This window comes from Pyrgilauda ruficollis, unplaced genomic scaffold (genome assembly GCF_017590135.1).
Source record: "Pyrgilauda ruficollis isolate IOZ18807 unplaced genomic scaffold, ASM1759013v1 scaffold3, whole genome shotgun sequence".
NCBI classification, from domain to species: domain Eukaryota; kingdom Metazoa; phylum Chordata; class Aves; order Passeriformes; family Passeridae; genus Pyrgilauda; species Pyrgilauda ruficollis.
This window is the reverse complement of record NW_024524377.1, coordinates 19,586,570-19,658,658: the sequence shown is the minus strand read 5'-3', so window position 1 is coordinate 19,658,658 and position 72,089 is coordinate 19,586,570.

Sequence of the window (72,089 nt, the reverse complement as noted above, 5' to 3'; positions counted from 1 at the left end):
TCACAGGCATTAGGAGATTAGGCCTTTGCTAGATAGTTATGATCCTTCCTCTGATGAATATTTGGTTTGGAAAACTTATTTTCTGTGAGTTTTTTGCACATTTTATACTTTGTATTGCACAGAATAAAGGTTTAGACCCAGACTTTGCATCTGAAATCTAAACAGAATCCAGGTGACAAAGTCAGATAATGCTAAACCTGGGAGTCTGACATGAGGACAACAATATTCAAAGCAAAAAAAGAGAGAGCAGTGGCCAAATACAAATTCCAACTGTAGGAGCAGTGACTGAAAATCTCAAATGCCTTCTTTTTACCTTGAATGGACCTGTTTTCCTTAATGTCTGTCTGAAACAATTAGCATCTACATGGACAGTGTATACTAAATGAAGCCTTCTCTTCCTGCAGCTCTGGTTTCAGAGTTTAAATATAGTGTATCCTTTACCACTGACTCTTTCAATTTGCCTTCCTGCTAACTCCAGTCTGTAGTGCACTCTTGCATGCATGCTCAGGTGGTGGGCTTTTGTTTGTTTGTTTGTTTTGGTGAATGTATTTGTGGGTTTTCTTGTGTTGACAGTTGTTATCTCTTGTATGTGTTTTAGCTGGAAAAACTGAAGGGAGATGAAGTGCAACATTTGAAAAAAGGACGTTATTTCTGGAAGAGAGAAGTCTTAATTTTTGATTTTAACTTTGTTCCCATTTCTCTGTGCCTGTATTCATCCAAAGGCACAATTGGAAGCCAAGACATACCTAAAGTACAGCCTAAGGCAGCAACCTCTGCCCAAGGTGCTGGGTGAAATTTGCAGCTTCTGTGGCACAACACTCAGTTCCTGGGAGCAGCCCTTGCTGGTACAAGCAGCAGCCCAAATGTTTAACTGCTTCACAGCTGGAGCCTTTGTGATCCTGGGTAACCAAATTTGATTCTTTTTTACAATTTCTCCATTTGCCAAATGAGAAAATGGACACTTTCATCACAGAAATAGAATGGAATTAAAGATTTGAGTAATACAGTGCTCTGAATTGAGAAAGTACCAAACCATGCCAAGTATTGTTATTGTGAAATATGCATTTGTAAAAGAACCACAAATTCTTACAAAGATTAATTCAATTTCCTGGAAATGATACATTTCTATAAGGCTGCAGAAGGTCTCCTGTAGTAATGTGGATAGTGTTAAAACCCCTCTAGAAGTTCAGTATGAATTATTTTCAAAACCAAAAGTTAGCATGAGCTGCATGATATCTCTGAATATTCGTCTATCTGGATATAAATTTTAATTTTAATTCTATTCCTGTTTAATTTTTCTTTTGTCTTCCAAAACACCTGGAAGCTATCAAGAATATCTCATATCAGCTGTACTGATGTTATATCACCTGTAGAGTACATGTCAGATTTGAAGAAGTTTGTCTGTGAAACATCATGAGGGTGTTCCTGGCTGAACATCCAGCCCACGGCAGAGCAGTGACCAGTACTGAATGGGGAAGAAACATCGAGTTTTAGGAGAAAGAGTGATGTGCCCACAAGACGTGGCAGCCAGGGTGAATAATTTTCCCCTGACCTTCTGGCAACCCAGTAGAGACCACAAGAGATCAAAGCCAGCTCAACCATCTTTAGAGAGTAATGGAGTAAATAGGTCACCCATTACTGATCTTGTGCTGAAAAAATAGCTCCAGATGTACTTCAGATGGCCTGACACCTTTTGTACAAAAGCCTGCTTACTTGGGCTGTGTACAAGAAAACAGGATTCTATTTCAATATAGTTCTTAAAATATAGGAAAGCAAACAAGTACAACTGCATATCACAATAAGTGCCTTTGCCAGTGTTAAATACCCAGTGAAAAGGAAACTCATGTTCTTCAGTGTAGTTTGAAAGTAGCATCTTTCAAGACACAAATGCTGCCATGAACCTTTAAAGTTATTAAGTTTTCCTTATCATTATATGTGTTATAATGATTTGTTCTGTTTGAAAAACATGCAGCAAGGGAGTATATTTTCAGTTCTATGATAGGTGGAGTGTGCTTACCTGAAGGAATATGAACTCGTGGTGCTGGAGGAGGCTTGCACACACAAGACCAGCAAAAATTTCTTGGCTTAGAAATGTTAACAATGCTTCTAGCAGCAACAACAACCAGACCTTCTTGCTTTTAACTTGGATCAAGGGAAAAGACACAAAAGTGAGAAAGACTCAAAGATATTGAATAATTGGTAAAGTCAAATTAGATTTTAAATGTATTGGGTCTTCTGCCTATAAATGCAATGGACCATTTTTTCCTCTCACTTGCACCATTACTATGCTGGCTGAAATAAATGATGCTCCTCTTTTTAGTCTGTGACATTGTAGTGATGCCATTTCACACATCTAATGGGAGCACATTTTGCTTGAATAAGCCTATTAAAAAAATTCCTTGTTTTTGTTGCACCAATGTACGCTGTGTGTGACAGCACAGCAGGTGGCTGCATGGAGGTGCACTCTAATTAATTCAAATCAAAAAGTGAGAGACCCAGATAACAAGCTCCACAATTAGCAAATTACATCAAGTGTATGCAACTATCCATCAGGAAGTAGCTGCCTGGACACCAGTGGTAAATCCAGCCAGTTCATGACTGTGGCAAGCACTTCCCCGAGGGAGCAGCCGCCCCTCTGTCACTGCCGCTGCTGTCCAGCCTGGCAGAGGGGCTGGCTGGCCCAGGCTGTGACCTGGCTTGCACTGGGTGGAGCTCCATGGGCTTGTTGTGACCACCCATTTTATGAGGAAATAATCTAGTGAACAACAGTCAGAGATAAAATGGGTGGTCGCCTTACCTCCGTGCCATTGGAGTGTCCTGAGCTGTGCCATGTACTCAGGAATGGTGTGGCCTTACAGTCCCTTTTAAGAGCTGTGCTGTGAGTGCTTCACTGTGCTTTTCAAAGCACCTATAAAACATAGGAAGGGCTTGGGGGAAAAGATTTGCTCCCACCATAAATCAAAAGTGAGCAGACAAAGGTCAAAATACCAAAAGCCACAAGAACATTAACACTTAGGATATAAAGATTCCCTAAGAAACTAATGCCTGCTCTTTCCCCAGATAAAGCAGACACCTTATCTTGGGGAGTTTACAAAATGGAGCCAAGCTATACAAGTAACCACTTAACTAAACCAAGGCCTGGCTCTTTTAGCAGTCTGCAGTCATTAAAGCTCTAGGAAAGTCTCCCAGGAGCCAATATGCTTGCTTAAGTAGATGCTGTAAAAGGTCCCTGAGATTTACAAGGAACTGCTCCATGCTAAGCTAGGCACCATCTGATAAACAAGCAATTTTAGCTCCAGGCTAAACGATGCTCTTTGAGGCTTTGATTTACAACGCTGCAGATGATATATTTGTAGTTCTAGGATAGGTTCTGCTGTGGACCTGCTGTGATTACTCATCCATGAACTAAGTTAGGGCTCACATCTTCAACTAGGAGGTCAGAAAATTGTCAGTGGAGCAAGAAATGTTTGATAAGGTTTATTTAGATGCTAACCACATTAAAAAAAAAAACCTAAATTAACCAAAGAGAGGTGAACAATTCTTAAGCTTTCTAGGGAACAAGCATGGGGTTTTTTTTTTTTTCTTTCTTTTTTTTTTTTTTTTTGGTGGCTTAATCTTAAACGTATTTTGAGTGAAAAAGATATGAAAGTAACTCCCAAACTGACTTTATGGACTAATTTTACTTTCATTAGGCTATTTTTTCAAAAAGAGGGATGCATTTAACATCTTAAAATAGAAAATCCTCACTTCTTTTTTATGTGATTTCTCAATCCTGTTGCACTTCTCTATAATATCTGAAAAACAACTTTGAAAGAATCAGCACAAGAGAAGCCACACAAACTTCAAAAATTTAGATTAAAAACTTGGGGGAAAGAGCAAGAAGGAAAGGAAGCAGAACCTAACATTTCAGGAATGTGTGGCTTTCATAATTTTTCAGTGATCCCAGACGTGTGGGCCCAATCCTGCACACTGCTGGGTGCCTCCTGAGAAGTGGTGAGTTGTCTCAACTGCTGCTAAAGCTGGAATTCTTTAGACATTCCTTTAGCTTTGCTGTCAGGAATACAATTCATGGATTTTAAAAAATGTCATTTTAACCTTGCTGCTACATGTATTAGGATTTTTTTTCCCCCTCCAGAAAAGAGCACAGATCAAGCATTTTTAAAAACAGGTTAAACACATAATTTTATTTCAGGAGAAAAACCTCTTTATTTATTGCTTTTGAATGTAATTTATGTGCTCTGAAATGATTTTTTTTTTTCTGTAATACTAACGGTTGATCTTACCTAAATAATATGTCACTGGAAAAACCTGGAAAATGGTCTTTTTTTCATATCACAAAAGCTGTAGACAAACTTTAAAAATATACCTATTTTTGTGCTTCTTTTTCTAGGTTGTTTTCAAAAGCAAACCTTAGACTTTTGAAAACGGTGTATCTGAAGATTTTCAGAAATGTTTTGCTTTTAAAGTCTAGTTTAAAAAATCTGTCAAACACAGAATTCTGTTTCACTTTTAAACCTATCCATCCTTGGCTGCATTTGGTACTTGGTCCATGAAACACTCTGCCTTAGAGGTGCAGCATGCCCTGAATTCACTCCACCTTGGCTTCCTGCAAAGTTCAACTGCGTTTATATTGAAGTTTATGAATCATTATGATTTCATAATGCAAAGATGGCTTTTATCACATGAACATATGACTGAAAGCAAACAAAACCTGTTGTTGCACAAAGCCTCTGGGACTCAGCAATCGCAGGAGGGGACGTTGCCAGCTGTACTTGGGGGAAATATTTAACAAGATGTTTTCATTTTCAGCAAATACTGTGCAGAGTGTGCATGTGGCAGTCACAATACTCAGTTAATATAATCTTCCATTGTATTATATGACATCCATTAAATTCAGAGATGTGGCACTTATTTCAATATCAAGGTTATAGGCAGCGTCCAGAAATTGTTAAGAGTTGCAATTGCAGTCACATAAGCAGCAATAACTGGAATTAAGGCTCCAAAACTATTATCTATACTCATTTTTCTTATTGTAAACCACTACCTTTACTCATTTTCTGCAATGCACTTTTTTTAGATTCAAATTTAGAGTAAGATATTTTGGCTGGATCTCTTAGTACAGTTTGGTCTGGCCTGTGAACCTAAGAATCAGTGTGGTGTGGTTTTGTTTGTTTGTTTTTTTTGTTGTTGTTTTTGTTTTATTTTTTTTGGGTTTTTTTGTTTGTTTGTTTTTAATGTTTGTTTTTTGAATGCCAGCTGGTTTGTGCCATCCCTTAAGTAAAATAAAATACCCTGGCTTTTTTTCTGCTCACAATCTAGATACAAGTAATTAAGTCCTGCATTTTCTGCAGATAGGCATGTGATATAAAACAAATTCTGGAGTGAGTCTGATAAAGCAAATATCTTACAGAACTTCACAAATCTGTTAAAGTTTGAACAACTTCAAGAAAATAGCTTTTAATTTCAGCTGTTGTTTCAACAACTCAAACACTTGCATTGGCCACTTTCTAGAGGGTATGCTTGCGTTATGCTTGTGCCATTCCTAGTGACATCAACAGGGCTTGTAGATCAGCAAATGAAGTGCTTAACTTTTTGAGTAGTATGTAGGAGGAGTACGTGTTGGTTTTTTTTTTTTTTTTTTTTTGTTTCAAGACTTTACATAAAATTAAATACAATAACTTCAATGACAGAAATACTAACAGAAAAACAACAACCTATAAGTCATATCTTTTACTACCGTAGGTTTTTATTTATTCTTTCATTGAGAAAGACCCTATGGGAATTTGTTTTCCAAGAGTATGATAAGTTAGAAGTGAGTTTCTACAACAGAAGGTACAAGCAGTGAAAGCTTGCAAAGCCGTGCTGTCACCCAGAGCAGACCGGGTCCAAGCAGTTGGACAGCTGGAGGAAGGCTTTGTGAGCAACCTCCACGGCAGAGCTCAGGCTTCAGCTGCTTTATAGCCAGGTGATTCTCAGTCCCTCGAGTCAGAGAAGCAGGGATGCCAGCAGGGAGGAGCCAAATGGGGCTGACAGCAGCCTGGCTGGAGTGGAGCAGGAATGATGAGATGCATCCCTTTACATCTCAGTGGTGAGCAATCTCTATCCCAGCAGCCACGGGTAGGTGACAGCAGGTCTTGAGTTGTCCTCTGCTGGTCAGAGGAGCTCATAATGGCTTATTCAAGCAATGAGGAGAGGCAGAAGCCCTCCACTCCTTGCCTGTCCCTGTCCTACCATGAGCTCACAGCCTGTGGGTGGGTGGGCAGCGTCTCGAGGTCCGCTGTCAGTGATCCATTGCAGAGTGGTCCTGCTGCCCTCCCTGCAGACACCTGCCCTCTCCACAGCCTGCATGGACAGGGATCAGCAGAAATGTTTACTTCCCCTCTTATTTTGGAGCCATAAAAGCCATCATGGCTTCTGCCAGACTATTTATATTGTTTTTTCTTCCATAAGAGACTCTCCATCCAATGTCAGAATATTGTCTGGTAAACCAAGAGTGTGCAGTTTCCTCTCTGCTCTGCTTCTGGGGCTTTCTGACCCATGGAGCTTGGTCTTTGAGATCCTCTGGCCTCATTTCAACTGCCAAGGTCAGATGAATGTGGAATCTGAATCTTCATGAATATCATTATGCCCCAGAATTTTCCCAAATTTTGCATGCTGGGACCTTTTCAGATCCTTTGCAAGGCTACTCATCTTGAAAAATAAAATAAATTGGTAAATCTCTATGCCAATTGCAGAAGATAGAATCTAGGCAGCTCACAAAAATGTGAAAATATGCAAAGCAAACAGATTGTTTCTGACAGTAACAACCCTGCAATTGCATAAAGCATCATCAAATTGCAACCTGCACGTATTAAGCTTTGAGAACAACTGAATTCACAGTGACACATTCTCAGCTCTTGAATTCATTATCACACCTGCTCAGCTTGGAGATTTGCAGTATTGTACCTTGTTCTAAAAGGTGGTCTCCAAAGGAGAGCTGTGTTATCAATGTAATCTCATTTGGGTTCAATGTTATGAATTTCTCTGTGAGCTGTATGGAGAATTCTAGTGAGGGCAGGGCAAAGGGCTACCAAACATAGGTAAATATAGGCAAGCCCTTCTGTGGGTGCTGCCTTCTGCAAAGATGTTCCTAGCAGGAGTAGGAGTGCTCCTGAAAGGAGATTGTGAAGGGGCAACATGCTGTGGTGCCATTAAATCATGCTCTGACTCTGGCTGTAGAGAGCCCAGCTGAGCTGATCTGCATGCACCTTCCCCTCAGTGAGTTTAACAGTTTACTTTGCCCTCTAGAAGTTTCTAAGAGAAAAACAAACCCAAAACCTAAAATCTAATTCACTGGGAAAATGATAATAACTAATCATCAGAAAATAAGCTTTTTAAAACAAAGGAAATACAAACAAAAATTAAAAGAAATAAATACTAGCCCCCTAATAAACACGCTTTCATCCAAATGCAAAAAACACAAATTTCATGATAATGCTACAGTCTTGACCCTGGGCAATGGGCTGAGGATTGCTTAAATCAACATGTTAATGGATACTATTGCAGGCATTTTTAATAGTTTAATATACTAACATGCTGTAGAATTTTATAGCATTTTAATTGCTATGAATTCTCTCAGTTCTGCCAGATATCTTACTAAAGTATTTTCCCACTTAATCTAACAAAAAATATATATGCAGACTTCTATTTGATGCTTGTCAGTAAATGTAATTAATGTGTAAATAAATAATTTTAATGGTTTTCTCTTGCAGAAGTAGTTATTGTAGTTAGAATGTGAGAGGTCTTCTGTAATAGTATTTATTTAAAGTCATAATTAAAGTTAGGCTGTGATACAATGCATTCTTTATTAAACAAATGTGTACTTAAGCAGCCCGCAATTTATTGTGTATTTATATCCATCTCCTTATTTTTATACAATTGATACTTGGAGACAGATGATATATTTAAGAAAAGTACTTTAAGCTGTTAAAGACTTTCATTTTTGTTTGTTTGGGTTCACTCTAATGTGTTTATTTACCCATTGCATGTCTTTATTTCTCACAGATGTACAACAGTACAATTTTCCAATAACAAAACAGTTTCCTTTCATGAACAGCCCTGTGCTATTACAGTAAGCAGCTGCTGAAGCCAATACTGGCTGGGAGCTGACAGACATATTTCTCCAGCACAAGAACTTTCAAGGTCTTGCAGAAGCAGTTGGACAGATAGAAGTCACCCAGCCACCCCCTGGAGGGGACACTGGAGTGCAAGTGCAGTGAGTTATGAATATTTGACTTGGGTAGAAGCTTAGACAGCTTTGCAGCTTCATACGGAGCACATTTTCAGCTTTAGGTAGATGTGTTTTAAGTAGCTACAGATCTGTCATATGCTACTATTCAACATGTTTTAGTGAGCTGTAATGCATAATCAGTCATTTCAGATGAATTGCTTGATTAAATTAGTAAAAATGCACACATATTGCACTGTGAGTTATTTTAAAATAGCATGGTGCAATAATGACCCAGGCTAGACTCTTGTATTACCTGCCTTATTAGAGTAATAATGTGCAGATCTTGTTTTGCACTATGGCTGCAAACCCTTCTTTACATGTAAATTCACTCATGTTCTGCATGCTTTTATTGATTTTTACAAAAGAGAATTGGTTTGTTTGACCTACCTTACTTTGATTTTCTTTCCCTTTTTCCTAAGGAAATCAATATAATAAAGTAATTCTTTCCTGCTATCCTCTTCTTCACTAAGCTCTTCTGAGAACAGTCAGAAAATGTCTCCCCTTCAATTATTTCAGACTTGTTTGCATTAAATCCTTTCAAAGGGACACATGTGGGTGTGCAGCTTTTATAAGGATGCCTTCCTGTGATATAAGCTAAATAAAATTTTACATTTAAGGTGAGTAAGAACCAGTTATGGAGAAAATTGTTCAATATAAGTTCCATCCTAATTTCATTTTCCATGCAAAGCCTGCTTCAGCTCTAAAGTAGGATAGGAGTTTGATGATATAGTATGCATAATTCATGATTTTGGCCTTCTGTCTGCCCTTCTTTTTCTGGAATACTACATATTTAGATTAGGTAAACTTATTCTTGTCTCCTATCAATACAGTTTGTTTTCAAGCAGTATAATACAACATACAGCATCGCACCTGGAGAGAGTGAGACAGGCAGCAGGAGCCTCAGTTTGCAGAGCAAGCTGTTTTCTCTCACAGAGTGCATTGGTCTCATTTGGAAGTTCACCTCTGTTTCATCCTGGATGTTGTCTGTTGATGGCTTTCCAGAAAGAATGGGATGCTTTGCACCACCCTGACATGATTGGGCAGTATTTCAGTGGCAGCAATGAAAGTACTGGTGTATGCACAGTGTATGAAGAATTTTTTTGATGCTCATTGCATGTGGTTTGATCCAGAGCCCAGCTCTGTATTCTGAACCCTTCTTTTCTTTTTCCTGTTATGTATTATCACTGCTATAAAATATTTGTATATTTTTGATTTTAAATCTCATAGACCTTCAAGGCATTAGTTTAGACTAACATGCCCCTCTCAACTATTGGAAGTTCAGCAGATCCAATATTATTTAACAAGTGAAAACTAGCAAAATTTGATGTCGCCAGATGTTTCTGAGTGGCATTCTTGTTCTTTGTAGTCTTTGAGTGATCTGATTCATATTGAACAGAAAAACTCTCCTGTTGTTAAACTTGGTGTCAGATGTTGCTTTAACAATCAAATGTGGCCATGCAAGGTGTTACCATACTGCAGAGAAGTAGTTGAATTTGAATGTCTGAAAAGAAATGATTACTGTTAAATTACCCCTTTGAAGTGAAAGCCTAAGATTATAATTGTTTTGATAATAATAATAGGTTGTAAAGAGACCAAAGTAAACAATGGACTCTTGGTTTCGGGAATTCAAATGCTGACCTTCATTTTAGATTCCACTCTTAATAATGTTGTTCAAACTTTCCAGAAAATTTACAAACTGGATTACTTGTTGGAAAGATTACTATTATAGTTTCCATTTATAATAATATTTTTGAAATCAACTATCCTGCATTTTTCACAAAGGGAAATATTCATTAAATATTAACAAACTTAGCAGTCTTTTTTAGTGTAATTTTCTGATATCACAATGAAGCAACTGAATGCTTTGTTTAGCCTAGATTTTTTTAATTGGAAGGAACTTTGCAGAATCCCCAAACTGATCCCTCATAGCTTTGAAATAGCAGAATTGAATAGTATTCAGAAGTAATATTGTCAGTCTGACATCTAAACATAATGTTCTCCGAGTCAAGAAATTAAAACATATTTAATTTTATTTAAGATGGTCTTTTGAGCCTTTCAGCTACTTATTGGTTAGTATTTTTACCCTTCAATAAAATAATAAAATTTTAAGTTTTGAATAACTGCAATAACAATGAATTACCACCTTTCCATGCTGAATCTTTAGGGAAAAAAACCAAACCACTCAGGCAATTGAATGTTTGAAGCCCTGCTTTAGAGGGAATAGCTCAGATTCCTCCACTTGTTTGCAGTGGGGTGGGAGGTACTGGCTGTGCTGCCTGCCTGCAGTGTCTGATTAGAGCACTGGGGCTGAGCTTCAGAGCTTGGAATGAGTTTGTGCAGATGCACTTGCAAGGCAGAATGTGTTCTTCCAAGTGCTTTTCCAAATGTCTCATAATTTGCCTCCTGCTCAAATTTAACCCTATAGAAAGAAAATTAAAATCAATGAGTATTCCTGAAGTTATAAAATAAATAAATAAACACACACCTTTCTCCCATGCCTAGATGCTGTAGTTGCTCTGAGCCTTGGATGCTGCGCTTGGGGGCAGGAAAATTTCTATTCTCTAATGTGGAATTTCCTTTATCCTTCTGAAAATACTTGCTGAAAGACAGGAATTGCTCCCTGAAGGTTAATTCGCTGTCACAGACAATACAAGCCCATCCTTCCTAAACAGATTTTATTTACCCATACTATTCCTTGGAAAGAATAATACTGTGGATGCTACTTCTGTCAAAGGTCCTCTGCTTCAGTATAGATCCAAAGTCTATGAATTTGTATTGGAAGTTCCTATGTGTGAGTGCTGTTTGTTGTCTTGTCTGCAGTCTCTCCACTGTCCCAGGAAGTGCAATAATTGTTTAGCCCTGCAACTGCATAAAGTGCTTTGATGTGTTATAAGTCACAGTTATTTATTTTAGATCTCCAGATCCAAATTTTTGGTGTTATCTGCTATGTGACCCTCTCCTGCTGAGGTAAGGACTGTGGCTGCAGACTTGTCATGGACTCTGAATTCCAAGAACAAGGCTGTGGCTCTGCTTCTTTCTACCTAGTGTGTTTTAACTAAAGAATGATTTTCATGCTCCATAATAGAAATCCAGCAGGCAGGGAGAAGCTTAAGGATATAAAATATACTGTTTAAACAACACTTCTCAAAGATCCTGCCTTCATCATAGATGTCTACAGTAAATATACCAAAGTACCTCTGAGAAGAGTCAAAAGTGATGGGTGACTAAATCATAGTGAGTATGCACTGCAAAGCTACTAAGAAATACAGTTCCTAGCTGCCATCATAGTGTAACTATTAAAATCTAGATTTTTTTCCTTGAATTTGTGTTTTGAAAAACATCCTCGTGCTTATTTCAATCTCTCCCCTTCAGCATTATACCTCTAATCAGAAAGCAAAATAGACACATCAGGCAAGGTTTAAAAAGGGAAGAGAAACATTTGATTTCGTGTGGGAACAATTGGAGGCTGTAAATGGAGTAAAAATTTGCCTCACCCATCAGAGTGTGTTGGAGAAGTTTGTTCTGTGCAGCAGGAGAGGAAAAGATCTGGGGCCATGTCTGCAGGTGTGCCTCTGCAATACAAGTTAGCATTTACAGTTATGATTGCCACTGCGTGGGAAAACCTTTTGTTTTCCCATCCCAATCAGCACATTTGAGTGCACCACATCAATGCAAAAAGAATAATAAAATAAAAATAAATGTATGTTTATTTAAGAAAAATGCTAGAAAGGTGAATTCCTTGCTCTGTAGTAGCTAGAGCTTTTAATATGTCACTCAGCAGTAACACTGGGATGTGCCTTTATCTCTGGGAGTCCCAGTTAGGGGGTTTGCACGGGGTGCCCTGAGCTCTCACCATGATGAGGAGCCAAGAGTGGAGGGAGGAGTGCATCCAGCTGCTGGAGCTGCCCTAGATGGGGTGAGCAGGAGCCTGGCTGCCTCTGCTGCTAGTCTGGAATAGAAACTGTGCTCAGTTGGTAGGCTTTGATGATGACTCTGTACTGTGCTTGTTGTGCAGCTTGCAAGGGGTTTTGTTTCCTTTTGAGTATTTTTTTCTGCAGTCCTTGAGTTCAGCAGCAAGTCTCCTTGCTTAGAAATCACTGCCATAATTTGAGACAGCCACTCGCTGAATTTAGTACTTTGCAAAGGCAATAATCCTAAGTATCAAAAAAATTTCAGCATTCCAGGAAGTAATAGAGGCAGTTCTTATATTCTTAATATACTGTAGCATTTTTTAAAGGTTAAAAAAATTTCAGTATGTCTCAAAGTAGCTTCTGAATGATAGTAGTCTCCAGCTGATTGCTTCTTTGACATCCAAATGACATCCTGTGTTGCACATTCATAATTTAAAATATGAAATGTGTTGCAAAGCAGAGAATGGAAACTGGAAAGAATAGAAATAGGAATTAGAGTTTATATATAGCTTTTCAGAAAAAATTAGCAAGGAATAATGTATACATTCCTAGTATTTCTGTTTACTTAGTACATACACAACTAGAATGAATGTATTAGTTCATGTTGTATATATTCTTGTACATAAAATGGAAACCATAAATATTTGTCAATCATTTCATATGTAGAGTGCCTATTTTAAGCCAGTGGGCTTAAAATGTTTTACATTTTTTACTAATAAAATTTTTACTAGCTGATGTTAAAAAAAAAAAAGGCATCCAATTTACGTTTAAAGGCCTAGCCTGTTTTTTATTTAACTGCAAGCAGTGGAGATGGCCCTTGATGCCTTGTAGAACAAGTTCTTCCTGCCATATCTACTTATGTAGAATTCCTTTTGCAAACTCTAGATTACAATTTTTCGCTCGTTTAATGATATTGGCTAGTGATATTTACGTTTTGGACATATTTATGCTAGAACTTATTTTGCTGTAGGTGGAATTAAAGGAGTGCATACCTCAGTTTATAATGTGGAACAATAGAAACTTCTGCAGAAACTGAGTGGATAATATCTTGTATTATCCTACATTATACCCCTTAGATGGAGACCAGCTTTTTGAAATGGTGGCTGGGGCATTTCGTAGCATCTAAAGAACTGCTTCAAGTATTTATTTCTTACTTCCTTCTGTCCATCCCTTCTTGCTAGAGCTGCCAATTACCTACTTATGAAAAATGGTTACAAAACTTGTATGTTCAAGCAAAATTTGGCTTTGCACATCTTTATATAGTTATACCAGTGTATGATTTTAATGCTTCTACTTGGAAGAACTTGGTTTCATATTCTTGATATCCATTTTTATCTGTACTGTATTACTGTTCAGTCTTTTTTGTCCAATTGGTTCTTCTCTATTCCTGCATATAAAGGTTCAAAAGTGGCTGTGGTTTAACAGCCATTTCTCTTTTTCTCCATGGTTTTACTCTAAGTAGTTCAGCCATAGGTTCTGTTAGAACAATCTGTGAGCTCCTGGAGCAATAAAGAGAGCAAAAATCTATTCTTGGAGATGTTTGCTTTTCTTGATTTACCTTGTCTTTTTCCTATAGTCTTTTGTCTGTAGTTATTAATTATAGTCAGGGAAACATTTTCAATGATTAATTGACTGCTTCTTAAAACAATAAGGCTGCTTAATAAGCAAAACACAGGGAAAACTTCTATATTTTTGTGAAGCCTTCTTTGGTAAGAAAGCTTCTATGCACACTAGCAATTTTAGTGCTATAAAATGAGGGAAAAGTTTCTCATAGATATGCAATGCTTAGAGTAATAAACTGCTCGTTTTAAAAATGCCCCCACACCAATATTAGCACATTTTTGGCTTTAGCCCTTGATTAAAACTTGAACTTATTGGCACTCTTTAAACAGAAAGGGGAAAAAATAATTCAGTTGGACTCACTAGCCCTGGGAGAAGGAGATAAGAATTACAGCCTTGCATGACAGCTGCCTTCAAAAGATGCTAGAGAGGAATGACAAACTTCAGAGGGAAGAAGGATGTGATCAAGCCAATGCCTTCCTAATTTCACCACGGGATTCAGTTCAAGCTGCGAATTAATGTGCAGCCCCCAGTTTTGCCCCTCTCCAGGCTGTGGTGTGCTCCAGGTGCTTTTGAATACTGTTGACTTCCACTGCTTGTACAAGAGATTAGACATTCTTACTATTATTTATCCAAAACTGTCTTTTCAGGAGTCTTGATGTGCCATCAATGTATTGTTACTATTTTCAAGGTCATTTGCAAACCCACTTGATGCTGGGTAGAGTTCAATGGACTGCAGAGAGTGCTGGCTTAAGCCTGGCCAAGTGAGGCAAGTCACCACATCAGTGTTTCTGTGCCACAGGATTTCTTTCTGCCTGCAGGCTTTCTCCATGTGAGGGACCAACAGTGCTAATGTCTCTTGCTAGCTGAGGGACTTGTGCAGTTCTTGAGGAACTCTCTTTATCCACTCTTGTGAAATTTAGTACCTGAAGTGGCTACCATCTATATGCAGCATAATTTTCTCTGGAGTACTTCTAAGCCTTTTATTTGGATTTCTTTCAGCTCTTTTATCTCCCTCTATCAGATAATTTTCCCTGCATAATTTGTTTCATCATATTCCTTCTACTTCCACATCTTTTACCTGGGATACAACTATAATACTTGAATATGACATCACAAATATTGGAAATCAGGCAAAACTGGTTCCATCCTCTCACCTTGAGACACAAGCCCCTTGTGGTGACACTGCTTCTATTAAAGAAGCCTCAATGACTTTAAGCTTGACCCTGGCACTGTCTCTTAACCTATCTTGCATTATTGCTTTTCTTCTGATACTGGAAGTGTGCAAGCTAAAAGGGATGTGATGTTTGTATTGATAGAGATATTTAAAGTGTCTCCAACACAGTTAATAGCAGGGTTTATGCCATTTATCCTGAAATTTGCTTGTAAGCCTATATGTCAGCTAAAATGGATCTGTTTGTAATATGGAAAATGAAGGCACTAAGCATCTTGCATATTGCCTGACCTATATCTTTCTCCACTAATGGAGCTGACAGGTCTTTCCCAGGCATGTGACAGGGGACATTATTTGTTTTCTTGAGTGCTTCTCTGGATCTTTTCTTACTGATGTGCAAGGTAAAACACAAAGACAACCTGGCTGCATTCTTTAGAAGTCTAATCAGAGATTAAACCAATCAAACTTGATAGACCTTCACAGCTTCTGGCAGAGTAGGGCCTCTCTTGGAAAGCCTAGAGCCCCACCACAATAAAAGCAGATCTGGCTTGACAGGAACAAATGTTTCTCTGGGTCTCTAACCATAACCTAGACAACTCTATCAAGTAATCAAGGAAGGAAAATTGAAAATGTAAAAAGATTTCTGCAGTCACTTGATTTGAATGCAAGAAAAAAAATGCAGACAATTGAGTTTGCTGATACCATAGTGAACCACCCGGATTCTACTGGGTTTCTGGAAAGGTCTATAAATACAGCAGCAAACATTTACATCCTCTTCTGCTGGCAGGATGAAACTTTCCTACAGGATTAAAATAAATGACAAGTTGCATCTCCAGGCAATAATTTCCCTCCCAGGATTGTCCTTGGCATCATTTGTCTGGTTCCTGAAACTAATCAAGGTGTAGGGGAACAACAAAAATATCCTTACAGCTGTATCTTTAGCTTCTTGTCTGTAAACTTTCAGGTCATCTCTAATATATTGTAGGTGACACTGCTTATCAATAAAATTGACTTAAGTATCTTAAATCAAAGCTACAATTAGACCAGAACAGGCATTGCTAATATATGTTAGTAATAGGAGGGAAACTTCATTTTGTGAAACAATAATTATTTGTAATAGTTTACAAATTGAACTTTTAGAATGTTATAAGTGGTCTAATAATGTACTGAAGCAAGCCAAGTTTATCTACGGTTAGGCAATAAAGCTCTTGGAAACAAATGGTCATGATAAATCAGAGTTTTATAAGTTTTTTTAAGTTAAAGACAGAGGATACTTTCTTAGAAAGGGATCTCAGAGAATATCACTGGAAGTGCTTTGTAGATATGATTTAAAGGATGGCTGTGTTGAGCCTTCTGCTGAGCATAGCAAAAAGGGATGACCTGTCTAGAATTCTTTTAAAGTTCTGTATATTGCAGAAAACCCATGTTTAGTGCAGTGCAGGCACTGTAAACAGTCCTGGAACTGCTTGGCAGTGTCCTTTCGTAGTGTATTCAGTTACACCCCTCACACTCACAGAAACAATCCTCAGTAAAATTACAAGTCCTGATACAATAAACTTTTCATTTTTAGGATTCTTATATAGTCTGGAGAATAATAATTACTTATTGAAAAAGAAGAGTTATTAATTTGGTTATATATATTGTTTGTGGACTATGTAAAATGTTTACTATTAAAGGTATTAGTCCTTATTTTCAGCAGATTTAATACTTCCATTCAAGAGGAATAAAATTCCACTGAAACTCTTCAACATCATCTATTTTTTTAAAAAGAACTTCCCCCTGCTATGTAGTTACTTATCTCTACTATAAGAACTTTAGTGTTTTATATTCATGTTATACCTTCCAGTGAAGAATGTAAAAAATCCTCAACCCCAAGCCCTAAAAAAAACCAAAAAAGCCCCCCACCCTACAGTGAATTAAAGAAAGATGAGTTATCATTTTGTTGAAACAAATAGGATTTTTTTTTCAATTTCAATTGCCCTCTGCATGCTAGCAAAAATATTCCAAATTTTTTTCATAACCCGGAAGGTAAATTACAACAGAGGAGAAAATTTTAAAAAATGCTATTCATTCCTAATAAAGAAGCTGCAAAACAAATCTAGTAGAAGAGAAATGCTAAGGAGATGAAAAAGCTGATACAGAGGCTGTGAAACACTTGGTGATAGGTGGGAGTTATGAGACGGAGGAGGAAGGCAGCACATTAGTCTGGAGCTCCTTAGGGACTTTAATGCATGCAAATAATAAGGAAAAATAAGAAGCCAGATGTCCTGAAAGACAAACATTTTCAGGGTTTGTGGTTGATGCCATTTCAGGGAATACTCTGAAAACAATTTCTGTTCTGTATTGGCAATTTGCTGTGTTTCTGACCTAAATTTTTATTTTTACACACAACAGACTTTTGGCTGATCATTCAGAATATTTAGTTGCAACACTCTTACGTCAGACAGTTGTGTTAAGGTGTTAAAGTTGTTATAAATCTAGATTGGCACTGGAACCCATGAACAATCATTATGGCTCTGACCAATGGCCCTTTACATGCACTACTCTCTCTAAAAGCAGTCTTTACCACTACTGTCTGAGCTATGTGGAAAAAAGCTTGTAGTTGAAATGGATAAAAGTCCGTGGCAATTAAGCCTACAAATACTGTTGTGCTGTTCTTGGAAACTCTTTGATACCTTTATTGTGAATTTTGCTAAGCCATGTTCAAAGTATGCTCAAGTAAAAGAAAAATTTCTTCTGGACCTGTGCAGGGCAATAGTGAGGCTATTCCACAAAATCATAGTTTTAAAATACAATTTTGTCTCAAAGCCAGAACATACCAATGCTTTCCATCAGTATATCAAGAGCAACCCGAGCCTATAGCCTATAGAGGGGATTCCCTTTTTTCTCTGCAGTTTTCATACCAATTTCCATACAAGTCATATTCAGCTGCCCTGGAGAACCATGCCTTGAACTACTCAAAAACCTCTGTTTTTCCTTTGACTTGGAAATTGGGACAAAAAAATTCCTGGGCATTCTGTGCACTGACCTTATAGGATAGGCCTAATCCTGCCTTGAAATAAGGTCAGGAAGGGTATGTGCTCTCTATGGGCAGTCAGCAGCAGTCACAGCTAGACAAAACCCAACCTCAATAAAGGTAAATCAGAGAGAAAAAACTATCTCATGGATCTGCCATGGGACTTGCAAAGAATTTGCTGGTGCATCTCTGAGCTAAAATGCTAATACATACAGTGTGTTTATCAGCTTTGAGGTAGATAAATGATGGTGGAAAAGTGATGTGAGCACATGGAGAGGGAACTGGCATATGCTAATTTAATTTTTTTTAAAAATCTCCTTATTAAAATTTAGTCAGGCTCAAAAGCATGGGGGAAGGTCTCTACATTTAAAAGTAGAATTTATTCCACCAAAAAAAAACACATTTCAAACAAACTTTTTAGAGGTAAAAGGGCTGCAGGATGTAGGGAAGAAAGGAGTAATCAGCAGGTTGCAGCTGTTGGAAGTGACAGCTCAGAGGATTTACAAATGTAGTTGCTATAACTGTATTGCTTGAGTCACAATGAAAAGTAATAGAAGTGCAGTTGTTGAGAGGTGGTGACTAAAGTTGATGGAATAGTAGCAATTCATTTAAACATACAAAGGACTTTGGAAATGGAGGAGCCACAGAAAAAGGAAATAAAGAAAAATAAATGAGAGAAACCCAGAAAACGGATGTAAGAGTGTCCCAAGCAGCTCAGGATGTGTCTGATGTGCGTTCTAGGGGAGAGTATTTACTAAAATATCAGGGCTGTTCATGTGGCTTTGTATGGTGAAGCATATTTTTCACTTTGTGCAGTGGGGAGCAGCTGGGAGCTGCTGTTTGCACTCCCACAAATGTCCGCAACTTGTACCTGCCTCTAGTGAAGGTCGGTGTTTCTACAGGGACAGGTCACTTGCACAGGCTAAAGAAGTGACAGCACCAGGCTGCCGAGGTCCAGCCCAGTCCAGCAAGGGACCTTGCACCGTGCTTGAGGGCTGCTCCTCTTGATGGTGGAATCCTTTAGCAGTGTGGGTTAATCCTCCAGCAGTGTGGGTTAATCCTCCAGCAGTGTGGGTTAATCCTTCAGTAAAAACCACGGGATCCCAGTACTTCGCTGCTCGTGGAGGTGAGACTGAGAGCATGCCAGTGGATGTATTTTGGGTAGGTGGCACTGGCAACTCCTGTGCTGGAATTGCTCACTTTTGGGAGTCTGCTGAAAGAATGGGTGGAGTCCTCACAGGAAACCTTGAATCAGCTGGCATCTTTACTGGTGTCAGTCTCTTGAAGACATAGTGGATTAAGTGGGTGTGGCAGAGATGCTTGGATGAAGGAAAATGCAGCATACAGCCTTTGAAGGAACACAGTAGAAAGCGTCAAGCATGGCGATTTTATGATGGTTTGATAGTCCAACATGGAAGTTCCCTGAACATTTTATCACCATCAGCTTGGGACAGCAGCTTTGAGGGAGACCACACAAAATCTGTGACTGCCTTAAATCCACTGAAAGGAGCTAAAAGAATTAAAATAGCTTCTGTGCAAAGTAGGTGAAATGAGTAGAAAGATGCTAGGTTTTAAGTTCAGCAAAGTAAAATGACCATATGAGCACAGCTGCTCTTCAAGAACCAAGATTGTTACAATTTTTATATATGTCCCATGAAAGTGAGATTAAATTGGAGAACCATAGTAAAAGCAAGGGAAAGAAAAGGAGTACAACTCATTGGCAAGGCTATTGTTTTAAGATGGAAGAACTAGTGATATTTACAGAAGAAATATGATCAAAACAGTAAGATTACTGTGTGCTGGAAAAGGCAGTCTGAATTTCTTATATTCTTGTTTATATTTAATTTTTATCAGCATATACTTATTTTTTCTCAATTTGAGCAAAAATACAAAATTAGGGAGCTAAGTGTTATCCAGTACTTCCTATTTCTCATCCACAGGACCTTAAAACATGTAGCTAGGAAGTAGTCTGTGTAGTACCTTGAGCTGGAGAAGTTTTTGAAGCCTTCCTGCAGAGCACATTTCTTTAGTTTACTGTTAGCTGTTGCACCTTTCTATTGCCACTATTTTCTTTTTCTTTTTACATATGTACAGTACACTAGTATATGTTACAAGGGGCCTGAACAAAGCCCAGAGCATGAATTCTACCTTCTAATGCACTGCTAATAGTCAATGAGAGCTTGGAGTGTTTTATTTTAAAATAAAAGCCCCTACCTTATAAGCCAGTGTGCCACAGTGAGAATTTTTAAGTCCTGCAAAATTTCACAATAAAACCATCGCTGGTCTGTTTTGGGCTCATCCACAATGACCAACACAGGATTCAAAATAAGTAGGGATGTGTGAAATTTTTAATGACAGCCAAGTTCAAAATCTTGATGGGGTCTGTTTTCCTATGAGTCATTGCAGAATTGCTTCTGACTAAAGAAAAGTCTTCCAAAGATACCTGTGTAAATCAGAACCAGCTACAGCCAGGGTGAAGTGTTCAAAGCACAGTTTATTACAGCTGTGTGTGCAGCAGCTCTGGGCAAAGTGTCTGCTCACACTCCTGCACTGCTGATGAAATTGTCACTGGAGTTGGGTTTGACTGCAGCTGGGTGTGAGGGGAGATATTGTGCAGCCTGTGGAAGTGTCAATTAGCCTGGGAGCCTGCATGAAGCAACTGGCTATGTCATATGCTCAAACTGTTTAAAATTTCAACATTGACAAAACAATAATGAAATACTAATTTACCATGTGTCTGCACGACTTGCAGGGCAGTTTCAACCTCTTGGAGAGAAAAAAGCCAGTTGGAGATGCTGCAAGCACAGGCTGTCACCTGTGAGGGACAGGTGACACTGAGAGCTGAGCAAAACCAAACAGTTTTTGCAAGTGTTCACCTTCTGAAATGAACTTTTAATTTTACTAAAAGGAAATGCGAAGTCTTGCTCAGACACAGGTTGTCAGCCTAAGTCTGTACTAGGACAAGACATTTGTTGCAGAAATATGAGCATATTTATACTGTCCTAATTTAACCTACTGGCACATACATAATTATGAATAAAACTGGTATATACATTATTATCATTTATCTTACTCAGCTAAAACTTTCCTATCCTGGATAGATATGCCAGGAAGGTAAAATCTTCTAAACTGATTTTGACAAGTGGAAGAGACAAAACAGAAGCTGATAATTTTGTGTATGTCCTCTGCCTACTCACACCTTTTAGTATCTAGAAGCCAAAGCTGGTCTTGAGCTGCTATTTTCCCTAAAAAGAAACTGTTGTTGCTTTTGCATATCTCTGTGGGCTTCCCCTCTGAAATACTTTCTTGTCTGTACTTTGAAAAATTATTTTCCTAGGTTTATAGTATCCTCTTTTCAGCCCATGTATTTCAGTGCATTGTAGCTCTTTTCTTACCATTCTGTCTCTTTGCATCTGCTCCTGGCAAGTTCTTAATTCTGTAATTTTTGTTTTGTTTTGTTTTGTTTTTTTGGGGGGGGCAGGAGGGAGTTGTTTTTTTTGGTTTTTTTTTTTTTTTTGGTTGGTTTTTGGTTTTTTGTTTGTTTGTTTTTTCCCTGTGTGTTTCTGTAGGCTCCTTTTAGTCCTCTTTCTATTGCAGCCCTTTTTTCTTCCTCCTCCCAAAGCCACACAATATGTATGCATGGAAGTACTTCATGCCAGATTTATTTATGAATTTACCAGAAGCAGGTATTTATGGGTATTCTCTGTTTGTTCTTTCACGTAGCTGATGGCTGCTGCTGCTTTGGTTTAGAGCCACAGGAGTAAATGAGTCCTTGAGTGAATAACTACGTGTCACCCTAAAGAGAACAACCCTCATGTACTTCATCTACAAAAAATTCAGAAAACTGGAAACTGCATAATAGCAACTAGCAGGATAACTGGGCCAGTTCAAGACTTTGGCACCAGAAGGCTTTTGTAGCCATCTTTGATGTGTCCAAGTCTCTCTTGTGTTTCATTCCCAAAGGTATTTGCCTCATAAAAAAGGCAGAGATTAAATGATACAAATGTGTAGAGAAAATATCACCTAGCAAAATCAACAGAAGGGAAAAACAGTGCATTGAGAAGAGAATTCTACCACAACCAAACAAGACTTTAAAAATAAGATACAGTAGTAACAGCATTAGACTTTTTGTGTTTAATTTGGAGTTGTTGTGGAGTGGTGCTGAGTAGAAGTTCAGGAGTTCCCTAAGTAGGAAGGAGACAATGTGCACAGTTGTGTCAGGGTTTGCTGAGCGCCCCTCTCCTCTCCACTTTAATAACAGGGGTTTCTTTCTGACACCAGTTTCAACTGTAATTAAAACTGCCCCTCAAAAATGAAAATGTGAAAGCTCTAATCCGAATGAGTTTCAAAACACATAGTTCAGAAACACGAGCTAATGTCTACCACAAGTGGTAAAACCAGTACAAGGTATCTCTGAAAGTATTTGCTTCTGTTTCCTTTCTCTGCCCCTTTTGCTTCAGTAGAAAAAAGGTTGCTTGCACAGGGACTGATACTGCATGAATACTTCCTGGGCCATTCCTGTAATCATTCAGTGCCCATCACAGGATTTATATCTATAAAAAATGCTTGGTATGTTGTGTGATATTACTGTTAACTTCAAAGAAAAACATCTGGCTAAGAAACACTGGTAATTCCTTTTAAAAAACCTCTTTAATAACTGGATTTTATTATCATGAAGTTAAAGGTAAAATAAAAGAAAAAAGAAACAAGATTTTCAGCCAGAGCTGAATGGCAGTGATGACTTTAAGTAATGGTACAAAATGAGACATGGCTTCCTCAGGGACACTTTTGCTATGGATTTATTTTACTTGACTTCTCCAAAGTGCTTGGGTAAATTCTACAAACAGGTCTTCAGGACCAGGCTCTTTTTACTCAAAATTTCCGATTTGACATCACTAGATAGCTCAAAGTAGTGAACTGTTTATAGACTTTTATTTACTTTGTTCACCTCTAACAATCTAAAAAAAAAAGCTAAACTTGGCTTTAAATTGCTATAGATGAAGATGAACCTGTCCTATATGGAGAAACAACTCATACAGCTGCAGGAGTGTCCAATCTAGACAGATCTATGGCACTCTAGGTGTTTGAGAACATAGCATTGCAAACTATTCTGGAAAAGAAAGGTAAAATGTTCAATAATTTAAACATGTTTTTCAAGTACTAAAAAAAGTAAGCTTCCCCTGCTTTTCTTTTGGAAATAAATACTGCCAGGAAAAAATTTGCAGATACATATTTGGCAAAAAACGTGTTTTTTTTCCTTTTATGTCTCATGATGAAGTATGAATAAAACAAATACTTACAGCCAAGGTCAGTTCTTCTGTACCAGTTCTACTTCTAATGTGTTCTGTTTTCTAAAAAATTTTCTTTTAATATAAAATATATTGAATTCAAGGGCTACATCATTTAGGATTCTGCAAACTGGACCTTACCCTGTCATCTTTTTCCTTAGCTCTAATTTGCAGAGTAACTCTCTGCCTCCACAGTGTGGATTAAATGCTCTCTTCTGAATGTTCCTTAGTTCTTAGACAGCCCTTGCAGCCTCTGATCCCCCCAAGGAGCACATGCTGAAAGAGGAAAAGCCTGTTTATATTGACTACATAAACTTTCTAAACACAACCCATTAAAAAAAATGAAATTGGAGACTTTGATCAGTTTGGGCTGGGCATCAGAGTGATAGAATTGCTACAATATGTATGAAATTCTATAGATGACTAGGAAGTTTAAAAACTTAATGTTTTTGTCAGTGGTATATAACTTCTGGAGCTCTCTGTGGATTTTTGTGTTGGCTGTTTTCTCAGTTTTTCAGTGTTGAATAGAGAAAGCCAAAGCACCTTCCACTTTCCAGGAGGTCAACTGTATGGGTATGTCTGAATTAATGAAAACCAAACCTTTTAGCTTCTAGGTTCATGATGCAGAGTTTGATCCATGTTATAGATATACTTACTCAATTTGGGAAGATTCAGATTCTTGAAATACATTGTACCCATTTAAAATAAGGATTTATAAAAGAATCTACTAGTTGACCTTATACTGGTCCTCCTCTAATAGCTCTATCACATATGAAAATAATAGCTTTGAGACCTTGCACAAAGGCATTTGCCTGCAATTTTTTATGTGAAGGGTCAGTCTACACTGAGTACTGGACTTGCAGATATTGTGTTATCCTATGACTAAATCTGAGTGAGGATACCTTTTTTTTTTTTCCTCTTGTGCTTCTAAAAAGTATAATTCTTGCTTTTTCGTACTCTGCATGGAGTCTCTGCACCCTTCATGGTTTACAGAGGCTTTAGAAAATGCGAGGAATATTATAAAGAAGGAAAAAAAATAATTTTTGCTGGTTTTAACTCTTATTTTATTGATTCTGGACTCATCAGGGAGTCAAATGGTGTCAGATGAGGTGGCTGCCTACACCAACAATATAATTTATGGCTGCCACAATGGACAGCCAGGCAAATGAAGAACCTTTGCTACTCTGAATGTGTGGGATCCTGACTGTTGACCAGCACTCTTGGCGCTGTTTTAAGAAACATCTGCTTATACCCACCTATGGTTTTCTATGACTGCAACACCAACCATGAGGAGCTTTTCTCATGAGACACCAGGGCTCTGACTTGGTGGAACCAGCTCATCTCCATTGTAATATAACTGTTGATAGCTGCACTGCTAAACTGAGTGCCCCTAACTTGATATGCATTTCTCTGGCTTCAGCTTTCCTCTCTATTAAAAATAAATTAATGTGGGTTTACTTAACATTTTTCTTCTCCTTTACTTCCAAGACTGTACAGGAAATAGTTTCATTTCTTTGGGTTTGCATGTGTTTGGATGAAGTGTGTGTGTGGGAAACATTACTGCATCAAAGTCAAATCAGTAAGAACAGCTTATTCTTTTACTGCCAGAGAGTTAAGCTGAACTTTTCACTTGGCTCTTGCAGCACTGAGTTCCATAGAGGAAATCTTAGAAAAATTATCTTTTGTGCTCCAGAGACTCTTGTTTGACTAACTTTTGAGACTTCAGTGCAAGTCAGCTGTTTGAAAACTGTTATGGTTCTGGAGGGAAGGAGTCAAGACAGACCTCGAGAGGCAAATCACTGCTTTAATTGGTGCATCAAGCACAGGTCGTGCTTATAGCTCTCTAAAAATTACTGCTCAGCTAGGGAGGATTCAAGCTCTCTGAAAGGCAGAAGCATGGACCTCTCAAACACAATATTGTGGTAACCCTGATAACTCAGAACTTGAGTGTCAGGGAGAGATGATGTTCTTGTCTACGATGACTCTGGCAGGACTATCTGCAAATGTTACTCCACTGGGCTTCAGAGCCAAAAGCCATTTTGGCAGCAGAGGCAGGGATTGATCCTCAGTGTGATATAGAAATAAGACAAGCAAACAGAGCTGGTGATAATGTGATGATGAATAAAAGAATCCAACATTGTATTTGCTTCTTACACAGTTATTTGCACACAAAAATGCCTTAAGAAGAAGAAATAGCTAAGTTAGAAAACATGAGTACTGATTTCAGTTGGTGAGCTGCCGTTGTGCATCCTATAGGTTATTAACAGTAATGTATTTGTCCATATGAGGATTTATTTGTGAACTCTTCAGTTCACTTGTAACACTCTGACTGTTCACTTCAATTTGTTTTCTCTAGCATTGAGCTTGGTGAAACTCTGCTATTCCTTCTCACTTTTGATGCCCTCTTTTCTTTGTCTGCTAAACTGAAGGTGTGTTGCTAATCACTGCTGGTGTCTGTTCTGGAGAAGTATAAGGCTGCTTAGGGAAGGGTAAAGAAGATGTGCTGGGCTGCTGTTAGGTTGATATGTCTGTAGTTTCCTTTCCCTGGAAACCCTGAAGATATGATTCCAAAAGGGAAAGATGAGGATACAAATGTGTTTCAGCTCATTCCTGCCATGAAAAAAGAAGTGGGAGGGGTGAAGAATGAAGTAAGATTTCTTCATGTGAATATTATTTCAATTTTAAAAAATACGTTATTATAGGCAGCTACCAATCTAGAAGTATTGTAAATTAATTTTATTCCAGTACTAAGTACTGTGTTGTGTTGATGATTTTCTAATAAATATTGTCTTCTTGCATAGCTTTTTTGTCCCCTGGAAATATGATGTTATATTTTAAGATCTAGATTTCAAATAGCATTCTATTCTATCCATAAGCCCTGTGAATATTTTTACAATTCAATGATACAAGTACATTTTATTTTCAGAATGTTAATTCCCCTATTTAATAAGTTAAGGGAGGGACCCCCACACATAGCTGTACTTAGTTACATCAGCATGCATCATTGCTGCACATCAGATGCAAAAAATAAACTCAGAGAAACTGCTTTATACATGTTCTCAAACTATACTTTTCACTCTAGAAGATAAAGGCTAATTTTTCAATGGCACAATTTTAGAACATGCTTTTCCTTTCCAATTTTCATTTACAAAGTTTTTTTTATGCCTTCAGAAAATAGAAACCCCTTCTTAATCCAGAAAAGTGTCCCTGTGAGATTTGGAATAATGTTTGTCAGTTGATATTATTCATATATATGAAGGAATGGGCTTAGTATTATCTGTGCTTCAATCTGCTCTTTCAAAAAAGGTCCCAGCAATTACCAGGTTAGTAAGTTCATCTTTCCAGTTGCCTTCAAGTGTTGTAGTTTTAAGTGCTTGTTTGACTGCAAGAACTGTGTTCCTTCACTGCATGAACAGTATCATACTGTGAGATTTACAAGCAAGCAACTTAATACTTTCCCCAGTATTGTCTTGAAGGTATTTCACTTCCTTTATTTTCCTTCTTTGGTAAATAAGGCTGCAAGTTGCAAACCTGAGTGCTTGAAATTAAACTTTCAGGTCTTACTGAGGCTTTTAAATAGCAGTATTCAGATTCTCAGAAGTGAATCTGGGTTTATTTTGGAAGCCTTCAGAATGTATTGGAACAACAAGTTTAAGAACCTAGCTTAGACACTTTTTAAACCTCTGTTTTAGGGTCTGTACTGAGGTGTTTTCTTGGGATAAAGGGGGAGGTATTTGCTCCTCTTTCTGCTCAAACAGCAGCAAACTCTAAATTAAACTGCTTTTATATATAAAGAGTTGGAGCCTTAGCTTTCTTCCATAATCACTGAGTATAGCTGTCAGATCCTAAATTGCCCTTAATTTATTTTAGATCTTTAAGTTATTCTATGCTTGAGTGTCAAAATGGGGTAAACTGCTCGGAGTGTGTGAAACGAATTTTTCATTCTCTTTAAATTAATAATGAAGCTTGAATGATTCAAATATGAAACATATAAAAAAATAGTTGTCACCCTGTAAAACTGCTGTTTCACCTCTCTCTGAAGATCACATTGCTTAGAAACCCATGACAGATGTTTCTGTGCTACCTCCTTTTGGGCTGCTGTGCAGTGCCCCGAGACTCAGCAGAAAGTGGCTGTGCTGAGGCTGATCCAGGTCACAGGGTGCCCCTGGACTGTGGGCCAGGGGTGTGTGTGCAGAGGCAAGAGAAGGCATCTTGTCTTTGGCTTCACAGCTGTAGAAATGGCTCAAAAAGACCTGGTTTGGAGCACATAATGGGAGGCACCCCTATATATCTACAGCTGCCCATGCTGCATGGTCCTGCATCATTTCTCCCTGCCAGTGCTCTCTCTGATGGAAAACTTATGGTTGTGGTTGTGCTGTGGCTGGATCAAAATAATCTTCCTTCATAAACAAGGAAAACATCGTTTATTCAAGTAAGATTTCTAAAAGAATGTAGAGAAATTGTAGCCACTGCACTTGGATTTAATTGCAAACAGGTGCCTTTAATAACAGGTTATGGCATCATTTAGTCAGGTTAAACCCCACTTTGCTGTGCCAGGGTGAGATTGGCTCATTGCACCAGGGAGAAGAGATTTGCCAAGCTCCTGGAGCTCCAAAGCCTGAGTCATAAAAACCCTTAATGTTTACATTATCAGTGCTGGGTTTTTATGGCCAAATGGGGTTACACAAGCAAAAATAATTGAAGCATCATAATGAGTCCAGCGTATACTGGAAATATCTAGATAACATTTATTTAATTTAAAATATAAAGATATTTATTTCATTTTTCTCCATGCCTGTCCTGTTTGTCACAATAAGGAGGCTCATGCCACCATTGCCTCTGTCCTCCTGTATTCACTCCAGCTGGTGAGAAATGCTGCTGCTCAGACAAACAGCTTTTTGCCTGTGAGGCTGCTTTGTTGGATTAATTTCTAGTGGGTTTGCAGTGGATCACTGGATGTAGGAGAAAGAAGCCCAGCAGAACTCTGAACCCTATTGGGCACCCAAATGGGTCAGAAATAAATAATTTGAAACCAGTCTGGATTAGCTCCACCATTCACCAGACTGTTTGTTGTGGTTTAAGAAATGAAGGATTACAGCAGTCAGGCCATTGGGTCAGACAGGAAACAAGTTTCAGTCATGGAGCAGAAGGGAAAACTGGTTTTCCTGCCTCTTTTCTTTCCTCTTTCATCTGATTGGCACTGTCCCTAACATCTCAGAACTAAGCTTCTTTTGAAAATAAAACTGTTTAAAAGCACTTTTTATATGGATTGATATTAATGGAGAAAAAAGTTTGGAGTGGTTTATTTGAAAGAGTCAATAAGCTGAAGGGAAGGAGTGTTTAAGTTATCTTCTACCTGAAATTCTGATAGATTTTTAACTCTCCCCCTCGTCAAAATTAGGGAAATTAAGAAGTCTTAGAGGGAAGAGAAGTCCTTTCACAGAGAGATAATTCCTTAAAATAGACAGGAGAATCAGTGCTTGGTAACTGCAGCAGATGGTGTTTGGCAGTAGTGTTCCAAGGGTTCTGCACTGTTTATGAGAATGTATATAAATGGGTTTGGAAAGGGAGGAGAGCAGTGAGGTGACTAAGTTTGCTGTTGATACACAATTATTCAAGGTAGTGAGGATGAAGGCAGACTGTGAAGAATTACACGAGGATCTGAAGAGACTGTGTGACTGGGCAATAAAATAGCAGCTGAAATTCAGTGTAGATAAATGTGAAGTGATGCATGTGGGGAAAAACAATCCTAGCTTCACATATAAAATGATTGGCTCCAAGCTGTCTGTTGCCACTCAGGAGTGAGACCTTGGGCTATGATGGATAGTTCCATGAAAACATCAGCCTGTGCTTGACAGCAGGCTAAAAAGCAAATCAAATTTTAGGAATTATGAAGAAAGGACCAGAGAACAAAACAGATAATGTCATTATGCAGCCACATAAATCTATGGCTCCCCTTTACCTTGGGCACCACAACTAGGTCTGACTTGCTAATCTCTGTGAGGATGCATTAAGATGGGAAAATTCAGAAGTGGGAGAGGAGTGTGTATGCAAAGGGCTGAGTAGGTTGGGACTCTTGTCTGGGAAAACGTGAGCCAAGGATGATAATGATAGGTTAAAAAAAATATGATTGGGTGGAGAGGGACGGATCTGTCATCGCCTCTTTCAGCACAGGAGTTAAGGGCCATTGAATGAAGCTTGTGGAAAGTGATTCAGAGCAGGGGAAGGCAACTCTTTCAGAAGGGAACAATGTACCTTGCCAAAGCTGTGCAGAGGGTCTGGGGGAGAACGGGCAGATAATGGGATGAAATGCCAGGTCAAGGAGTGTCAGATGCAGAAACCCTAACAAGCTCGAGAAATCTCTTGAAAAAATGCTGGAGACTGCAAGAGCTTTGTTGGAAATGCTGTGTATGTTTGTCCTGTAGTTTCAGTTGTGACTGCTTTTGCTCTCTGCTTGAGACTGGTAACTGGATTTGAGAGAGCAGGGTCTATAGACTGACTCTCTGAGCCCTGTCAGAGATCTATGAGGGAGATGCAAGCAGACAATTCATACACCAATTGCAGGCTACTGGGACTTTGATTTCTCGTTATCCAATACTGAGTGCAAAGATCATTACAGAGAAAGGACTCTGATAGCACAGCAAGCCTGTTACTCCAGTCTCATGTAGTCTTAATGTTAATGCACCTACAAGTGCTTGCAGAGCAAATTCAAATGTGATTGATGTTGGAATCTCTGAGCATATATCAGTAGTAGGAAATTAATTCCTTGTGAACCAGAGTAGTGTTCAAGGAAATCAAAGAGTTTCTGAAGTTATGCATGAAGGTATTCACAGGTGGAAATCAAAGATTTTGGAAGACCCTCCTCCAAATATAAAAATATGTAGATAAATATATTTTTGGCAAAAAATAATAAATGCATCCTCCTTCATGCATTTAAATTTTTTCTAAAGTCAGTCATCTGTATTGACTGCACGTATTACTGCGTATAAGCATTCATTTCACTACATAATTATTCAATTAGAGAGATCAAGTATTGCTCAGTCAATTGAATTGAATACTATCCAATAAATTGAATACTATCTAAGAACTGTAGATCAAGCACTCATTTCCTTCCCTGTTTCCTAAGGAGTGCTGATTTACTTGAGTGGTGCTGCTAAGGATTGAAGAGAAAGCTGACTGAGGGATGAGAACAACAAAGTACTATGATGTGTATAGCAAACATTGTGGATGTGACAGCCTGGTCAGAGAGCAAGAAAACTAGATAAGTTTTCCAGAATCAGCTTGTGAGGCTTTAGGGAGCTGAAGATAAACAATGATAGCTTGTTACCATAAACAAGCTGCAGGTGTTGTTTTCCTACTCTCTGTTTTTCTCAAAGATTGTTTATGAGAAAGGTGTTTTGCTAATTAAGCAATCAGGTGAAATGTATTAACTAACTGACCAATCTGGTCTAGCTGTATCAGAGCAGTGTATAAAAAGAGAGAATTGGAAGCAAAGTGAGCTGCTGAGCAAACCAGCCTTCTGGGGAGTCTGTGTTGTTTCTTACTTAACAGTGACAAACGTGACAGTGCAAGTTTTAGGAAGATGGAGAGGGAGCAAAGATGATGTGCAATGTGTGTAAAGCCTGTGAAACAGTAGCTGAGGTGAGTAAAGAGTGTTTTCTTGAATCTGCCTACTAGTTTTTTCAATATTACGCTTTTCATGTCTTTCATTCACCGAATCAGAATGTGCCTGTTGAATAAAATAGAGATAAATACTAAATTCAGCATTTCTTTTGAGTGGGCTGCTGCAAAAATTGTGAAAGCTGTGTGGGGTGGATATTAGATGTGCATGGAAAGAGGAAAGGGCTGAGCATCAAACATAAAAAGGTCCAGTTGATTGCTAAAAGCCTTTAAAAATAAACTGCTGGTTGCTACTGCAGTAGGTAGCATCTGTTCTAACAGAGTGTAAGTTGGCACTTGAAGGAAAGCATGACTGCCTAAATGTCAGCTAGTGCAGTGATCTACTCTTGAGAACTTGAGTTGATTTTCAAGTCCTGAGCCTGACCCTGATGGAGAGGGAAGGACTTTGGTTCTGCAGCCTCTCCAGAGACTCCTTCTTCTGCTTTGCTCTCACAGTGAGGGACATGAGGACATGTCAAATTAGAGTTTTGCTTGTGAAAACCTGTGACCATTGCCTGGAAAGAACAGGTAGTTGCATGACAAATGTGATTACATAGACATTTCTGCTTAGGATAGTAAATAAGTTCCTCCTGTGGTTTTAGTGATGGAAAAACTTAAACCTGCAGTGGAATGCCTTGCCTAAACTTAATGATTAATACCTGTCTCCATGTGTCCTATGCCTGTGACATGTACTCTTTGCAAACTGGTTGGTATCATAGAAGATGTTCCACATCCACTGGCTCATGCAAGAGCCAGTAGAACAGCTGTTCCACCTAGCAGGTGATGTGCTCTCTGGGAAACCCTGACCACATGTGTAATGGTCTTCTTGCTCTGACCTATTGCTGCAGGTGAGTGCTTGCCTCAGGGATATCCTGACTTGCAACTTTCAGGTTTGTGTCACAAAGAACCAAGGACATGACAAATATGCAAAAGATCTGAGTTGGATTATGAATTATGAATAAATTCAGCAAAATGATCATTTATGAATTAGATTACTTTTTCTCATCTGTTAAGACAGGGACTTAAATCTTCCAGTCATCTTGTAGTCTAACCAAGCAAAACTCTTACTGAGTTACTCCCAAACTTTGCTATTGCCCTTGTTGTTCCTGATCTGCTTTCTAGTTAAAAAAACCCCCAAAACTTTTAAAAGGCCAGGAAAGTGTAAGTTCTCCTTTGTGTATGAGAATTAACTTTTTCTGATCTTCTATATGTATTCCTTTGCCACTATCTTGTATCTGCTTTCAAAGGAAAATGTGAGGTGAGGAACACAGCCAAGCAAATGGGGAGAAGTACTAGAAAATGAGACCTTTTATGCATGTGTTATTATTAAATGTGTTATTATTAAATTGTCTTTATCACAGGGAATGTTCTCACTATTTATTTCAGAAAAGTAGAAGAATCAAATAGAAAATACCCTGTCATAGGTATTACAGGAAAAGGAGCTGAAGTATTTTCAACTCTGTGTCTGTTTAGCGTGTTATGTCCACAATTCTGCATTATGGAGCCAGAAGTACTACGACCTATTCCAATATTCTTCTGGAGTATTGGCCTACACATACAATTTACTAATATCTTACAATGAGTCAAAAATATGCATTTATTTTTAAAATACCCTGTTGGTACAATGCAATGTTGCAAATGCTATCTAGTGCTTTTGAGGAAGAAATTATGGTTTCTTTTGCTGACTGATGAATCTTAGGTCTACACTGATCTGTTCCAATATAATATTTGTATTAGTAGGTCTGTAAAAACCTTGTTAAAATACACTTGTTACAGCAGTCTCTGACAGCATATGCATAGTTTCAGTTATTTTGATTTTGTTTTAACCCTCCACAACGAAAATTTGAAAACAAGTGGCAAGCAGTAGTATAAAGCCAGACCAAATGCCATTCATAGCAAATAGCAGTGCTGTGTAGTGTGTGCTTATAAAGGAAAACCTTGTGTAAAGCATTTTCTTTCCTCTCATATAAGACTTTACTCTAAAATTAACTGGAAAGGCTGTTCTGTGCAAGTGTGGCTGCAGCAGGTGCTGGCCATACTGCTCTGCAGCTCTTTAGGCCATTGGTGACTTCTTCAGGAACCAAAAGTTTTCCTATGACCTTTGCTATCCCCTAGTACCCACTTTGTTTTGAATACATACATAATACTGGGAGGAAAACACCGATTGCTTTCTGTCTGTAGGAATCAATCTGTATTTTTCCAGTTCTACACCTATTATCAGCTCTGAATTGCAGAATGTCTGTATTTTGCTGGGTTGTTTGTACTGGATGATGCAAATGTGATAACGTTCATGTGAGCCTAAGTTTTCATGTGTTGATACTGGCATGGCTATGGTGCATTTTTCTTTTCGGAAAGTGATACTGAATGTTTAAGATGGTTTTTGTGCTACTAAGGGTAATAAGATAAATTGCTGGAAGTCTGTTTCCTTTGCTCGACCTTTCTACTTCCCAGTATAAATAGATGCAGATGCTCACCCAGTCATATTTAGACCAGTTTAACTGGAAATATGGAAGAATTCCCATCATCAAGAGTTGTGAGCTCAGGACTGAGTATGAATCTGAATGCTTTTAGTTTTATCTGGAGTTTGTTGTTCCCACCTGACGGTCCCTGATTGCCTTTTGGCAGGGCCAGAAGTTTGTAACCAGCATTAAAACAAGAGGCTCTGATCTCCCAATGATTTCTGAGCAGTTTATAGCACTGTGTCACAGCTGGTGAGTTGAGTTTGCAACTTACACTGTTTTCTTACAAAGTGAATCCTATTCACATTTCAAAACTTTCACTGTAAGTTTGGAAATGTCATGTAGGTCTAGGATAAAGCAAAATTGAAAGAATAAACATGATTAATATTTCTTTTATTTTTGTAGTTAAAAGTACTACTCTACAGTGGCATAAAGTTTTTTCTTCAATTTTCTCAGGTAAAATTTTTTTTAAAGTAATAGTTTGCCCAGGTCTGCCTGTGTTATCACTGTGTTTCGCTGTACTAGTCATGGAGCAGCACTTCAATTCCTAATTTTTTGTTCTACCTATAGAACAAGGACCTAAGTTCACTTTCTTGACCCCTTGATGAACTACTTCTGGAACAGAGAGAATGTCCCCAGTCAGCCCTTTAATATTTCTAAGCTTTAATTCATTAAGCTTATACCAATCCTTGTAGAAACACACCTTCAAAAGAGATATAATTTTGGATATCAGATGGATTGACACTTTTTTCTGCATTTGCTGGGTTGCATCACCTCATTCCAGTTTGTGGCAAAAGTCAGGTCCAAATTCAAGGTACTCTCAATCACTCTGAAAATTCAAGTTTCCTTGTGTTCTTTATATGATTCTGCTGAGAAATACAAGCTAATTAACAGCTGTGGAGTGCTTTAGTTAGGCCACTTCTGTGTTCAACACAAAATTCAAAACTTCTACTCAAACTAAGGTCCCAGGAAAGGGGAAAAAAATGGTTTCCCGCAGCTGTTGTACTTCCCTTTAGAATTAAAATTAAACTTATGGCTCTTACAGCATAGTGAAGAAACCTGAATGATCCATCTGAAAATGAAATAGTAATGTACCACCTCTCCTTACTTTTTTCTCCAGAAGTTCCTTATGTTTGAACAAGTAACATGAAAAAAATCATGCATGAACAAAATGCTTTGTGAACAGAAAGTGAGATTGGGAGGGCTAGTGGGTCAGCAGCATAGCTTCAGTCATTTAAAAACATAACTAGAGATGCTCTTTGTTTTGATTCTAGAAATTCAAATGTGTCTTTCTTTCTCAGTTTAATGGTGGTTTACTTGATGCATGCGGAGATGAATACAATAAAAGACTCTTACTTAGAAAATGGCTTCATGGAGCTGCCAATATTTTATGAAGTATGAATCCAAATTTTGGGCAGATCTGTCACTGGAGTATTGCTGAATATTGCTATATAAGACAACTGATGCTGACCCATTAGGAGATATACTGAGAGGCCTGTGTGTGCATGGAGAGTGCCTCTTTGATTAATAGTCCTGCTGCAAGTGTGACATATCTGTGCTGCTGTGTAACTTTTCCTGGATGCTAGACACTTATGTTTAATGATATTTGCCACTTCAATAGCAGGAAAAAGATTGAGATGATCCTAAATTGCTTTTCTCAGTGTGTGAAGTGTAGACAAGGAAATGAAACATTAATTCAGTGGGAGGCTTTTTTTTTTGGTCTTTTGTGTGAAAAGGGGCTCTGGCTTTAGCCCAGCAGTGTGCATGCAGGCAGATCTGCTACCCAGCCATGCCCTGTCTGGGAGGGGGCTCTCTCTGTTCCGGGCAGGGTAAATCCCGTGTATACAGCCTCAGGACAGTCCTGGACAATTATGGCACTTCTTTACATCAGAAAACACTCCTATAAGTTTAGAACAATCCCAAAAACCTGGGATCCATACAAACTCAGAACTCAAAAGCAGGCAACACAGTTTAAGGGCTTTTTGTGCTCTTCACCCAAAACCTATTACCATCCATTACTGCCTGTACAGCCCGAGGCCTCGGAAGGGATCATTTTGGGAATGATACCTTTAAAAAGTCGGCATTTTCGCATCGCTCCCAAGAAGGATGCGGCGCCGGAGGACGGCGGAGGGAGCCCAGGGGCTCGGCTGCCACCTACCGCTCGCTGCTCCTGCCGAGCGCGGTGCCTGAGCTACCGGCCGAATTCACAAATTAAATGTTACTGCTGGGTTACAGTCTGTAAATTCCCTGCGTAAGAGATGCTGAACGACTTGAGACATGTTTAGCATATGGAGCCGGTAAAAAGTTGGAGCTCCACATTTGAATTTCAAAAGCGAGAAAGTTAAACAAAGGAGAAAGCTTGATTTAGAAGGCTCTTGGACTTTAAATGGAAATACAGGTTTCCATAGGTTATTTTAGCACCTAGCAGTTTTTTTAGTGGGGACTGTCAGTTAATTTTCAGCCAAGCATTAATTCCAGGTGAAGGGGAAAATCGAGAAGCTGTTTTCTGCTCACAGAAGGTCCCCATCCTGCCTCACGCAGATCCGCCTGCTCTCGCAGCAGCTCTCGTGGGGATCTGGCACTGCCCACCTTTGGAGTCCTGAAATGCAGGACTCCAGGGCAGTCTTGAAATCCCGGCAATCATTCTACTCATTTCAGACCCTTTTCATGGCAGCATTTGTGAGGAAAAAAAAAAACCCAAAACCTGAAAACCAAACCCATAAAAATGTCAAGAACAACCCAATCTATAATCTACAGACCTTAGGGACATCCAGAGCTGTTGGTGTCACTTGGTGCTCTACAGTAATTATAAGAGATATTGCCCAGAAAACACTGGGCACATGCAGATCACACGAGGTAAATGATAAGCATGAGGAGCTAACTGTATTGGTGTATTAACCTTTACTAATGAGATCCAAATAAGAGGTGAAATAAAGTTGCTTCAGAAAAAATATAGGTGTTGTCACCATAAACTACATACAAAGGAGATTGGGTGTAATTGTCTTGTTGATAGTGAGCAAGTTTAGCTTCAGTTTACATTTCTTTTCACAATTTAAAAGCCAGTATTGGAAAATGGATTTAATTCCTGTGAAAACCTTTCAGTCTGTCCATAAATAAGAGCTTATTCTCACTATGTTTATGATGATGTGATTCTCCCTGCTATGATGCTGGGAAAGCAGGCTAAGCTCCTGTGCACCAAGTTCAGTCAGAGCCATATAGGTTATTTCAGGAGTAAAGGAAAACCTATTTAGTGCTTCCCAAAGAGTTAACCATTAGGACCTTGTCCATAGAGACAAATCAGCAGTGTCCTTGTAGGGCTAATGTCACCCAACTGAGCAACAGAGAAAGAGATCCTATGATTTAGGCAACTGATCAAATTACACAAATAATGAATAACTGCTATGTGAAGTGAGCCATTTATACATTATTATGAACTTAAAATTCCTTTAAGGAGATTTCTTGGAGATTGGCAAAAATCCAGCACTCTGTGACCTATATGTGGGCTTTCCAGGAAGCCAGAGATGCAAGTACTGTGCCCATTGAATTCAACTCAATGAATAGATGAGCTAGCTGTGCTTGTAACTTTGGGAAAGCATTATCTTTTGTTTGGTCGTCTGGAGCCCATGTAAAGGTGAATGTTATTTTAGTGATTAAGAGAAAATACTTTTTGATGATGATAATTTGCCTATTAAAAAACAAATAAAACTTCTCTTTGAGAGGATGAGTGGGAAAACTTGATGACCTTTAAAATTTCTTTTGTATAAGTAATATTTACCAAAGCCTAGAAGCCCTAGTAAATTTTAACGATCATAATGTGAGATACTTATAAAACAAAAATAGTTTACCCTTCCAGTTTTACTTTTAAGAAAGCAATATAATAATAAAAAAGTCTAAAGTGTACACAATGCAAATATACCACTAACTCGTTAAAGGTATTTTCTAATGTGTGATATTGAAACAAAAGTGAAAAAAACCTCAGCAGATCAACTATTATGGAATAATTTTTGGCATGATTACATGGTTAATTTTTTTATTGTACTGAAGAGTGTGCAAGATCCCTCACAGCTCAGATAAATGAAAGCATGCAAAAAGCTTGTCACTAAATTTCACAGGGGGCAAGATGAGAAGACAGAACTGCAGGCTTGCTGAGTTAAAGGATTAGAAAATGTTGTATTAATAAGTTCATATGATTATTCAGCAGTTCATATGATTATTCAGCAAAGTCCGGCCACAGAGTGATTGAACTGCTCTTTTTGGGCACAAATAAAAATGTTGTGGCTGAGTCCCTCCCTGGTAAATGGCAGAGGGGTGAGTTTTAAAGTCCATTTGGCATGGGAGCACATGCTTAGACACAGCTCATCTGAGCTAGAGCTTTGTCTGCCAGAAGCCTGGGAGGATTGCGTCCTTCTCCATTGCATGAGATACTACTATTGCTGTAAGAAGTTATTGGGTCGAATTCAGGGCTGTATTACTCGGGAGTGGATTGCACATTTCATCCCAAACCAGTGCCAGTGAATCCTGTGAATCTGAATTGCCAAGAGGTAGCATAATGGCAAAACTGACATACACTTGATAGCTGTAACCTTATTTACATTGACTCTGACAGAACTCATCATATTAGAAAGCAGTATTAATGAAATGTTAATTGAACTACTAAATACCATCAACCATTAAAATTACCAGTTGCTGCTGTAACCCGCTAGTAGAATATTTACTGAAAACTAAAGGAGGAAATTATTTTGCCTAAAATATTGGTAAAAAAGCTGAAAGAATAAAATTAAGTTGACCTTTTGATAGATGTCTGTTTATTGATTTAAATTCACCATTTTGTGAACAATGTCAAAGAGGTCTGTTAGAATAGAAGCATGTATAATAACATGAGCTAAACAATTTTTATTTCTTTGTGTGTCATTACAGAGAGATTGAAGCAAGCTTCACCTAAGTGTAGTGATGCAAAAAAAATAATAATACCCAGTCTGGATGTGAAAAAGCAGAGGAAAACAAGAGCTTCATATTAAAGTGCCTTCTAGGTAGCTGACATGACGCATCTAGTCAGACGTAAATAATGACAGACGGAAACTATCATGAGGTCTGTGAAGCATCAACATGCTGCCATCATTTTCTTTCTAACCTTGCTTTGCTAGCAGCTCTCAGACTTACAGGCTGAGAGATCATTTAAAAAGCAAATCCTAATGATGCTGCCCACTGTAGCAACAGGCAGCGAGACTGGCATCATCTTAGCTCAGTTTGGGAACTCGGGGTTGCAGCCATGGCTGGCTCCTGACACCCCAAATGGGAGCTGCCCCTCACTGCCTCCCTGGCTCCCTGCAGCTTCATGTGAATCTCACTAAAAATGATCCACCTGTGTGGGCAAGGGGAAGAGCAGGCTCTCCTCCTTCTCACACCTCTTGGCAAATTAGCAGTTCAGTTATTTTCCATATTGGATTAGGTGTATTTGGGTGCAGGATGCCCAGACTGATTTTCATTGTACACATTTTATTTGTAGTTCATGTATCTGGGAAAAGAGAGAGCGTACTGTGCTGGTATCCCTGTAGCTTCAGCAGAGCTGTGTTGTGGTTCAGATAAACACATCTGTACACAGCTGCTGTAATCAATGTGGAATAGCAGAGCAGTTTTGCAAATTCAACTTAAGGGGGCAAAAAAGGCAAAATACAAAAACCTCACAACAGGTCACCAGTCTTGTCCGGCTCAGTAGACTCTATTCATCAAAACAATGTCCAATAAAACAGTTGTACATTTTATTTAAGCTGGTGACTGCATTGCAAACCATTGGGAAACAAAGCTGGTGTGAGATAACGTAATGGCATTATCACTTTGCAAATCAGCATGTGGCTTTGCTTGGGTGCTAGCAGGGCAGGAGGGCTCAGAGACAGATGACAACATGAAAAAAGAAGTAGATCAGACTGCTTGTTTTTGATTGTAAACATTATTTTCATATACAACAATGAATTTCATCCTGTTTGGTGAGCCTGACCTCAGGCTGTATAAATGTATTTCCATTGTTTGTATGTAAATTAAAACAACAAAAAAAAAAATCCTTCCCAACCTTCCCCATCAGAAGGCTGTTTATGCTTCACAGATCTTTCCAGTACTTTAAGCACAGCTAAGCAGCTACCTCAGGTAGAGAAGATGCTATTTTTCCAAGGAAGCATTTTAAAATATTTCCCCACACACACTTCTGAATGTTCTAAATACTAATGCAGAATTCGTGACTCTCAAAGTAAATAGATGGCACTTAATTATGCTGGTGATGTCAGGTATTGTATAGGTTGATTTCCCAAGGCGTAAGTGAAAAATGTACTATTTGGTCTTAAATTTAGACTTAATAAATAGCTAATTTAGGATCTTGCTCTATATGCAAGGATATAATCACAAGGCATTCATTTTTAAAAGGTTTCATTTATTCTTGTGAGCTTAATTATTGCAAGGAAACTGTGAGCAATTTGTTTTTTTTTACCAGTGTCTGATTTCTGAGAATGGTTATTAAATATTAAATGGATGCATAATTCAGGCAATTAAGAAAGTAATCACACAAAGTAATGTAATGGAAGTTAATTATTACTGCATAAGCAAATAGTTCATTAATGCTAGTAGTTGCTATGGCTGCATTCTTAATACATGCAGAACTGAAGCATGAATCCTCTGTGTATTCAGAGGTACCAGAAGTATGGTACTGCAGAAAGAGTGTTCCTAATGAAAGGCCCAGGCAAATAAGGTCATATTGACCCCTGACTTGTCTGAATGCTGCAGGATCATCATTACTTAAGAGAGTTTTATGAAAATCATGGCTACTTCAGATGCTTATAATGCCTTCTGTTTGTAATACAGGCTGTGGCTTAAATCAAGGAAGAACTTGGGGAATTCAGCTGTTTTAAAATAAATTAATAAATTGCCAATCCTGCTTCTCTTGTTAAAATTCTACCCAGTGGTGCTCCTCTTGTTAAAAGGCTATAAAATCATTATATGTAACTTAAAAGGGTTGTACAATTTTTCAGTATGGAAGCATAATAGCTGACAACCACCCTTGTTAGATTTTGTTCTTCAACGACGAGAGCAAAATCTGACATTCCTTTGCTACGATTATTTCCCTAAAGCAAAGCTTTTCATAAAGACTATTTTAAACCAAGAGACACTCGTGCAGCTACATTCCACCTAGTGGGCTGTGATGCAGTAATATTTCCCTTAGTGCTGTAGGATTTAGCCAGGGATGGCAGGATCTGTGACTGAGGGGTGAATGGTGCAAAATGGTGATGAGGTTCTCATTGGTACCTTGAAGGTGTGGAGATAGGACAGTTGCATCCTTCATGTGTGTCCTTAGAGAGGACAATGCCACTTGTCCATTTGAGGCTCTGTGTTGCTTTAAAAGGGGAAAGAAAGAACAAGGCAGCAATTTTAGCATGCTGGAGAACCCCTTCAGGTCATCACATGCCTGCTCCTGCCAGCTGCTGGCTCTCGCATCCTCCTCCTCCCTCAGAACGCTGCCATGTTAGATAAAAGAAGGTGGATTTTGTCACTAATTGTGCACTGCAGCTAGGCAAGAAGTGCAATTGTGTTAGTTCTGGGTAAACACTGTTGTGAACTGCCTGGGCCATCTGTAGAACCAAATGACCACGTGACAACCGAGAACACTGAGGTTCACGGTTTTTAATGACCTGCTCTCCTCACTTCAGTGCGTCCCACAAAAGGACAGGAAGCAAACAAGTGTGTAGAATCTAGCTCTTGCTAGCTCAGTGCTTTCTGAGTTTTCTGGAGAAATCCTCAAATGATTGCTTTATGCTCCCAAGATATCTTGGATTTGTGCAGACTGGGGGACCTAAGGAAGGAGTGGGGGGAAATCAGTGTGGTGACAGCTCAGCATTGCACTCTGGTCTTCCCAAGGAATAACAATCAGCTAGAATACTGACATGATGAATCTGGAAATAAAACTCTTGTAAACCCTTGTGACTGGCTAGGGGAGAAAAGAGGTTAGACCTTTGGATTGAAAATGTGCCCATGCACACATGCACAATTACATGTTTTAATTTATTTTAGGGCCATTCAATCTATGAAAAGTGTTCATTATTTTGAAATACTTAATGCTGTTTCAGAATGAAAACAAATGTTGAAGTATAGGAAATTCCTGTGGGACAGAAATTGTGTTTTTTACCGGCTCTAATAACCACCATTGCAACAGCATGAGCAGTCAATCAAACAGGAATTGAGCCAGCACAACCCCAGGAAAGTTCCTTTCATCCCTTCTTTATTTGAGAAGCAAACCCTTAGTCTTTTTGCAAGCCCTATTAAAAGTACAGCTTTTGCAGAATGTCTGGGGGGGGGCATGAGAGTTGTCTGCTTGGGGCTGGGTGTGAGGGAACAAGTACCAGACTCTCCCCAGCCCCACAAACAACACCTTGCAAATGGTGTTGCCACCTGAAGCTTTCCACGTTGAGCGCCTCTCCTGGAAGTGTCACATAGGAGGGTGATGAGCCCCTCTGACAGCCACCTGGAGACCTCCTGTGGTACCTATGGCTGATAGCTGGGTCTTCAGGTCTCTCCCAATGTTACCCGCACCGGTTTTGGAGCTCTCCCGTCACCTGACAAAATGTCTTTCTTACTGCATCAATTGCTGAGCCTGGTGCAGCTTTGCACCCAGACTGGTTTCAGGGTACAGCCCTTTGCAGAGGGCGGTGCAGCCACCCAGAGGGAAACAGATGGCAAAGGTGGCACTGTGGGTAACTGACTGAAAGGATGCCCAGTTCAGTCCAGGCTTGTCATGCTGCCCTTCCTGCCCATTCCTGCTAGGAGGTGAAATCAAGAGGGAGTGTTTAATGATCAGGGTGACAGTGAGATTGGCCAGATGTGATAGGGCTTTCATATTACACAGAAAATTATGAAGAGCACAGGCTGTTCTGTTAGAAATGTCCTCTGCTGGTCTGCAGCCAGACCTCACCTCCTGCCAGCTCCTGATGCCCTCAGCAGCTGTGGCTGGGATGGGCAAGCAAGGCACCAGCACTCACAGCTTCCCAACACGTGTCTGCCACCTAGCTCTGTCTGACAGCCCTGGGCCTGCGTCTGGGTGCTCTGCTGGTTTTCTCATTTTGGTGGGGTTCTGTACCTAGTGTCTGCATCTTTTGGTGGCTGCATCAGAAATTTTGATAACTGCATTGAATGAAGTTTTATTTCTCAGTATGCTGCTTCTCTGTTTTTAGCAAATGAATGTGTGCTAAGTGCACTTAAAGGTTTTCCTTTGAGCGAAAACGTGTTTATTGTATACAGAGAGATATGACTAAATAATTTCTAATAATAATTTTATTTTCTTTCATTCCAATGACACTATTAAGAATGTAAAGTTCTCTATAAATAATTACTCAAATAGAAAATGTCTTATTAAAATTATAATCCTCTGAAATGACAAAATAGTTCCAAATACAAGATTTAGTAACAATTTTCCTCATCATATGCTTTTAGTATGCTGTATCTTTGTAATCAAGTAATTGCAATAATTTTCAGCTACAAATCTGAAGTCTTATTTTCTGTTGTGTATTACAGAAATAACCCACAAAACTTAATAATTTAACAACAATATTTACACTAAATATTTTTTTTACTGAAACACAGAGTCTTTTGTGAGGAACAGTAATCAAACAAAACCAAACACAAAAGTTGATTTTTATTTTAAATCACATTGTTGTAGCTCTAAGTTCTGGCTTAATATGAGTGACTGGCAGATGTTTTGTTTTCACTTATGTAGCAAATGTGAATGCTGAGAACAGTGCAGTAGGCCAGGACACTGACCTGGGCTCATAAACCTGGGGATATGTTCAAATTAAAACACTGGTAATGGCCAAGTATTTTTATTTAGCTGCATAAATTTAAAATTTGAAGTAAAAAAAGATAACTTTGAAATTCTACCTGTCTCTGTCTTGCCTATAAATTTATCAATTTCTAGACTCAAACAAAGCATAAAAAATCTAAATGCTTTGGCAGATGTCCCCTGTGTGAACAACTCCCTGTTGGCTTCCTATCTATACAGAACATGAGTGTTCCTTGTTCTGCTTCCAAATGTGGCTTCACGTGGCAGGAAAGGCTTATACCCTTGCTTTATTCAGGAGGCAGAATCTTCACAGGAAATACTTTGGGAAATTTTTTCTTAACTAGTTCTAAGAAGCTGTATTGGGGCATCTTATTTTGAGTGATTTCTCCCTATTTCTGCAATAGTTCTGTTGATTTAAGTCAATATAGTCAAACAATAAACATTTCAATAACCAGGTCAGCATGTAGTATTCATAAATTCTTGCAGAGCTGCTCTATATCCATCATGCAGTATAGTAAAGGCTGAACACCACAGCCTTATCCTATTTTTCATTTTCCTTAAAAATATGCACATCCGTTAAAAAAATTTTACCACGCTGTTATTCAAAGGTTCTGGGAAGCTGTCATGAAACACAACAAAAAAGTGTACATATAATTGTAAGGACTCTAGCAGAAATAACACGGAAAAGTTAAAGTTTCAAGAACTCATTCAAGTCTTGGTTAAGGAAAATTATTTCTGTTTCTCTTTGGTCTTTGGCACACAAGCATCAAAGTAAGGAGTGCCCAGCTGTAGGATGTCTGTCTGTGTAAGCATGGTGATATTACTGCTATCAGTTATTCTTGCACTGTCTGTTCATACTACATTTGTTCTCACTGTGATAGGATTCCATGCAGGGATTCAGAATATCTAAAGACCTTCCACCTAAGTTTTAACAGAGAATGCAATCAACTTAAAATGGGTCTGGGATGAAAACTTTGAACAAAAGCTGAGAAAATTATCTGCTTGTGATGGTGTCATGCTCCTCCCATGTCACCCGCCAGCTGCTCTCGCTGCTGCAGCTGTGCTGCACCCCAAGGCTCCCTTTGCTGACCCCGTGCGCTGCGTGGCCTCCCAGTTCAAGGAGTGCCTCTGCTCTGAGGGAACGTTTGGTCAACAGAATTGCAACTGTAAGTTTGAAGGAATGAAAATGAAACTGTACAAAAGTACAAACCAAAGGTGCTCAACAAAAAGAAAAGCCACAGACATTTCAGCTGAAGTTGGATGTGAGCAGGGCGCCTGTTGGTTGCTGGTGGGGTTGCAGTGGTAGGTTTGCCTTTGTATAGTGGGAAGAAATTCATGGCTGTAGAAATTTGGATGAGGTTAATCATTCATCTCAATTACCTTTATTAGCATTATTTAAAGTTTATTCTTCAAAATTGGCTAATGGGATGAGGGTAGAGCTGTGCTGGATAATTATCTCACTTCCTAGTATCTGTATTCCAAATACAACTGGAACTGCCTTGATATTATCCTACGGATAGATAATGAATGATGAAAATAATTCAAATGGAATTCTTTTTCGTTATTGCTCACTACCAAAATGCACTGTGTGCTGTGCAACAAACACGGAAAATAAAGGCAGCTCCAACATGAAAAATAGGGTTCCAGAAGAAATCTAAGGATACCTTGTTTGATTTTATTTTAGCAATTTTCATTCCCAGTTTCTCTCACAAAAGCCTGGCAGCAGGAGCCAAGTGCTTTGCTATGCCTTTGGAACTGCTTCTCAACTTGGCTCCTTGCGAGCCAGATGTCTGCAAAGTTTGCTTGGTCCATGATACTCACCAGAAACATTTAATTTCATGTGCAAAGACTAAAAGATGATGCTGACCTTGGAAAGGGAAAAAGGTCCACTCTACCATTACCTGATTGCTTGTCCCTTCAAGTGAAGGAATTTAGGCTGAGGATGATTCACTTTGAACTTGTGTGGACTGGTGCTGACTGCATAGCTGACCTGCCAAAGGAATACTCTAATGTCATAGGTAATTCAGTGTCATGCTAGTATATAACATTTATGTACAACTTGCCTGGGCCTTTCTTAGAGGTGGAAAACCTTGGAAAGCACTTTAGGACTTGTACTTGGAATATACAGGCCTGTTACTGGATCTCAGAGTTCAAGAGGTGCTTTAGCTGTTTTGTGGATGGCACTATAACTTTCCATAGGAAGTGGTTGCTAGATCCAGAACTCATTAGTGAACTGTTAATGGTTCATCTCAGTGTTTGGCCCTGAACTGAGATGCTGATGGGCTGCCAAGGCTTGTTCAACAAAATGTTTCCAGAGAAATTCTCAGGAGTACAAGATCAGCATCCACTTCTTCCCCCATCTCTGTAAAAATATAAAAGCTATTTCAAGGCATGTGATGCTCGAATCTGTTACTAAAAAAAAACAGTACCGGATTTTTTCCCACTCTCTAGCTCTAGTCTTTTTGCAATTTCTTCCTTTTCCAGAACAATTCAGCTTCGTATCTATGGCACCTAGCAGCCATGCAATTACTCTAGAATTATTTAATAAGATGAAAGATGTAGCTGAGCATGAATATTTTTACTAATATAAACAAGCAGTTGCTGCAAGCCAAGTTTTTTGTCATTCCTCTTAAATGAAAAATTGACATTGAGTGCAGATTCTTATTTTCAGTAGGAAACAAAATAGTTCAGGACAGCTTTTAAAAAGCCTTTCACATAAAATTTCAGTAGTCTCACTGAACAGAGGAAAAGACCTATAGGATGTTTTTCCTCTCTGGACAACAAGTCTCAAGTCAACCAGGACACAGAGAATTGTTTTACTCTTTTATAAAACAGTCACTAAAGTATTCAGGAGTGAATGAATCCATGTGTTCTGGGTCACTCTTAATGCTTTGTAGATAAGGAGCAAAGGACAGCTGAAAACATGGAGGAGGCGGTAGAAAAGCAAGGCTTAAAGATGAATTGATGTCATCCAGCAGATGATCTTGGGTAACTCTTGCAGATGAGAAACACAGGTGTCAGTTAAGAGTCTGAGCAGCTACAAGTATTGGTAAGAGGAAATAAAATGTAATATGAAGAGCAGTAGTGGATCAGGATGTTCTACTGGAGTACAAAAAAGCAAAGGTGGTAACTGCAAGATGCTGTGTGCCAGGAGAGATGTACAGTGTGTTCTCTTTTAAACAGGTGTGAAGGTGTAGAATTTAAAATTTTTGCCTCTAAAGTGAGCACAGGTCTTGGCAGAAGTGCAGGTCATGTCCTTGCCCATCCTGACCCTAATCTGAAACTCAATGCAAGAAAAGGAAGATGATTCCTGTCAGCTTCAGAGCGCTTTGGGTCAGATCTGCTGCACAGTACTTGGCAAGGACCAGGTACCACTGCTGTGATCTTTGCTGCAGCTAGCTATAGTGTTCAAATTAATTTGAGAACCACATAACTGGGGTGTTGCCGTTGCTGCTTAGGGATAATAGCTTATCCCTGCAAAGACAATAAGTGTGAAAGTCTCTGCAGATGCTGTCTGGGACATTCCTAGGCAGGAGAGAAAGCTTGGCGCCATTTTTATAGTTATGCCTGTTAAGATTTAATAGATGGAAAGTTTCATTAGTGAACTGTGTTGCAATTAACTTGAAGGAGGTTCCAGCTTACTGTATGCAGTCCTTCCTCAGAGAAAGTTGTTTACATTTCCTTTTGGAAATTATTGGCTCTTCAGCACTTAATTGTTAGTGAATAGCAAAGGCTGTGATTTAACAAAAAACCCACCAACAAAACAACATGATTTTCTCATTACTCTAACAGAAGATTGGGTCAGTTGTACAACTTTTTATTCCTTTGTGAACACCCCAATTGCTGAAAGTCAAACTGAGTTGATCCAAGGGCAAGGGATAACACAGAAATGCAGATATCCGAGAAAGGTTTCCTCCTTAGTAACATCTGTAATGAGGATTAATGGGGTAGTGACCTGGCTTTTGTTTGGTTTTTTTACCAGTCCACCCTGAGGCCAGATCCTGCATGCTTCACACAATACTTTCATTGCAAAATAGATTAGGATTTAGGCCTGCTCAATCTTGTGGGTGACCTGCTGTGAGAGAAGAAGCACACAATTCCTACCAGTTTCAGAGCTGCTGCAGATGGATTTTAGCACGCTTACGGGGGATTTGCCCTGCGTTAATCCATTTGGAAGAGGAATATGTGGCCTCATGAAGCTGATGGATGTTCATAATAACTGAAGATCATGTTCTTTGAACCTTCTGGGTCTTCTTGAGAAGAGCTGTGTCAGAGCAAGCAGCGGCTGAGCCCAGCGCTGATGAGCCCACCCTCTGCCAGCGCCCAGCACAGCGCCCTTGCTGCCCTCGGGAGCCACGAGCTGCTGCTGCTGAGATGGCTGGGGGAGGCTTCCCCCTTTGAGAGGCTCTGAGCATGCTTTTGCTGCCGTGAAGTGTAGGCACACTGCTCTGAAAAATTTTTCTTGATTCAGAAAAATCTTCCTCTGAATTCTATCAAAGACTTTGTCCAAAGAAAGAAATTGATAGGCCCCATTTGGACAAGTGTAATGCCAGCAAAATCATGAAACGGATCATGTACTTGACCATGAAGTTGTGGTGACCTGAATGAGCTCTGTGTGATGGCAGTTCAGAGCGCCATAACTGGTGGTTGTGCTTGTTTTCATTGCACAGACATTTCTTCTGTGAGTGAGATAGTGCAGAGCTGAAAAAGTGGTGTCAACAGGAGCTGGAAGGTTTCTGCATTCCTTAGTGAAATGGGAAATCTCTGTGTGATGTCTAGTGTGTGATGTGTGACTTGTTCTAGGCCTGGTATCATAGCTTGAAAATGAACAAACAGAAATAAGGAAAATATCACACTATTTTATGCTAAATTAACCTATCTGTAGAGTATTAAATATCTGTCTCTGAAGAGACATTATAAATGCTAAGTATTTTCAGTGTAACAGTGGTATTATAAGTATTTAATATTTTCCTGCTAGGATGTGAAATTACTAACCAGTATTTAAAAAAAAACCAACCAAAAACAGTAAAATAGGAAAATGTGAACTAATCAAATTAATTTAATTTTGTTTTTAGTTGAAATTTCAGTAATTGTTTCATTCAGCACCAAAGATATATTTTTTTTTTCATTTAACATATTCTTGTGAAGGGCAAAATCAGATTCATCAAAGCTTTAATACTCTGTAGGAGCAGAGTGGCCTGTCTGAACTGTGCTGTGGGCAAGGTTTGCAGGGCTGAGGGTGGAAAGCTCTGTCAGAATGGACACAGACAGCCTTATCCAATGGCCCATGTGTGCACTCTGGTCTGGACCACGTGGGCCTAGGTCAGGGCTGGAAAGTGAAAATTGCTCTTTCTGCCATTGCTAATCCAGCCAAGTGTCTTTTTTCAGGATGAGTGCCTCCACCTGCAATGCCACAGATGAACCATTCAGTATTAAAGAGCAGAGAATGGAGCAGCATAAACTACCTTTCAGTCTTACCACAGGGACTGATTTATAAGGGAAACTGGAGAGTCAGAAATGGGTGCAAGTAACCTCATATATCAGGTTATTGCTCCATGAGCCCCCTCAGTCTACTGGGAGATGCTTTCTCTTTCCTTTTCCTTCTCTCATGGTACAGTGACTTACTTTGGGAGATCTTAGTATTTTTGAGGAAAGTCTGAGAAAATCTGAAAAAAAAATTAAAAATTCTGCCCTGCTTCATGTTTGATTACAATCCAGAAGGCTAAGGGAAAAGCTTTTAACATGTCCAACTAATTCTTTACTTATTTTGATGGCTTTAGAGTGAAAAATAAAGGATGAAGTGCTATGCAGAGGAAGTGGATGTGGATGTGAGAGACAGGGCAAGGTGTACCCATTCAGAAAAAGAAGTTGTGATTGCCATGACACATTGGCTGCATCAGTATGATCCTGTCCAAGAGCAGGACATAGCTAAAGTGCACACATGCCCACACACACTGCCACCACGCCTTAACAGGGAGGGATGTGTCAGCTTTTTCTCAGTTTTGGATCTCACTACTTCATTTAATAAATGGGATATTGCTAATTAACACTAAAATTCCTAAGAGTCAGAGTAAGTTGAAGTGTACTGTGGGGAAAGAGGCAGACCCAGGTCAGTGTGAGTAGGATGAAGAGCTTCTCCAGAGTGGTCCCCAACACAAATGTTGAATCTGGAGGTATCCTGGGGCAAGTGTTAAGGTGGTGCCCTCGCTGTGGAGGGCTTTGTCACCAAATGTGTTTGAGGCTGAGTTAAGGCTGCAGAGCTGCTGTGGCTGCAGCTCAGTGGGACAGCAGTGCACCAACCCACAGCATGGGATAACCTTCCAGCCTTCCCTGCCTCCATCAAATTATTCATAGTATTTGAGTGCTGCAATCCTAGAAACAATACTCCCAAAGGCTTAAAAGACATGTCATGTAACCTTTATTAGTTTATCACTACAGCAGAGACACCTCCAACTTGCTTTGATTTAGTGACACAACTTGTGGTTAAAAGCTTTAGGCAAGGCCACACACATGCAAGCAGTGACTAGTGATTTGGATAATTAGTAAGAATGGCAGAGCCCTGTCTCTATACATGAAAAGTAGCAATGATAAGCAATTAAAAATGAGCTGGAAAAGGTAAAATTGTGTGGCAATATGCAGTGCAATAGACCAGGTTGAGTAAAGTAACATAACAGCTACACCAAAAAAAGGTAGGAGAATGAAAGGAAAATGCACTAATTTTGAGTGGTGTTTTCAATGAAATTGTTTCTAAAAGTGGAAAGTGGAAAATCATCAGCTTTTCTGACATAAGGGGTAGCTCCATCAAAACAGCCAGTGTTGTGATGCTTGCAGGATTTGTTTTCTCAGAATATTTATAAGATGTTAATGGAGAACCTTGATGATATAAAACAAACCCAAAACACCACAATTGGTCAGAAAGTGTGAGGTACAATTTATGTTTTCTCTTACAATTATTTTTCTACCTCATAGCTCTTGCTCACTACTTAAGTGAACCCTACTTTGCCCTACCACCTATTCTCTTTGCACTGGGAAGGTTTCAAATTGGCCCCAACATTATTTGCTTTGACAAATTTGGGCTGTACACCCTTTTTCTGCTTGTCCACTCCTCACTTGCCTTCTGAAACTGGATTTCTGACACAGTACCATTTCCTTGGCAATAGCCTTGCGGTTATATATAGTGTCAGAGAAAACATGAGAATAGTTATCAATTATTCCTTAATGTTTGGCTCTATCATAGTACGGAAGTTGTGATCAGTAGAAGAAATTAGAGTATGATATGGAACTTTTTGAGGGTAATATTTCTGTGGAAATGAGGATTGATGTGTGTCTGTGACTTAGAACCTTATCTGGAAAACCAAGAAGATTATCAACTGTGTGCTGAGAAACAAGGAATTCAAAAGCTCAAAAATTTCAGAAAGATTTGGCATAGGGTTGGTTGATCAGAAATAGTTTGAGACTTCCAATTTTGTCCTTGCCAGCTCTCTGGAACATTGATTGAATCATGCAGGGCAAAATAAAATTGCAGACTGCAGCAAGACTGTTAAATAGCGTGGTTGGAAAAGATCCAAACATGCACACACATCTAAAATCAGTTATTTTGAGTGAAAACCTTCCCCAACAGTTTACATGTTGTGCTAGCTTCAAGGAAATATTGCATCAGTTTGATTGTAACGTGGCTCATAGGGCAGTATTATTCAGTGCACAACAGGGCTGGGTTTTCAGGGATCATTTCCTGATTTTCAGGATGTCTGCTGAGATCCGTGGCACAGAGTGTGATGGGAGAACTCTTGTAGGCCTTTCTTTGTTTGACACAACATGTACTGAGTGTTTGTGTTTGAGAGCATTGCATAGCATTTAGGTCAGTGGGAATCCAGTTCTATGTCTCAAACACTGGGGTGCTGCTGCTAAGAAAATAGCTAAAAAACTTGGCTTGTAGCCATGGAATAGCTTCCTGAATCAGTGATTCAGGTTTTTTGGAAGATATTAATTCCTTAAAATCTGTTACTTCCCTTTGTTTTATATTATTTGTTTTTAATGAATGGTCAAATAATAGTATAGGCCAGAGTTAATGTGAGAGTGAATGTAAACTTGCAGCCAGAAAGCCCTCTGGGATTTTCCCCTGCTTGCAATGGGTGCATCCAGCCACCTCTCTCTTGGAAAGAGCACAGCTGTGATCTGTGTCAAGGAGTAAGGGCTGCTCTGAGACTGCAGTGATTACCTGATTTGCATCTTCAGTTGAAAGGAAATTCTAGCTAATCAATGGACTCAGCTACACTTGTTTCAATTTAAATAAGCAAGTCTAAAAGCCTTCCCTGCACCCCTGTTTGTTTAAGTTGGCTTTGTCTCTTTGATCTCATGTTAACATACTTTAATGACAGGTAATGATTGATAATGGTGTATTGTAAAGTTCGGGTAATAAACAGTGTTTTACTCATAATAATGCTGAATAATGTACTTTTTATGACCCAGTTTGATGGAAAATTTCCTTGTCAACTCTGCCTAATTGTCCAAACAAACCACCCATTACTTAAAGAGATACATGTCTAAACTAGACACATTAATTAGGGTCATGACTGAGCTACACAAAGGAATATAGTAACACTTCAGTTATCTTTAACTATGATCTTTGGACAGCAGTCCTAATGTTTAACTGAAGTTTAATGGGAAGCTATTGTTTACACTATCCTTTTGTAGCTCACAGACGTGTTGGAATCAATCCATAGTGGCTGGGAGATGGGAAAACTGATATCGCCCTGAAAGTCTTTAAAGGTCATAAGCAATATTAGTTTGAACACCAAAATTGACCAAATTGAGTAAGACTGGATGAAAAAGGAAGAAAAAATGGTTTCTGGGGTTTTATCCATTCAGAAACTGAAGTCAGTAAACATCACCTTCCATTGAGTTGAAGGTTTAAAAAGGGCTGGTTTTAGGTGTCAGCCTTCTGGAATACTGTACTGGGCAGTGCCCTCTGTGAGTGCTGGCACTGCCACAGTGTCCTGTTGGCACTGAAGTTTTGATAATGTAGTGAGGCCTCAGAAGGAGCAGGGCAGACTTTAAAATAAATGCCAAACTTCAGAAAACTTTAGGCATAGTGAATCACCCCAAATTATAAAGAGCAATGAAATTCTAACTCTATGAAAACATCAGCTCCCAAGAGTAGACTGACCTGTAGGACCAAATAATTTTCTAATGAAGGGTTTCTTTGATGAGTTCTGGTCCCTTTAAATAAACAATGCTGACTTTCATAAGTACCATACAAACAAGTGTAAGGTACTGCTGGTAGCAGAGAATTTGTATTCTCTCTCACTGCCACCATGCAACAGAGCATTTGCTGGGTGTTGAAAGCAGCAGCTTCTGTGCAGGGCTGTGTCAGTGTGCTTGGAATAGAATGAAAAAATTCCTACCTGTCCCTTTCCTACCTCTGTTGTTTCCATTCAGTATCAAAAGTGTATAAGATGTTATGCCAGAAGGGATTTGTCCTTTTTATCTGGAAAGAGAAATGTTTTTGCTATTTGCATTTCTGAATTGCTTAGCTGCCCAAGCATGCTTTATGTGTGCTGCTTGAAATGTGTCATCAGATCACGTGTCCACTGTTCTCTGGCTGATGTTGGACTTTCTCCAACAAATATGGATTATGTTAAAGCAGGTTCTGAATTGACGAGAATATGTTAATAACTCCCAGATGGGCATCTTTGTGCAGGGAAATACAAGAAGTCTATGGCAGGAGCTAGTGTTTGGCAGGTCCATCATTCCGTCATTAAAGGCCACATTATTACTCCCAACTCTGCTTGCATGACAATTGCTTGCATAAACTTAGTCTCCCAAAACCAAATAGACACAATTTGCTTTTAGATATATTTTACTCTAGTAAGGAATCTTTTTATGCCAGCTCGTGCTTCCTCCAGTTTATAATATGGATTTTTATAATTAAAGAATAGGGTGAAATAAACACTTATGTTCCACAAATGCACACCTAAGGTCATTTTTCCAGATGTGTGATATAAATGTGAGCTCAGAATACTTATACTACCACTGTGAAGATTGTATTATGCAATGATGTGTTTATCTAAGTTTTGCTTGGAGTTACAATTGGATATGCTATTAAAAAAAAATATTTCATGCTCTTAAAGGGGTTTGAAGTCTTCCTATGACTTGATAAAAATAATATTGCTTATAACTAGATAAGTGCATAAACAATATATGCAAGTGTGAATTATATGATAAACATATCTTGATCTCCATGCTCATTCCTCATTTACTAATCCCTTTTACCAAAACATTCCAAACTCCGTTCATCCAGCAACCATTTCCAAAGTATGAATGGCTGGAAAACATTTTCTTCTCCATTTACCAGTTTTCCTCAAACCTAACCCACCGAGTATCCAGCTGTGAACTTACAAACAAATGCAAAATGTTAGGCCTTTTGTGGTGTCTAAAAACATATAAATTGTTAACAGATTGTATCTTTTGCTGCTAGCTGGAAGTGAAGCAAAGACTTTGGATTCTGGGAATAGGAAACATAGAGACACTTAGTTCTTGGTTTTTCGTTCTAGAGCCATGTGTCCAGGAGCTGAATCCTACAAAGTATTGCCTATACTGAAAATCTGAGGAGTAGTTACCAGGTTAACATTTAAACACCTTCAGAAAATAATAATACATTTTTTTGTGAAAGGACCTAATGATTAAATCACTGAATTTTCTAGATTGTTCCAGCACAAGGTCAGTGATCTCTATACCCTATTCAATGTAGTCTCACAAGCCCATATATGTATTTTCTCATGTACCTGTATTTAAACATGGATTTTGACTGACACATCCATGATAATGATGACTTTATTGTTCTTAACAATAGAGGGTAAAGTATATGTTTTGAAGTAACATCTTCGAACAGCTGATGAGAATTTCTATTTTCCAGCACATTCTAGAGAATACTGCTGTGTTGGGGCAGTGTTTTCTGATGATAACCCAGAATGTCACTGCTATCTAATATTTGGATCTGATACATCATGAGGGGTCCTCTTAGTTTTGTGCTTCTCTAGTCTCGTTCTGCATGTTCTGATATTATTACTCTCAAACTGGCACTTAATTTTCTTGGCTCTTAAAATGAGTGTTGTAAGAGTAGTTGAATGTAATATGTGGTATTTTAATATTGTGACTCTTAATGCTACATAAAACCTTTGTTTCCTACAGGTTTATTGAGCTGGTGTATTAGATTTCCTGCTGCATGAGCAAGAAGATTATGGTGGCTTACGTCTAAGTATACTTTTGGGAGGCATTTTGTGTTTTCTCTATAAATAGTCTTTCTAAAACACAATTGTGAAACTATTAATGTTTATATCACATTATACATCTCTCTAAGTTTACTGTGATGAGTATACAGTGTGGTAACAAGAGGAAACCTTTTTGCCTAGGAAACGTGTTCAGAATTGTTATTGTTAGAAGCCTACTAAAAGGCAATTTTTTTAATATTTATGTTATCTGTAGGATAGTCTTGGCTTATTACACTGAGTCATCCCTGTTTTCACCAATAGTAAAATTACATCTTTATGGAGTTAAGCACTTCAATGGAGCTTGCAAATACACAGCTTTGAGCAGAAATTTGGGTACTCTGGCTATTCCTATTTTTGTCAGAAAGTGGTGAAATGAGTCCACTGCAATTATAAGTTCTTCACAAATAAAATTTAGGCTTGGGGATGAGAGGGTGTGCACAGCAAAACTTGTATTTTGTACTGGATAAAAGCTTTTACTTTAAGCAAAATAATGCATTTATTCTGGACTTTTAAGATGCAAACCCTAGGAAGAGCCTACATCTTGCCACACATGGAAACTATGTGGGGGAGGATGTAGAGGCAGCTCATACCTGTGTTACTGGCTTCCATTCTGTTTCAACGAGCAATTTCTTCACGATTTGGGAGAAAATGCTGCAGGTCTAGTTCTGTGAGCTTCCCTGCAGCCATGTTCCCATCTGTATACGAACAGCCACTTTCGTTACGTTTTGGAAACGCACCGCGCGCGGAACGAGCGGCTGGCGCGTCCCCGCGCAGCGAGATGAGCATCGCTGTCCCCGAGCGGGGCCGGCTGCGCGCATGAGCTCCCGGCGAGCCCTCCCGGGCTCGGCAGCCGAGTGAGCCGTGGGTAATCTGCAATTTGCTGGGGGCATCGTTATGGTGCTGTGCCTGCGGGGCAGGATTGCAGGCGGGCCGGGAGCAGCTGCCCGCCGGGCTCCCGGGCAGCTGGGACCCGCCGCTCCCCGCGCCGCCTCCGCCGGGGACACCGAGCAGCTATTAGGTCAGATGAGTTACATTAAGTGGCAAGTGATAAATTCAAGATGACAATTCAAAACAGCAGTGTTTCTTCTGGTAATTAATTCCAGTGGTGCCTGAGGCAGTGCTTAGCTGCTACAACCAGTGTGGCCAATGCTGAGCAGCTAATGAGAAAACATTACAGCAAGGATTAGGGGCCGGTGCATTCTGGCAGGATGAGGTCACTATGATTAGAAAATATTAGTTCAGGCTTAATGTGATAAACTGACTGACAAAGAGACTTTATTTTATCTTGAGTGGTTAAAAGGCAAAAATTCTTCTTTTATTTATTTATTGTTTTTTTCCCTTCAACCACCTCTTACTTTCTGTCTGCAGTCCAGTGGCACCAAGCGTTGCTTTGGTGCTGTCACAAGCAAACCCTGTCAAGGCTAGTTACCTGCTACAGCCAGACGCAAATTCTTCTCTTTATTTGTTTTAATTACTTCTGTCAGGTAACAACACTCAGTTTAGAGGAAGGAGCTGTATGGTTGTTACCTATAAGCAGAAAGAATGATGAGAAAGTAACACTGGTACTTTCCTACTGCCTTGGTTGAGCAGCACTGATGGAATCACATGGTTTTGTCTCATGAAAGACAATCCCACCTCAAACTGTGATGATGTTGGGGGTGTGGAAAGGTGATAGAAGAACAACCCTCCCCTGCTGCTACAGCATGGCTCTGAGGGGTTGCTGGTGAAGAAAGACCTGTGCCCAATGACGCTTTGAAAAACATTCCTGTGAGTTTTTTCCAGGCTGTTATGCTATTCCCCTGTAATAGTTGCAGGGTCTGTGTTATTCATAAAGTACTGGTGCTGTGTGCTGGCCTAATGGAAACCTGTGGGTTATGATGTGCTTGCTAAGCACTTCTACCAACAGAGATGAAACAAAGATCGTGGAGTGAGACTTCTTTCCTATTAATTGCAAGGATATAGATGAGCTGGGCTGCCTACTGTGGCACTTGGATTCTTCTGTTGTCTATAGCCTGAAGTAATTTCCACATTTTTGTTTTCCTCTTATCAAATTTATGTAACAATAATTTTTAAACTGAAATCATTATAAGTACTTCAGCATAAATGTTTCCACAGAGCAGATAAAAAGTGTTTAATCACATCAGCAAGACTTCAACTGGTCCCAAGTGTCAAATAATATAATTAATTGGCAAGCTTGTAACCAAATTCTTACATTAGCTCAGAATAGATTGAGCTATCAGGGATGTTCTTACCCTGTGTCTTATTGGAGTACATACCTTCATCTTTTAAAGAAAAACAAAAAGCTTTTGTTTTGGTTTTTTTAATTCCATCAAGACAGAAGTGTTTTCTTCTTTATTTCACCCACCTAACTTGTCTTTTAGAATTACTCCAGTATACTCACAGAAGAAAATATAAATTCCATAGAATTTTTTCTTCTAAATCAATTATTTTTGAATGCAATTGAACTAGTATAGTAAAAAAATATGGTCTCCAAAGCAAAACTTGTAATGGAGTTTGAGTTACAACAGTAGTTAAAAATATTTGTATCAAATACATTGACTCTTGTAGTAATTTCATAGACTTGCAATGACACTAATATTATTTTTCTGAACAATTAAAGCATCATTGTGGGTATTATGCTGCAATCTGATAAACAACATTTGTTTGCATGTACTATTTTTGGACATCCAAGATTATTATATAAACAGAAAAGGGAGTATGTTTGCTCAGGTGTTATTAATTTTTTCTAGTAGAGGCATGTGGAGAATTATTTTGTCTTCATTTTCAGGTAGAAGAAAAAAATATACTATAGTTAAGCCCTATAACCCTGCCTTAGGTTAATTGGGAGGTTGGAAACTGTAACTTGTGTATTGACAATTTGACTTCAATCTTACTGTCATTTATTTTTAATGTTTGAATTTTCATATAGACAAAGCACCTTAAGAGCAAATTAAACTCTCAGGATAATTAAAACACATGCTTTAGTCCTAGGTAGGCTTTGTAATTTCTGTTGATTCCTACAACATCATCCTAAATTGATGTTTCATTAATACTGATATCAAATAAGATTTCAGTATAACTGCCATGCTTCTAAGTATGAGCTTTTAGGTAGACATTTAGGTAATACACAGTAAAAAATTAAAACTGGATTGTCAGTAGGGCTGTGAGATTTGGTTGCACATGGGAGGATAGCCAATAAATTTGGATGTTAGTCTGATGTAACCATAGAACCACTTGAGCTCAAAGGGACCCACAACAATCATCAACTCCAACTCTCAGGGCTTCTCTCATTTAAGTCCTGGTGTGATTTAAATACAGGCTTCCATTTAATCATAGCATCATAACAAATATTTTATTTCAAAAGTTTGGCCAGGGTTTTGACCAGTCTGTGAGGTTTTCTGTCTTCAAAACAAATGCACAGAGATTTTATAAATAGATTCTTCCCCAGATCCTGGTGCCAAACCTGTGTGGCTGTTAGAAGAGACAGATGCTTAGAAGCTTTTTGCTTTGCTCTTACTAAACCAAGGATAGTTCATACTCACGAATCGCTGCATTTATGTATTCTTGCTCTGTTCCTGAAGAGCCCTTTAGTGCAACGAGCATGGAGTTGCCGGAGCACACAAGCACTGAGAGACGACAGGGTTTTGCTGCAGTCGGAAACTTGGAGAAATATAATTGCAGCGTTGTCTCTCACCGTGCTCCCACGTGTAAGTTGCTTAAATGTCATTTGATGCTGCAGGCTCTCGCTCTTCCCTCGCCCATCACCCTTGCTCACCCCGCGCTCAGCCGTCATGATCGCGGCGCCTGGGCCGGAGCGTGCGGCGTTCCGGGGGGACTGCTGAGCAGGCGCTGCCCATCATCGACCTGGCTATTGTTGTTTGTGGTACTTACTGGCAAACTTCTGCAATCGATACAGCGTGAGCCCGCCTAGCTCCTGGGAATGCAAACCTGAAGCAGCGCACTTAATCTTGAGGCTGGCTCTTGCTCCCTGCTCTGCTGCTGAACGCGGTAGTTGGCCTACTTGATGCGGCATCATTGCTGCAGGGGTCAGGTGTGAGCCGAGCGCTGATGAATGGCTCTTCGTGATGGAGCACCTCTCCTGCCCAACCAGGGACATTCCATAACGATGGAATTCCATAACTTTTTGCGCAAGTGTGCGCGCAAAAAACCTCGTAGCCTGGTTGTGAGCTCACCTAGTGAAAGCTAAAGAAGTCAGTGTGTTAGCTTGGAGCAACTATTTGGGAAAAAAGAATGAATGAGGAAAGCAAGGTCTTGTTAAAACTTGAAGAAACCTTCCCCTTTGTTACAAAATTGTAGGAGTGGTTGCAAATGCATATATTTTCCTGCCATCCTACCTGCAATGGTTCCTCTTTTCCTTGTATGTTAAAAAAAAGAAAATCTCTGGATTTCAGGATTATTTCTTAACATAAATTATCTCTTCAGGAATTTATTTTATTTGAGTTGTGTTCTCCAAAACAAGGTATTAAATTTTGTTTGAGGCTGATAATACGGGATGAGACTGGGTGTTGAAATACATCCTGCAAAAATTAAGTTTCTCTTCTCTAGAGAAGAGAGAAATCTTTGTGAATGAAACAAACTGCAGAAAAGGTCACTTTAATGCAGGAGACCGCTTTCCATGAGGTTTCTTCCTTAAAAATAAAAAGCTGAAGTAACCAAATAATCATTTCTGGATTTATCTAGTCTGTTAGCCTTTGATTCCATAGATTTTCCACATCTCCTCCCTCTCTTACAGACATTGATTATAACGTCCAAACAAAACCCAAAGAACAGCTCACCCATGCAAAGTGTGGTACTAGTTCACCACTAAAACCACAGGCCAGCAAGAGCTCTGAAATGGGCACTATTGCTCTGCTCAGCAGCTGATTCAAAGTCAGATGATCATGTTTGTGGATCCAGAGATTCATAATTATGGAATCACTTCTTGCAGGTGTAAAGCACTCCAGAAAATCGATAGAGGATCACCTGTGCATTGTGATTTAAGATACATTAACCAGCCTTGCGTAAGCAGCTGTTGTAAAGTCTGTATTGAGGAGGACCTGAAAGCTGGTAGGGTAAGTCCAACACCCTTTGTGGTCAAAACCACCCCTTAGCCTGTGGACAAACATCACTCCTGAGAAAAACGTGTGTTCTGCCTTAGAAATTCCAATCCTGCACACTGGTGCTTTACAGTAAAAAATTCAGCTGTACAGTGAAGTGTCCACTTGACCCTAATGCTCTTTCATTGTGAGTGCTGCACACGTTTGAAAACTGTTCTGTAGAAGGGAAGTTTTGATCCAAACATTTTCCTTTTTCCTAAACCAGTCCAATAACTGGATGAGTTGCTGTGCAATCCACAGCACTCTTTCTAAAGACAAATTCAGTGCTAACATTTTTTAAATAGTATTTTTAAGATGTTAGTATTTCTCTAGCCATAGTCCTTTGATTGCTTTGTGAAACTTAACACACTTAAATGCTCCCCAAAATCTTCCCTTGTCCTTTTTTTTCCTTCAACCCTAACACATGGAGATGAGATTGTCACTAGACCATTGCATTTTATTACAGAAGACCTGCTTTTATATAAATACGGATTTAGGGAAAGATAAGCGTTGGAAGGCAGAGTTAGCTGGTGAGAATTGAAACTACCCAAATAAGGCCTGTTGGTTTTAACTGAGTGTAAGCCACATTATTCCTGGTCATGACTGGATTTAAAAGTTGTGAGTTTCTGGCCTGAGTCCCTAGAGGGTGACTCACTGAGATAGTGGTTGTGCTGGAACCTTTAGTGCTTAGCTGTTTGATTTTGCTGTGCTGCATGAAGTTGTGTACAGATTTTGAGGAAAAAAAGAGCCTCTTTTGTACATGCAAGCTGCTCCAAACTACTCCTTTTGATTTCCACAAAGAGCAGCTAGATGCAGAGGGATTTTTGTTTCCTGCTGGTTTCATTTTCTTGTATAAAGGCAGTGCAGACTAAGAGAGGTAAGCCAGTGTGTTAGGCCACTCTGGGCAGCCTCAGAGGAATGAGTCCTAATTTTGTAAACTGGTAGCATAAGCTGATACGTTTTTACAGGTAGGGGAGTCAGAAAAATTAGTTTGGACCAAGAAACAAATAACTTACAAGAAATAATACAGAGGAAGCTGATAATTCAGCAGCCCCTTTTAGTCTTTCGTTGCTTTTTCCTCCCACGGCAGTGCTGCCCCTTATTTTGTGTAGTTATTCTGAAATGTCTGAAAATGATCTCTTGCAAAAAAGCCATTAAAAAAACCCATCCTGCAAAGAGTGTGGATGGTTTTGTAAAGGAGACCCCACTTATTTTCTTACCAAAATGATTTTTTCTTGGTTATAACTGTGGCAGGAAGCAATAGCATGAGGTTAGTATGGAAATCTGCAAATGGTCCAAGGTACAAGGGTGAGATGAGACATGGCTTTGTGCTCAGGTCTTTCCCACTGAGCTGGGACTCTGGTGTCCAGCAGCAACAGCTGCAGGTTTTAGACACGATGGCCTTACTGAAGAGCTCTAAATTGCATTCTAAGAACTAAAGCACCAACTTGGGAGAGGGCAGAATGTGCATTTGCAACTGGTAAAAGAAGTGGAAGGCTGTAATGAATGATTAAGGAGGCAGGAAGTAGATACGGTCCTTAGGGTGAATCAAAGAGACCCAATTGTAGTGAAACTAAATATTAAAAAAAATTAACTAAGTGTAAGGTCTATTAGGTTGGGCAGCAATTTAAACAAAAAAATCCTGAAAGCCCCATTTCTGAGATTTTTAAAACTGAACAAGTCAAAAGACCAGAAAATATACTGTAGATAGCATAATATAATGATAGGAGGATAGACTTACTCCAATAGGCTTATTTAATTTCTATTCCTCTGAGTCACTTAAGCTATTTATGCTTAATTTTACATAGTTATGACTACAGAGTATAATCATCCAAATTGCAATAAAATCCTTATAACAGATTAATAAAAAAAAAAGTGATGTCTCATTTTGCTTCAGTGAGCTAACATGCCTCAGAAATGACTGACAATCCATGCTGCTGGGGCAGCAGCAGGGTCACCAGTGATGCATTTAAGTAATGTTAAGTCCTATACTCAATTATAATCCTGTATTTTGTTTTTTGCAGAAGTAAAAGCCACACAGCAGAGGATCCCAAGTGCTATGAAAATATGAACTACCAAGCTCCTTCCCACTCAGCTCTTAACCCATGAGGAGGTGATGCTTTAGCTCATTTTTGGGCTGGTACCCTTAACCACAAATCCTGAGTTGCGAGGTGCTCTTTCTGCCTTGCCCCTTTGAGCGTTGGGTCTTGCTTCCCACTGGAGCAGAGGGCAGTGCCAGGAGCCCCTTGTTCTGCTCCCGGGGTGGGCAGGGATGCGATGAGCCCCTGCCATGTGCCGAAATCCCCAGGTAAGGGAGGGAGAAGGGGAAGAGGAGGCTGTGGGCCCACCTCCCCAGGCAGGATGGGGGCCACTCTAGGCAGCACCCAGGGCACGCTAGCACCAGGAGCAGCACGTGCAGGTACACTCAGTTCTTCATTTGGCTCCTAACATATTTGTTTCCTGACATGGCTGTTTCCCCAAACGTTGTGTGACTTGGTTCCAGTACTGTAAAAACAATTTGGACATCAGTATTTCATTTGCATTTTGTCTAACACAACCACTAGAAACTCTTCTTTGGAGTTATGTTTACAGCTATTTGCAGAGAATTATCCTGATGACTTTTGCTTTGGTGTCTGGCTCTGACACTTAGAGCCCATCTCATGGAGGTCTTGTGGGGTTTTCTCCCTGCCCTTCCCTACCCCCCATGAAACTGTGTTCTGAATTTTCTATAAGCAAGAATGAACTGTTAACACTTAGCAGGCAAAAGATGTTCTGAATTTTGCTAAGAGCTGTTTGTTGTTTGTAACTGGCATGTAGCATATTTTTAATTTCTGTCTAGCCAATCATAGTATACACAAATTGTATCATCCTGCAAATGGTCACTAAACTCAGCCCTAGGACACCTGGTTGTGACAGAGAGAATTTTGAATAAATGTAAGTTGATTGGGAAACATATTTATTCATCACATTTATTTTAATTAGAATGGAAAGTGATGTGAAATTCCTATTTTGCAAAAAAATATAAACTGTTACCTACTAATGGGTTAAAAATAAACAGAAGCCTTCATATAAAAAAAAAAAGGCAAAAGAAACAGAGAGAAACGGTAATGACAGTTTTGAAGTATCCAGTACCTGTTGTGACAGGAATAACAAATTAATTGGGACTATAACGGATTCTTTGTAAAGGTGAAGTAAACACACTTGACTGTATATTTTTCACCATCAGTTAAGTCTCAATTGGTTCTAAAAATAAACAGAAGACATTGAACAGTTTTAATGGATTTTGACACCTAGGTATTATGCTGTCACTCCAGTATAAATGAATCATAACTTTAGACTGCGCCAAGGAATTACTACACATTTGGAGAAAATTTATGGTGCACCGGGCTTTGAATCATGATGTGATATCAAAACTAAAGTCACAAGAGGAAAAAAGTCTGGCATAAATTATTATTTACCCAAGCCACACATATCCATGTGAACGCAACAAGTATGGTTTGCAGGGTTAGTTAGAAATGCCACTATAATTTCTAGGTGTTAACACCTCTCTGAGTGGCTGTTCTGGCAGAGCTCCCAGGGAGCTGCATCCAGAAGGGAGCTGAGCACAAATGCTGGGCAAACCACTGCAGCTGCCAGATGTTTGCTGCTTCTGAGAATTTGACCTAATTAAGAGTTTACCAATGAAGAGGTTAAAAGAAAGACTTTCAGCATTTGAATTTGCAGTTATGTTAGGCTTAGATTTACCTATTTTAATATCTAATGCAGGACTTGCAGATGATTAATTTCTTACTTTGGGGTCAAAGAGACCTTAAACTTTTTGTGGCTGTGAACAACTGCAAAGTGATGGGTTGCTGGGTTCAAGCTGGTTCTAATTTGTGGTCATATAGGTAGATAAGCCTTAAAATATACAGAGCATATAATATTTGCTGAGTCTTTATCTTGTAATTTATTTGAAAATATCATAGTTTGTGCTGTTGCTTAGACAATGAAAGCATGCTTTTTAATACTTCTAAAGAAAACAGGTATACACTGGTATGCTTCATAGGAGGCTCAGTTGTGTTCAATGCACAAGTGCAGAGTTGAGATATTTTTAAGTCCTCATCAAAATTACCCTGTTTTTAAAAACACTTGTTTTTTCAAAGCACAAAACAGGTGGTTGTAAATACTCAATCTACAGTACTTTTACAGCTTCCTCAACAGTTCCTCCTGTTTTTCAAGATATTCTGAACTCATCTTTTCTAGAATTTTGGCTTAAAACCTGACTGTTTCTTCAGAGGATATTATAAAATTACAAAGAGAAGATATGCAGTTTTAAGACTCTATTAAGTAAAGAGGAGCAAATCCAAAAAAATTATAAGCAGGCAGAGAAGAGGTTTTGTCCAGAAATCCATAGTGTATTGGTTTATAAATCTTTCACACATTCTGGCTGTAATGCTTTACAAAAGTGGATTGATTCACTATTTTTGACCTGCTGGGAGGCTAATCATTTGTTTAATGACTTTGGTAATCTTCCCTTCAAGCGGTGGAGCTTGCTGCTGATGGCCACAAGGCTCGAGGTCAAATCCTTAACTGATACAAACGCTCCTTTCCTCCTCAAGCCAAGCCTGGCAGCCCTGCCTGCCTGCCTCTCCTGCTCTCACGTTTGCTTCCCAGGCTCCATCCAGATGCTGCCCTTGTGTGGTGCCGGTGCCAGAGTGGGTGGGCATCCATCACCCTGCTCCACGGCTCCAAGAAACTTCCAAGATCTGTCATGTGGCTGCAGCTGTAAAAAGTGTCCTGTTTCTGCAGCTGCCACTGCCCCTTGCTGCAGCTATTAATCTTGTAGAAGAGACCAGTGCATGTTTGAAAGCAACTTTGTATCATCTTTTATTAGCCAGGTTAGTGCTGAATGGCTGTCACCAGGTGGGGAGCTATGCAAATGACATGAAGGGTAAGAAATGGGGAAAGAGAAGACAGCTCGGTTTGTTCCCTGGAAAACTGAAGAAGGAAGAAGCATCCACAGTTAAAAAGTCTGAGATTTTTTTTTTCCCTTCAGTTTAAGACAATTTCATGTACTTTATTCATTCTTCCTTACCCTGATATATGTTTCAAAGTAATTTCTAAAATGGGAAAGGCCACTTCCTTCTCCCTGAGGGCAGTGTAAGGACGCAGTTTAGACTTGGCTGCAGGGAAACGGTACCATTGGCATGACTGTGCCCCAAAACTCACTTGAGTGGCCTTGCTTTATGCACTGACCCTGCCTGTTTTCTCTTAAAAGCATTCCTGAGCAGTCACTAAGCTCCTCATATGCTCTTCAGGAGGGGTAAGGAAGTTGTCTGTAAGGTGTTCCCTGTGAGAGATGGTGTTTTCCAGGGCTGATGCTGGCCAGGGTGTGTTCACCACCTGCCTGTTGAGAGAAGTCACAACAAAACCTTACCCACTCCCCGCCTTCTGTAAGTATGTTTTTAACCTGCCTGCTGGGGTCTAGTGGATAGTTTTAAAATGTGCATCAACTATAATGAATTGGTGAATTAACACTTCTGTGATAGCCACCTCTTTCCCCAAAACTGCTGCCAAGCAGTAGTAACTGCACACAGCTCTCCCTTGGGAGCTTGGAAGGTGGAAAGTCTCAGCTAATCAGAAATATGGATGTGTGTATAAAATATGCATTATTCTAATCTGGGTTGTTATGGGAGAAACTGCGTCCCACTGTGAGCATGGAATCTCCTCCCTGGTGGCAGCTGGTGTGTGAAAGGCATGTGGAGAAAAACACGGGGAGGATGTTTACTGTGTTCAGACTGTGTGGGCTGTAATGCTTCCTCAGCCTGCAAAGGGAAATGTCCTGGGCAAACTGGGAGGCCTGTGCTGAGCATCCTGAACCGGGGTGTTGGCAGGACTGCTGTAAGATTCCCGAGTTTATCTGGTGCTGACAGCATCCATCCTGAAGGGGATACTGCATGGTGGAGCTTGGCATCCAAACATTTTTAATATGAGTGAAAGTACTGGTACCCGAGAATCTTCAAGCACATTCATTTTTATAACTTATCCAACCAAAACAAAATGAAAAGGTGGAAGATACACAACACATCATGACATATTTTCCCCTTTGCTTGTTTCTAATGTGTGCAAATGACATTTTTAAATATTAAAAAATGTTCACCTTTAGTTTAAAATACTTAAATTGTTATCTAATTGTGTCTTATTTCCTCTGAAATGATGCTAATTATTATAGAAATTTATTAATGCAATTAATTTTATAAAGGTTTTCAAGTTTGTTTCCCTGCAAAGAACTCCAAAGCATTCTCACAGTATCATTACTTTAAGGTTCTAATTTTAGGTCTTTTTCACTTTGTTTATTTGCAGTGTGGCAGCATTTCTTTTTTTCATTGAGTATATTCCTTAGGCACTATCAATTAATTCTGCATGGATATATCCATCTAACAGGTGCTAATAGAGATAAATAATTAAGATATTTTTCTCATGGGCTTTTTCCTTAAAGGGGCTATTCTAAAATTTTTCTTCTGGTGTTCTGCAAACTCTAAGGTATTTTGTTTTCATAAATTATGAAAGGAAAATGTCACAAGCTATCACTGTTTCTGTGCTCTGCCTTTGCTGACAGCTGTATGATGCTCATTCAGCGCAGCAGATTGGGAGCTGAAAGTTTCATCAATAAATATGACTCTGATGGCTTCATGTCAACGGTCAAGGTAATGGCCTTTTATTATCCTGGAAACACACTTCCACAAGGAGTGTGTATATTTTCTTAAATTCTTCTCAGGAGAATTTTTTTTTGACTTTTGCATACAAGTTTAGTCATTGTCCTCTGGAACTGATATATAAGGCATTTTAATAAAAGAAGAATAATAGATTAATTTATATTTATCACTGCATGCTGAGGAAGAAAGAAATTAAGAAAATGCTGAATTGTCTTACTGTAAACTTTATGATGACTGTAGAAGTATTTTATAATATTTTAAAATCTTTGAAAAGGGAAACATACAACTGACCTATCTGTAAAAGTACAAAATGCAGCAGTGAGAGATTTGCAGTGTTAAAAAATCACAGAACAGCTTTATTCTGCACTAAATATGGATGAGACATAATTTTGTGTTTCATTGAATTTTGCAATTATTATGGTTAAAAATATTAATTTTTAAATGGAAGTTTCCAGTCCATTGTACTACTGAAGAAAATTACTGTGACACTTGTATTTACTGCCAGGAATAGTGTGCATCTATATGAGAAATATTACAATGCTAATTTCTTTCAACTTTGCACTGCTCTTTTGTAGATTAGATATTTTCTAATATTTAAATTGTTTTTGCAAGTTTTAACTTTTTTTAGAGCTTTTTAAAGTGGTCCAGTAAATGTATTTAATGTTAATGAATAGATTTTAGTAACAAGTGTAGATAAGTTTCTCTAGCTGGTTAGTTAGATGGTCAATATTTGGCCTTCAAATAGTAACTTGTAAATAAAAATCTAGGGGAAAAAATATGCCTACCTCTACGAAAATATTTCTCATTCAATGGCTGTACTGTGGTTTTATATTTTATCCAAGAGTTTTAACTTATTTATGAGATTTTTAGACTATCTGACAAGTTTATGGTATACGATTTAGAATATCTGACTAATTTTAAGGGTATATGATTCTCAATTACATCTGATTTGCAAAAACTTCTCGTTAAAACATACATTTCACAAGACAGAAGACCAGCTAATTTTGGTGAATTTCAGCATATCTGGAAGCACTGACAGCTGCCAATAGATTGACACATGAGTGAAGCTATTACTGGGAGATGCTGCTTTGGCCCTAATAATGTGAGGAATGTGGCCCCTTTTTATGGAAAAACTCTGCTCATTTGAGTTCAAAAAAGAAAACTTTTCTGCAGGGGGTTTTAGCTTCCATCTGTGTTACAGCATTTCATAGACTTTCTTTAATAGAAACCATAGTAAAATCAAAGTGGAATTCTTTCCAGGTATTTGAGGAATAAAATAATCTCTACAACATCCATGAAAACAAGGTAATTTTTTATTATGTGTCTTAATCTCATCTAGTAGTTCCTTTGATATTGTTTTCATCTGGTGGATCCTGCTTTTTCTAAAATAATATTTTGAATTGTGGCACCCAAGTGGTGCTGAGAAAATGAGACATCTCAGGTGCTGTGGGTGTTGGGTGTGGTCCCACTGCTCCTGTTGGAGATGTGGCCACCGAGCCCTCCTGGCAGAGGGGGTGTCCTGCTGGTGGAGGTGCTGGGAGCTCCAGGGAAACAGGGATCAGCTGCCTTGCCCAGGCTGGGCCACAGGGCTGGAGATCTCTGGCAGCAGTGCTACACAGGAACTCCATGAAGAATTTGAAAGCACTAATTAAAAGTTATGTTACTAGCAAGATGCTGACTCTGGGCACTTAATTGAATTGATGTGGACTGCTGAGGTGGGGAAGAGGACCAGAATTAGGTGATGTGGCCCTGATCTGCAGTAGAGACTTGTCCTTGTTTTGTGGCTTCCTTTTCCCCTGCTGCTGGTAGAGCTGCAAACTTAAAATTCTGATCCTTGCACGCTAGACGGCTTCAAAAAAGTAGAGATATGAAGCAAATAAAGCAACATTTTACTGAAAGTTCATTCATCAAAAAGCTGCATATTTTGAAAAGGGTAAAAGTACTACTAGACCCATCAGGGATAAGTAAAGGCTATATACTATAGATTATTTTAATCCCCTTGCTAGATATAAAAGGGATAATTACATATTTGTGGTTGAAGCCATGTGGTGGAAAAATCAATACAACTTTTTTGTATGACACTTCATTAGTGTGAAAAATTTTAAAAGCTGAAAAGAACTGCCTTGCAATTAAATGCCTCTGCTATTTCAGATTCAGTAATGGGTTTGTATTATTATCTAGTTTATTTGAAATAGTGGTTGCACTATAGCAGTAATTGGAAAACATTGATTATGCACTTGTATATAGAAAACCTGGCAAATCATTACAGGGCATAGCAACAGTTAGTTAGCCTTACTAATGAAGCACTAATTGCTGTAAGTAGGTTAACATGTTAGTGAAACTACAGGGAGATAGAGCTTTGAAATCTTTTGTCTGTTCAGTGTTATGTATCTTTTAAAAAAATCTTATTTTAAGAAATCTCATTTTGCAAACACAAACCACAATGCTTTCTTGATGCTATATTTGGAATAATTTTGTAGATTTGGTTTGTGTGGGTTTTGTCATTTAGATAGAAAGTCTGGCACACTTTAGTCATATTTATGCTACTCCAATCAACATGGTGACTTTAATGTATGTGAATGGCTAGCTGGAGTGAAAGGCTGGTTGGCTCAATTGATTTCCTTATTCTAATGCAATTATGTCATCCATGCTATATGCTTCTTGAACAATTTTTTTTTAGACTGTTCTATGTTGGATGAGGTAGTAGCTAAACTGCTATATGACTACTTGGGATACAATTTAAAAAAAAAAAAAAACCTTAACTTTTTGTCAACCTGAAGGCCCCAAATCTCTCTAGTACAATGTATTAGAAAGAGAAATGGATTATTTTATTATAGCTATTGACTAAGAAAGACATATTACCATTTATTTAATTGATTATGCTACATTAGTACATTTTGCAAGCTTTTGAATCAGGAGTAACTTGAATTTCACTGTTGCTACCTGCTTAAGAACATACCTTTAAGGCGTGGCTTAATGAACAGCAGGAGGGAAGAAATGACCACCCCTCCTGGAATCCAGGGCACTCACTGGCCGTGCTGCTCACAGCCCTGCCCTCCAGGAGAGGAGCAGGCAGAGGTGCTCCCTGAGCCCAGGGCAAGGGGGTCAGTGACCTGCCCCTGCCCTTGCCTGGTGTCCCCAGCTCCTCCTCAGCAGGGGGACTTGCAGGGCTTGGCTGCATGGGGCAGCTTGCAGGAGCTGCTGCAGCTTTCCTCCTGCCTCCCTCCTTCCCTCCCACCACATGGCACAGCAGCTCCACTGCATTTCGATACTGCTTGGCTGCAAAAGTGCAGGGCCAGGATTTCCTTGTTTTAAATAGGTGTTAAATTCTCTCCCAGATTCACAGGAATAAAGCGTGACCCCCTAAGAAGTTGCATAATGACCATGAGTTACAGAACATCTTGGAACAATTCCTACATTGAAAAGTAAATGAATAACAAAACACAAACTTTACTAACCAAGTGTTAGAAAATGCCAGTTGAGATTCTTACCACATTCCAATTTTTAAAAAATAACTGTGTGTGGTTTTTCAAAAGATTTTAAAGGGTAGGAGGGATGTTTTAAAGGGAAAACTGCTTTCAGTTCAGAGCTAGCCTCAACGAGCTCTGCTTTGACTCAGCTTACTTAACAATGTTATACCCCTCTGTTCATAATAAAGAGCTGTTGTGTGCAAAGCAGCTCATTATTATGAATGTAAGGGCATGTTTGGACTAGTAAAGCAAATCATAAAAATTGCTGCCCATGTCACGTTTTTCCTTTGTCAATAAAAGATTTTCCTCAGGGTCAGAAACAATTATTGACCAGAGAAAAATCTCAAGTTCTGTTTGGAAATTTTTACCTGGTGATTCTGGAAGTAAGGATGTGAAGTTTTCAAACAAAAAGTATGTGTGGTGAACATTATCTGCAAGGTCTTTGGTGTTAAGGAAATCACGACATCTGCCAATCTTTCAAATTCCAAAGGGTAAAGAATGAGGTCTGTTAGGCTGTCATCGAACATGACAGGCTTAATGTAAAGTTTATAACAGAAAAAGGGCAATCTTATTGTGGTTTATTCAGTTTTATGTTGCTTGTTCAGTAGAAAAGCTCATTTTTTTATCTAATTTATAGCATTTGAAATACCAAACAGATTTTTTACATATCTCCTGAGCTCTCAGCTCTTCTTGGCTACCCCTTAGTCATTCCTTTAGGGAGCAGTCTTAAATCCTTCCAATTTAGCATCTATGTGAGACCAGACAATTGTTTTACTTGAGCATATCCTTCAGTTGTTATAGAGCTATTTCTAAACTCCAAACATTTTAGTTTAATTACTGCTTAGAATATTTGCTATATTTTTATCTAGGTTGCCTCTCACTTGAGCCCATTGGGCTGAAGAAAGAATTACTCCCCATGCTGTTCTGTAGCCTTTCTTGTTCAGATCTGTAATTGGCCCTGTGTTTTTGACTTTTTGCTAATAAGCAGCTTACTTGCTCTCCCACTAGACTCAACCCACCACTTTTGTTTCATGAATTTTACAAAGGATTTTAATAGATGCTTTAGGCTATGCAAAATGTTATATGAAGGAAAGCATTAATGCTCTAGCCTTGACACAAAGGATGTGTGAATGGCTGCTTATCATTACCGTCAGGTATCAGAATTTTCATTAGGAGTTCTGGAGGACAAAAGGGGGAAAAGTGTAGCTATATGAAAGAATATTAACCTATACTGTGCAACCAACCACAATTGCTTAGCATTTTACATTAACTCTCTTCAGACACTGGCTCTCATTATTTTCACACATACATAATAACTGCTTATTATAGCAGTACAGTTCACACTGATATATTGTAGATAAGGTTGTGTCAGCACTTCCATTATAAACCCTATTTTCAGAGGTTTAAAAGGCAGCTGTAAAAATTTACTCCAGACAGAAGATTGGTTTTCCAGGTTTCTGCCTCGAGCAATTTTTTTTTAAACCAATTAAAAACAATTGGCTGTTTTTTAAGCTACAGAAGTAAACAAAACAAATTAAGAGGTTTAAAGCATTTTTGCACTTCTGTAACTCACAAACCTTTATTAAAAAAGAGAGAAAGAAATTTAGAAAGCAATCTGTTAATGTTATACTCACCAGTGCTGTTCTGCAAATGAAATATACACTGGGCATTGCAAAAGAGTAGTAAATCAGAATACTAAAGCTTAAAATTGACTCCTGAGCACAGTAGATGATTCTTAACAAAAGAAATTTTTTTTTAGCTCTAGAATACAAGCCTGGTTCTTGCTGTTACCAAAGAAAGATCTGATTTTTCTGATGTGCTCACTCCTCCAAGGACTGAAAAGGACTGTTTTCTCTTAGGCCTCTCCTTGGGCTCTTTGGGAAGCCAAGGTGTGATTTTGCTGTCCTGTCCGTGGCAGCAGCAGTCCCATTCGCTGTAGTGTTGGAGTCTCTCCTCCGAGCTTTCCACTCCTACAGGGAGGTCATGATCAGGAAGTGGTGGAAGTGAAGAGAACTTCTGGAGATGGGCTGAGAGCCTTCCCGTTTCTGTGTGTGACCGAGCCTGCCCTGCACCTCCACAGAGCCAGGGAGGTCAGCTCCCTTCCCGCTCTGCATTCCATGGGTGCCTGTGGAGGCAGCCCTCCTGGTGAGCTGCTCGGTGGGGAGAGGCCACTCCTCAGCCTCCAGGTGCTCTGTGCTCCAGTCGCCGCCGTGCCACACGCCGCCGTGCCACACACCGCCGTGACACACTTTGCACCGAGTGAGTCGTGAGTGCCTGCAGCCCCTCACCCTGCCACAAATTCCCTGAAAGTGCTTCAGCAGAGAAGGGACGTGCCTCCAGTTGAGTGTGAGGACTTGTCCTACAGGAGATGTGATGCCTCCTCACCTCACATCTGGAAGGTGAAGGCG